Source organism: Phoxinus phoxinus (genome assembly GCF_949152265.1).
Source record: "Phoxinus phoxinus genome assembly, chromosome: 5".
Taxonomy (NCBI): Eukaryota; Metazoa; Chordata; class Actinopteri; order Cypriniformes; family Leuciscidae; genus Phoxinus; species Phoxinus phoxinus.
The window spans coordinates 661,896-730,435 of NC_136880.1; the positions used below are offsets into that span (position 1 = coordinate 661,896).

Here is a 68,540-nt window from a genome sequence, read left to right on the forward strand (position 1 = left end):
GAAGTAGCGGCTATAAAACCCTGACTGTCTGTCAGGGAGGAGGAACCCCTTCTATAGCTCCTTTTTGCAAAAGTGTCAGCACTTCCTGCTCCATAACCAGAGCCTGCTCGAGGTCCACCACTGTGGGGAGGACCCCTAGAAATCTGGGCGGACGAGAACCGAACTGAATTCTGAACCCTTTTCTATAGTGTGCAGGACCCACTGAGAAATATGTGGCAGTAGTTTCCACGCTGCCAGAAATTCTGCTAAGGGCACCAGTCTCTCGAGACTGGCCTCTGGATTTGGTTGAACAGTCACTTCAGTGCCCTGAAGCAGCGAACCGGCAGGGAACAACCGAACTGACCGTTCTACGACCCTCCTCGGAGGATCGTTTGGGGACGCTGACACCTCGGTGCCCTGAATGGAGGACCGGCAGGGAACAACCGAACTGGCAGCGCTGCGACCCTCCTCAGAGAGTCGCACCCCAGAGGGCGCTGAGGAGAAACGATTTCTCAAAACCGTTCCTGCCCCGGAGGAACCCTCAGAAGCCTAAAACCCCTTAGCGTCAGGACTTCTCTTCTAAGTTTCATTAGAGATAATGACAGTCCTCAGATCTTGCCTACCTCTAACTATCTTAGTTCCAACGACCCTCCTCGGAGGATCGTTGGAAAAAGCAGGCACCTCGGCGCCCTGAAACGGCGAACCGGCAGGGAAACCGAACTGACTGCTCTACGACCCTCTTCGGAGGATCGTTTGGGGACGCTGACACCTCGGTGTCCTGAAATGGCGAACCGGCAGGAGAACCGAACTGGCAGCATTGCGACCCTCCTCAGAGAGTCACACCCCAGAGGGCGCCGAGGAGAAACGATTTCTCAAAACCGTCCCTACCCCGGAGGGGACCACCCTCAGAAGCCTGCAGCCTCAGCGTCAGGGCTTCTTCTTCCAGCTATATTAGAGATAAAACAGTTCTCAGATCTTGCATATCTCTAACTGGCTAGACAGCAACCGACACCCAGGTCCCTCTCGATTGTGGATGAGGCCGAATGGCGACGCTCTATTTTGCAGCACTTTATGCTGCGAGGAGCTTTAGTAGGCTGAGACTGCTCCCGCCCAGCAGTCTCAGGAACATTAGATCGGTGATGAAGACACCACTGGAACGCCGCTGGATAGTTTATATCTTCATTTTGTTGAAAGCGAAGCGTTCAGAGAACAGACATAAATATATATATTTTTTCCATACATCAGAAAAACTTATATCACTCCGTGGCCACCAGCAGGAAACAACCGAACTGGCAGTGCTGCGACCCTCCTCAGAGAGTCGCCCCCCAGAGGACGCTGAGGAAAAACGATTTCTCGAAACCGTCCCTCCCCCATATAGTTTATCTGTTGCGCGACGCAATTCTCGAATAGCGTCAGTGCTGGCATCCTCACATTCATCCATGTCCTTATATAGTTTACCCACCAATGTCTGCCTAATAATATTTATCTATTATTTATTATGGCTGGTGGATAACGTCGGGGTAATGATGACGCCGACTCGGGAGAGAGATAGCTAGTAAGCGTCTCTTTAACCCGAGGCACTGTCATACTATGATATTTAATACCCAAAACATTACTTTAGTAGAAGTTTTTGGGGATAAACACATAAAATAGAAACCGGTTTATTCCAAAATCTCAACTCCTCAGTGTGGAGATAGGGAAAAAACGGCAATCCCCAACGAGGAGGCTGAGATATAGAGATTTAATTATATTCTCACTCAGATAATGTTCAGCTGGCCAGAAAACATTTAACTAGGCAATCAGCACAAAATAAAACCTCCTTTTATAAGCTCCTCTTATACAACACAGTTATGAGCTGAATTATTCATTTATTCATTGAAAACTCACAAGCTTTGTTCATAATATACGTATACACATATATCCTTTTCTTTTTTCTTTTTCTTTTTTCACACTAACGATACCAATTCCTCGGAACTGGAGATCGCAGCACGATAGGCACTGGAACTAACACGTGTGGCAGAGATAGGGCGCGCCCGTCTCAAACCTCGCTGTTAGATCCATTTGCGCGATCCCCGAGATGCACGTCGCCGCTGTGCCTCGGCAGCAGCGGGACTCGCGCCTCAGGGAGCGCGCGCAACCGAACCGTCCTTCCTCGAAGGACGCCCGGTGGGAGTGAGTTGAAACAGACAACCTCTGCAATACTCAGTCAGTCCCCTCGAGAACTGACTGGGTAAGCAAAACTCTCAAACAAGCAACACATAGCTGATGCGCGTCCCCACCCGAGATAAAACGAGGGTAGGGAACAACACAACGTTTTGAATTCTTGTTTCTCCATAATAACTAGATACTGAGACAAACAGACAATAAATAGACAAGGACAGTGTTACGGGCGGACAAGATATTACACAGATCGCACTTGCTGAAGGCAACAAAGCTAGTGATTCTCTGATCGCGGGAGTGCTATATAGCTTCCTGGTCGGTGACGTCACCCGCCCATGACGTCTCCCGTTTCCATTGGATTGATTACACATGTGCTTCACGACGCAATCACGCAAGGCGTTCCCACCACGTCTCAACGCAGCTCGAGTTCCCTTGAAAGGGAACTGGCCCCCGACTGAGCCTGGGTTCTCCCAAGTTTTTTTTCCTCTCCATTAGGTCACCTGATGGAGTTTTTCGTTTCCTTGCCACTGTTGCCTTTGGCTTGCTCAGTTGGGGATGTTCAATTTAACGAATCAATCAATAATACTATTGATTAGCATTACCAAACATGGACGTTTTATCATTATTTTAATTTAATACTGTGAAGCTGCTTTGATACAATCTGTATTGTGAAAAGCGCTTTACAAATATTCTTGACTTGACTTGACTTGACTATTGTTAGTAGCACCATACAGGCCTGCCCGAGTGTGGTTCTTGGACCTAGTGTCCCTTCTAGACGGCTCTCCCTGGGAGATTCCGATCAGGAGGGACTTATTGTCCCAAGCAGGGGGCACGATTTATGACCCTCACCCGGAGTTTTAGAAACTGTGGGCTTGGCCCCTGAGGGGGCCCAGCTCATAGAATCAGGTCTCCCGACCGAGGTCATGAAGACCATACTCCAGTCTAGAGCTCCCTCCACGAGAAGACTATATGCATTGAAATGGAAACTGTTCTCTGCCTAGTGCGGAGAACGCCAACTGAAGTTTACGCCAACTGCCAACTGAAGACCCTGTTGGTACAGTACTTGATTTTCTGCAATAACGTTTTTCTGCGGGGTTATCCCCTTCCACTTTGAAGGTATATGTGGAGGCTATATCTGCTTACCACACCGCTCTGAGTGGTGCATCATTGGGGAGAGATCCTCTCATTGCTCGTTTTCTCCGTGGCACCTTGAGGCTGAGGCCTGCACTGCTCAATAGAGCACCGGCTTGGGATTTGGCCGTTGTACTTGAGGTCTGGTTATGGCTCCCTTCAAGCCCATTGAAGAGGTTTCAGAAAAGTTCCTTACTTTATTTCTCATTGCTATTTCTTCTTTCAAGAGAATTGGAGATTTGCAAGCCTTGTCGGTTGCTCCTTCGTGCCTGGAATTTGCTCCTGGAATGGTGAAAGCATTTCTTCACCCTAGGACAGATTATATTCCCAAGGTCCCTACTAATGTTTCGGGCCCAATCGTGCTGCAGGCCTACTGTCCTCCACCTTTTATTACACCAGATCAGGAAAAGCTTAATCTGCTGTGCCCTATTCGGGCGTTGGATGCTTTAAAAAAGTTTGTTTTCTTTCTTGATTATGTGAACATTAAGGGAACATTAGGCTATCATTCTTCAATCATTATGGGAACGTTACTTTTGAATGTTCTCTGAACGTTCTGAAACAAGACGTAACATTTAAAAAAGGAATGTCAATCAGTGATGCGCGGGTTGAGTTATTAAAGAAAGCAGTAAAAAGTTTGAACATCATATTGTTTATATTATTTCAAATGTTTAGGCCACTTAATTAATTTGGCTGAAGCAGCAGTACAAGGACAGGAATGTACAAGAGCACCTTAAAACACTGAGCTTAACTCTTTGTAAACAAAAACAGATCAAGTAGGTCTATGAAATCTGTCAAAATCTGTACATTTTTTAGCTAAAATCCGTGAGGGATGTTGTTTGGTCAAGCGTTCAAATGACGACAGCACAGGAGTTTTTTTTTAATGGAAGCGGCTGATGCTCATAATTCATATTAAAGGTATCGACTAATTTTTTTTTATTACATAACTCCTGACACAAATTAAGACATAACTGTCACTATAAGTTTCTCAGAATAAAATTGTGGGCAAATAGTGAAACTTGAGTCTTATATCTTTTTAATGATGCATAGTTTGTCAAGGTAATAACATTACAAATAGTAACTTTAAACTATTTAAACAAAGAACGATTCAGTGCGTCGGCGTCCTCATGAAGGCTAACAGTTACACACTTCATTCTATATGAATTGTCTTTCACTCCGACAAATTAAAACGTGGACTCTGAGTTGGGCCAGGAGTGGTCTCCTTCCTCACCCTCACCGCCACGATCACTCGAAGTTGAAGGTGGTGCTTCTGGTTCTTCCATCTCGAAACAAAATAACAAAGCTCAAGTGTTCTAAATGGAGGCAGGCAGCAGAGCGAAAGGCAGAACGGGAGCACGCGCGGTCTTCTTGATCGCTTGATTCGCGCACTGATTCGTGAAACCTGGTGGTTACAGAGCCATCTACCGCTCTGGCAGTGATAATGTGGGTTTGAAATGATTCGTAACATTTTTATAATTGTAACGAGTAACGATGCAGCACATAAAAAATGTATCGGAGTAAAAGTATTAAACTCATCGAAAATATGTACTGAAGTAAAAGTGGAAGTATGAGAAAAAAAAAATACTTTAGTAAAGTACAGATACAGCCTTTTAGTACTTAAGTACAGTAGTGAAGTAGTTCTACTTCGTTACTATACATCTCTGGTTACGAGTCATCATAAAATATTTTTAATGATATTCGGGTCGCGGTCTGTCGGGTCATTTGAAATAAAGATGGCAATTAAACCTTTGTAATTTATATAGTACTAGACACAATTGTATATGAAATACATAGGTCTACACTTTATTGGCTGAATAACTGGCGTGAAGACGACGCACGAGCTCAGTCAGAGATGAAAGTGGGAAATCCTTATTTACCTGAATGTTGAGCGCGTTATTAACTTTTGAATAAAAGCTGACGCGGAACAAAATGCCCGATTTCCCAACGCGTTGAACTGAGCAATGCCATTGTGCCATTTTAATAGGCTACTTTTAAACTCATAGCTCAGTAATGTCAGTTTTATGTATTTGCTGAGAGGGGGCGGGATTTTTGTTGGGAAAGTCGATTAGACTAGATAAACACATGCAGATCTTAATTGTTAAGGAAATGAAACAAAATGAATAAATCAAGCCTTTATTACAAAACACTAGGCTATATCATAGGCTACAGCATTCAGAAAAATGCGCACCCCTAGTTCCTACGAATGGCCCAATGACGCTACGATGAGCATTTACTAGCTAGCCTACTTTTAAACAAATGCGGGTCAGGAAGCGGGTCGGGTACAATATTATTATTTTTTTTTTTGTGGTCTGAGTTGCGGGCGGGTTAGTTGAAAACGTCGGTCGGGTGCGGGTTGTTTATACATTGACCCGCGCATCACTGATGTCAATCTAAAACGTTTCAGAAAAGACACTCCATGAAAGATGTATTAATGTTTTTGTGCTAACGTTTTGAGAACGTTATAGACCAGATAGCATTGAACGAACATTCAATTAACGTTACGTTTCTTGTTAGCCAAAGTTCACAGAACTTTTTTTAAACTTGATTTAACCCATTAAAATGAATTTAATTTTTGTTAATGTAGTCCGCTCCGCGTCGTGCCTGTTCTAAATCACTGTAAAACACGCTTCGCGGTGAATTTAACCAGTTAATGTTATCATTTTTAGGTTACCATTTGTGATCAGTGCAGCTGTGATAGTGGAGAGCGGGGCACGAACTAACGCTTTTTGACTTTCTCAGTTTGTGGAAATCTATTAATCTATTGTTCAAAGTATCCCCCCCACCCCCCGTTAATTTCACACATGTCTAGTAGAACTATGTGTTTTTTCATTAGTGTTTACTTTTTTTCTTGATATACCCTGAAAGAATGAAAGTGAAATGTGACAACATGCCCTATAACTGCACTGGTCTGACGAAATAAAGGCCACGCTTCATACAGATGTCTTTTGTTGTTTATTTCTTGTATCTCTCTCTCTTTTCAGTAGAAACGTAGACACCTTGAAAACTACAAGAAATGAAAACATATATTCAAAATATGCATTTCTCAGTCCTTTACAAGTCTCTCGTGACAATGTCCGATGATATGCAAGTTAATGTGGCAACAGAAATACGACAAATCCAATGAATAGCACATCACATCGTGCACGTAAAGTAATATAAAACAACATTATAAACATTATGGAACAAATATAAAGGTAAATTACCGCGTGCGCCTCTCAAACCATGCAGATTAGGCAATTATTCTCCCGACTACATGTCGTTTCTCTGCAATCATGTTTGTTCTGACCCAAAAATGACGCAGACCCGCTCCAAACTGAACCAGGTCATGTGACACATTACATTCTCTACGTAAATCTTAAAGAACCCCTAACTTTAAACAAAGGGCATACATTATAAATATCGGCTTCTGAATAATCACAATTGTTTTTAAATTCAAAACTCAAATTGACATTCATTCATTCATAACAAAAAACATAAATACACATATCAACAAAAAACTTGTCCTTTGACAGTTACATGCCCCATAGGTGGTGCTCATTGTAACATGACCATATGACAGATTAAAATGCTATCTGATCTAATACAATACAGTATACAAGACATACTAAAATATTTTCTCAATAAAATACTATTATTCAGTTTTTCATATAAAATGTCATTTTTTAATACTTACAAATAAACAAATGTTTTTACATTGTAAAATATAGCTATACAGCACTGTTCAAAATATTATAATAATTAATTTCTGAACATTGACTCTCAGTCTTTATTCCCCCCTTTCTCATGGTTTCTCAATAGAATTAATAGAATATAGTATAGTTCTAATAGGGGCTCATTGTAACTCAGTGTGACAACATGCCCCGCCCGCACAACTGGGGTTTAAACCCGACCAGTGTTTCTGCTGTTAGATAAGCATTAAACAACTATATCAACTGTTAAATAACAGATAAGATTAACATAATATCAGATTTGTCTCATTTAAAAAGGAAAAGAAAAAAAAAAGATGAAAATTGACACAAGACATTTACTTTTGCTACTGTTAAATACATGTTCAGGGATAGCCTATCTTCCAAACAATTCAGAGTTTTGGCACAATATTTTCTAGTGTGTGGAAGTGTTTTTAAAAAAGGTGTGTTACAACCCCGCGTTTGTTTGTGCCCCGCTCACCATATTTTATTTTATTTTGTTGTCATATTGTTCTTTAATATAGGCTACGTATTGCTGTCGTTGTTGTTTTGTTAGTGCAAGCTAATGGATAAAGTGAGTATATAGAGTGTGTGAAGCGGTGGGAGGCGCGAGCGGATCTTCAGGTGTGGCTTCAGAGCTCGTGAGGATGATGATGATGATGATGCTGGAGGAGTTTCATTCATGTGTCAGCAGCTCTCAGCTCTTCTCACTCACTCACTCCAGCGGGCTTTAACTCAGCGCACTGATGGCCAACGCGGGTCTGCAGCTCCTCGGGTATATCTTGGCCTCTCTGGGTCTCCTGGGTCTCATCGCTTCTACAGCCATGGCCGAGTGGAAGATCTCCTCCTACGCCGGGGACAACATCATCACAGCCCAGGCCATGTACGAGGGGCTCTGGCAGTCCTGCGTGTCCCAGAGCACAGGCCAGCTCCAGTGTAAAGTCTACGACTCCCTACTGCAGATACCAGGTGCGAGCGCCCGTTCATCAGTGTGTGTGTGTGTGTGTGTGTGTGAGCGCTTATTCCTGCGCAGGTTTAGACTAGTCAGGCGAATGCCGCGAATTCTTCAGCAGATGTGTAGATCACTGAACAGCATCGGGATGTATGAGTTTAAGACTGTAAAAGTCTATTTGTGTAACAATATGCGATTATGCAAAAATAAAAATAACGTTTGTTCATAATTTTAGAGAACCTTGATAAATAATTTTAACAAGGTTCTCTAAAATGATCAACAAACGTTATTTCTGTAACATATATAGAACATTCGTTCAAAGATATCTGGTCTTTAATAGCCTAATGTTTTTCGTTAACACAAAAACATTATTTATACATCATTCTTGGAACGTTTTTCCGAAACAATAGTTGGATGTTCGCCAATTTTTTATGGGAACGTTACTTTTGAATGTTCTCTGAACGTTCTCTTTAAAGTAACGTTCTCATAATTATTTTAGAATGATAGAATGGAATGTTCTCTGAACGTTCTGAAACAATTTAAAAAAGGAACAACACCAAAATAATTGGTAAGACACAGAGACACTTGAATGATCTTTATCGTGGAAAAAGTAAGGAAAAGGCTTTAAAGATAGTAGGGGATGTTTCTCATCCTCTACATAGCAAGTTTCAATTGCTGCCATCTGGAAGACGTTATAGGCAACCACGAGTAATTAGGAAGGTTTACCAATTATCCTTTGTGCCAAATGCTGTCAAGATTTTAAATGGTAATGATTGATGTGTGTTTTGATGTGTGCTTTGTTTATTTTATGTGTAATGTATTGTTGTACTGATGTATGTGAAGACAGAGACAAATTTCCACTACGTGGACAATAAAGTAAAGTAAAGTAAAAGTAAAACATCAATCTATAACGTTTCAGAAAAAAACACTTTATAAACGATGTAAAATGTTGTTGTGCTAGTTTTGAGAACATTATGAAAGACCTGATAACATTGAACGGACATTCTATGTCACTTGAATAACGTTTGTTCATAACTTTAGCCAAAGTTAACAGAACATGTTTTACTTACAATATTACAATAAAAACGTTTTGAACATTCAGAAATAACGTTCTTAGAACATATTTTTATTAGCTGGGCACCAGGTATGTTCAGTAAATGTATCAAATGCATATAGAGTGGGTAAAAATTATACTCTTTTACACTTCAATTTCTTTTTACATTTTATTTCAAATTATCAGCATAACCAATTGAATAAACTGAAAAGTCACATGATACGTGATGCAATGCGATGGGATGGAATGGGATGATGTGATGCGATGTGCTTATGCGATGGGATGCGATGCAAAGTGATGGGATGCGATGCGATGTGATGCGATGCGATGTGATGCGATGTGCTGATGCAATGCGATGGGATGCGATGCGATGTGATGCAATGTGCTGATGCAATGCGATGGGATGCGATGTGATGTGATGTGATGTGATGGGATGCGATGCAAAGTGATGGGATGCGATGCGATGTGATGCGATGCGATGTGATGCGATGTGCTGATGCAATGCGATGGGATGCGATGCGATGTGATGCGATGTGCTGATGCAATGCGATGGGATGCGATGTGATGTGATGTGATGTGATGGGATGCGATGCAAAGTGATGGGATGCGATGTGATGCGATGTGCTGATGCAATGCGATGGGATGCGATGTGATGTGATGGGATGCGATGCAAAGTGATGGGATGGGATGCGATGCAAAGTGATGGGATGCGATGCGATGCAATGCGATGGGATGCGATGTGATGGGATGGGATGGGATGGGATGCGCTGCAAAGTGATGGGATGGGATGCGATGCAAAGTGATGGGATGGGATGCGATGTGATGCGATGTGTTGATGCAATGCGATGGGATGCGATGTGATGGGATGCGATGCAAAGTGATGGGATGGGATGCGATGTGATGCGATGTGCTGATGCAATGCGATGGGATGGAATGGGATGATGTGATGCGATGTGCTTATGTGATGGGATGCGATGCAAAGTGATGGGATGTGATGCGATGTGCTGATGCAATGTGATGGGATGCGATGGGATGTGATGTGATGGGATGCGATGTGATGCGATATGATGGGAAGCGATGGGATGCGATGCGATGAGATGGGATGCGATATGATGGGATGGGATGCGATGTGATAGGAAGCGATTTGATGGGATGCGATGCGATGTGATGGGATGCGATGTGATGGGATGGAATGTGATGGGATGCGATGCGATGTGATACGATGGGATGGGATGTGATGGGATGCGATGATGGGATGCGATGGGATGTGATGTGATGCGATGATGGGATGGGAGGATTTGATGGGATGGGATGCGATGATGGGATGGGATGGGATGTGATGCGATGGGATGTCATGGGATGCGATGTGATGGGATTTGATGTGATGGGATGCGATGGGATGGGATGATGGGATGCGATGGGATGCGATGGGATGATGGGATGCGATGATGGGATGGGATTATGGGATGGGATGCGATGTGATACGATGGGATGGGATGGGATGCAATGCAATGGGATGGGATGATGGGATGCGATGGAATGGGATGGGATGATGGGGTGCGATGTGATGCGATGATGGGATGGGAGGATGGGATGGGATGCGATGGGATGGGATGGGATGTGATGCGATGGGATGTCATGGTATGCGATGGGATGGGATGTGATGGGATGCGATGGGATGGGATGCGATGGGATGATGGGATGCGATGATGCGATGGGATTATGGGATGGGATGCGATGTGATTCGATGATGGGATGGGATGATGGGATGCGATGGGATGCGATGCGATGTGATGCGATGTGTTGGGATGTGATGTGATGTGATGGGATGGGATGCGATGTGATGTGATGGGATGTGATGTGTTGGGATGTGATGTGATGTGATGTGATGTGATGTGATGTGATGTGATGGAATGCGATGCGATGTGTTGGGATGTGATGTGATGTGATAGGAAGCGATTTGATGGGATGCGATGTGATGGGATGCGATGCAATGTGATGTGATGGAATGTGATGGGATGCGATGTGATATGATGGGATGGGGTGTGATGGGATGGGATGTGATGGGATGCGATGCGATGCAATGGGATGGGATGCGATGGGATGCGATGTGATGCGATGTGATGTGATGCGATGATGGGATGATTGGATGGGATGATGGGATGGGATGGGATGGGATGTGATGGGATGGGATGCGCTGTGATGCGATGGGATGCGATGGGATGTGATGGGATGTGATGGGATGTGATGGGATGCGATGTGATGTGAGATGATGGGATGCGATGGGATGCGATGGGATGATGGAATGCGATAATGGGATGGGATTATGGGATTATGGGATTATGGGATGGGATGCGATGTGATGCGATGCGATGTGATGTGATAGGATGCGATGGAATGCGATGCGATGGGATGTGTTGGGATGTGATGTGATGTGATGGGATGGGATGCGATGCGATGGGATGGGATGTGATGGGATGTGATGTGTTGGGATGTGATGTGATGTGATGGGATGCGATGGGATGGGATGTGATGGGATGCGATGATGGGATGCGATGGGATGTGATGTGATGCGATGATGGGATGGGAGGATTTGATGGGATGGGATGCGATGATGGGATGGGATGGGATGTGATGCGATGGGATGTCATGGGATGCGATGTGATGGGATTTGATGTGATGTGATGCGATGGGATGGGATGATGGGATGCGATGGGATGCGATGGGATGATGGGATGCGATGATGGGATGGGATTATGGGATGGGATGCGATGTGATGTGATACGATGGGATGGGATGGGATGGGATGGGATGGGATGCGATGCGATGCAATGCAATGGGATGGGATGATGGGATGCGATGGAATGGGATGGGATGATGGGATGCGATGTGATGCGATGATGGGATGGGAGGATGGGATGGGATGCGATGATGGGATGGGATGGGATGGGATGTGATGCGATGGGATGTCATGGGATGCGATGGGATGCGATGGGATGGGATGCGATGGGATGGGATGCGATGGGATGATGGGATGCGATGATGGGATGGGATTATGGGATGGGATGCGATGTGATTCGATGATGGGATGGGATGATGGGATGCGATGCTATGTGATGCGATGTGTTGGGATGTGATGTGATGTGATGTGATGGGATGCGATGTGATGTGATGGGATGTGATGTGTTGGGATGTGATGTGATGTGATGTGATGTGATGTGATGGAATGCGATGCGATGTGTTGGGATGTGATGTGATGTGATAGGAAGCGATTTGATGGGATGCGATGTGATGGGATGCGATGCAATGTGATGTGATGGAATGTGATGGGATGCGATGTGATACGATGGGATGGGGTGTGATGGGATGGGATGTGATGCAATGGGATGGGATGCGATGTGATGCGATGGGATGTGATGTGATGCGATGATGGGATAATTGGATGGGATGATGGGATGGGATGGGATGGGATGTGATGGGATGGGATGCGCTGTGATGCGATGGGATGCGATGGGATGTGATGGGATGTGATGGGATGTGATGTGATGCGATGTGATGTGAGATGATGGGATGCGATGGGATGCGATGGGATGATGGAATGCGATAATGGGATGGGATTATGGGATGGGATGCGATGTGATGCGATGTGATAGGATGCGATGGAATGCGATGCGATGGGATGTGTTGGGATGTGATGTGATGTGATGGGATGGGATGCGATGCGATGCGATGGGATGCGATGTGATGTGATGCGATGGGATGCGATGGGATGTGATGGGATGGGATGCGATGCGATGCGATGGGATGCGATGTGATGTGATGTGATGTGATGTGATGCGATGGGATCCGATGGGATGTGATGGGGTGCGATGGGATATGGTGGGATGCGATGTGATTTTATGCGATTTGATGGGATGGGATGGGATGCGATGCGATGTAATGCGATGCGATGGGATGCGATGTGATGTGATGTGATGTGATGGGATGTGATGTGATGCGATGCGATGGGATCCGATGGGATGTGATGGGATGCGATGGGATATGATGGGATGCGATGTGATTTTATGCGATTTGATGGGATGGGATGGGATGGGATGGGATGGGATGGGATGCGATGGGATGTGATGGGATGTGATGGGATGTGATGGGATGCGATAGGATGCGATAGGATGGGATGTGATGGGATGCGATGTGATGTGATGTAATGTGATGTGATGTGATGGGATGTGATGCAATAGGATGCGATAGGATGGGATGTGATGGGATGCGATGTGATGTGATGTAATGTGATGTGATGTGATGTGATGCGATAGGATGGGATGTGATGGGATGCGATGTGATGTAATGTGATGTGATGGGATGCGATCTGATGTAATGTGATGTGATGCGATAGGATGGGATGTAAAAAAGGGATGCGATGTGATGTAATGTGATGGGATGTGATGCGATAGGATGCAATAGGATGCAATAGGATGGAATGTGATGGGATGCGATGTGATGTAATGTGATGGGATGTGATGTGATGTGATGTGATGCGATGCGATGGGATGTGATGCGATGGGATGGGATGCGATGGGATGCGATGTGATGGGATGTGATGCGATGGGATGCGATGGGATGTGATGGGATGGGATGGGATCCGATGGGATGTGATGGGATGCGATGGGATATGATGGGATGCGATGTGATGTGATTTTATGCGATTTGATGGGATGGGATGGGATGCGATGTGATGGGATGCGATGGGATGTAATGTGATGGGATGTGATGTGATGTGATGTGATGCGATGGGATGTGATGCGATGGGATGCGATGTGATGGGATGTGATGCGATGCGATGGGATGCGATGGGATGGGATGTGATGGGATGGGATCCGATGGGATGTGATGGGATGCGATGGGATATGATGGGATGCGATGTGATGTGATTTTATGCGATTTGATGGGATGGGATGGGATGCGATGCGATGGGATGTGATGGGATGTGATGGGATGCGATGGGATGTGATGCGATAGGATGGGATGTGATGCGATGGGATGCGATGGGATGTGATGCGATTGGATGGGATGCGATGGGATGGGATGTGATGCGATGGGATGGGATGCGATGGGATGCGATCGGATCCGATGGGATGGGATGTGATGCAATGGGATGGGATGCGATGGGATGTGATGGGATGTGATTTGATGGGATGCGATGGGATCCGATGTGATGTGATTTGATGCGATTTGATGGGATGGGATGGGATTCGATGGGATCCGATGTGATGGGATGGGATGGGATGGGATGGGATGTGATGGGATGCGATGTGATGTGATTTAATGCGATTTGATGGGATGGGATGGGATGGGATGGGATTCGATGTGCTGATGCGATGGGATGGAATGGGATGTGATTTGGATGCGATGATGTGATGTGATTCGATGTGCTGATGTAATGGGATGGGATGGTATGCGATGTGCTGATGGGATGATGGGATGTGATGATGTGATGTCTCTGGGTTCTCTCTCAGGGGAAGTTCAGGGCACTCGCGCTCTCATGATCCTCGCCACCTTCCTGTGTGGCATCGGTCTGCTGATCGCCGCCGTCGGGATGAAGTGCACAACCTGCCTGTCCGACAACAAAGAGCAGAAGAACAAGGTGGCCGTGGCTGGAGGCGTCCTCTTCGTCATCGCAGATATGTTGCTATTATATTCATTACAGAAACTACTCATGTGTGCCATTGCTCAGCTTAACGAGGTCAACAAAGTTATGAAATTATTAAAGGGGTCCTATTATGCTTTTCCACTTTTTCAACTTTAGTTAGTGTGTAATGTTGCTGTTTGAGCATAAAAAAGATCTACAGGGTTACAAATCTCAAAGTCTTCTCCAAAGGGAGATATTTTATTGAATCCACTTTCCAAGAACTACAACGAGCGGCTCGTTTGGACTACGACGTGATTTTTCCGGATCTTATTAAGTCATAATGTTCCTCATTTCAATAATCCCCGCTCACAGAATACGCAAAAAAGGAGACAAGGCCTGGTTGAGCTGAGAAGACAGTGCTGTCGCTATGTTGAAGAGACGCCGTTTTTCCATGTTTCCAAAACTCATTAGTTTGACCTTCCTAAGGATGACGAACTCAGAGTGGTTACATTTTATTTTAAGCATTTCTGATTATTATAACCTCAACGTTTATCTGTGCACAGCACATTTTACTTTTGGTTCACCGCTCCTTAAGAAAGTTATCCAAGTGATTGATTACTGTTTGTATTTCCATAGTTCTCCGACAAATATGATTAAATGGTGGATAACATTGTATCCATAATGTATAAGAAAATTACAAAGAATATGCCACTCTGTTCAGCACGATCCTCTTGTTGGTTAACAGTGTCATGGTCTGAATCAGGCTCGAAATGGTTTGAAATGGAAGCCATTTTTAATTTTTACATCTGAGTAGAGCTTGCGGTTATGAAGTGGCGGGACATTTCTCGAACACGAGCTAATTTCAGTTTCGAACACTTCGTATTTCAGAAGGAGGGGCTTCATCGTAAAGAATGAGTTCAACATGTGCAGAGAGGAGATGTAATAATGTAAAATATGTGAAAATAATGCATTTATTGAACAATCAAGCATGACAACATATTCTAGTGCACTCGAAAAACCAAATCAAGACTTCATTAAAGGGCATAATAGAACCCCTTTCAAACAGCAACTCAGCAGCATGTTCATGGCAAACCTCTGCTTATTTCTACAGGGGTGTGCGCTCTTATTGCCACAAGCTGGTATGGAGAAAACATAAGACGGAAGTTCTTCGATCCGTTCACTCCGACAAATGCGAGGTAAGCGACACTCTTCAAATTATACTTTGGATGCTTTTAATTTATTACAGCCAAATGTATGAGTTTTTCTCAAGCATTATTGTTTGGTTCAATATTTTGCTTTTTCACTGTGTGTGGCTCTACATCTAATATCTTGATTTTTAATAGCTCAATAATACACTGGTAAATCCATCCATTATAGTGCAAATTGTTTTTGATTAATTTAATTGTGCCTTGAATAACCCTGAACCATGGTGAAGTCACGTGACGTGTACGGCTCTACATGGTCATGTGACCTGTGGTGTGGTTCAGTGGTCAGGCGCTGGAGAAGTCACGTGTACGGCTCTACATGGTCATGTGACCTGTGGTGTGGTTCAGTGGTCAGGCGCTGGAGAAGTCACGTGTACGGCTCTACATGGTCATGTGGTCAGGCGCTGATGTTGTCGCTGGTGTGCTGACAGGTATGAGTTCGGCAAGGCTCTGTACGTGGGCTGGGGAGCGTCGGCGCTGACCGTCATCGGTGGAAGCATGCTGTGCTGTAACTGTCCCAGCAAAGCCGCTGGGAAAACCTTCCCTCCTCCCACACGCGCAGCAGCGCGGCCCGGAGCGGAGCGTGTGTGAATCAGGAACAGCAGAACACACACCTCGGTCTGCTGCATGAACACACACCTCGGTCTGCTGCATGAACACACACCTCGGTCTGCTGCATGCCAGTGATGTGCCAATCAGTTTTTGTATGTACTTGTATTAGTCTATGTGTTGTAATACCAGAACTCCTCACGAGGTATCAAAAGATTTAAATCAATGTGTTGCTTCATCAATACTCAATAAATATTTTAATACATACATTTTCTCCACTAATGTTAATTCATTATTCAGTTAAGCTGTACCATAAAGCTGAAGTGCGTAATTTCCACAAATGTCACCAGAGCTGAAATAATGGACACGCCCCTATCTGCCATTGGTCAGTAAAATGTATAGCTCCGCCCCCAACTCTCAGTAGCTGTGTCTCCATCCAAAGATGTGAATTAAAATTGTCTGAAAAATTGGAATATTGCATACAAAAAATTGTGAATAAAGCAGCGTTTCCATCCCACGTGTTCAAGAGAACTAAATCATCACTTCCTGGCGCAAAACAATGCAATCGGGCTGTTTTCCCCCCATCATATTCCTGTTTATTCCCATTATTCCTCTGGCAAAGCAGCGCCTGCTCTTCATTATGATCTGATCACAGCTGTGATTGTAGGCGATCGCCTCTTCAGATAATGTTGCACAATTAAAATGAAAAAATACACACATTATCATGTAAGTCTTGTCACGGCCGGCTCACAAGCCGCGACAAAGAAGGAGATGACACGTTAATTCGTATGCAAAAAGGAATAACATTTATTAAAGTAAAAGTAAAAGACTAGACAGAAACGGGAATAAAACAATAACTAAGACGATGACGACGACAACATGGCACGAGAGGAGAGCGCCCCGTCACGACTGAAGGGAGCTGCTTTATCTGCCGGCATCAGCTCTAGCACAGGTGTAAACCCTCAGTCATCATGACGTCACTCACTCCAACTCCAACCTACAACACAAGAGACAAACAGACAACCAAACCCACACAATATGACCCATACTGGGGTCGTAACACCCCCCCCCATAGAAAAAGGGTGGACATTTATGAAAACCCGTCACCGGATAACTCCCCATACTGGAAAGACCCACCGCTCTGTAATACTCTCCAATATCCTCAGCAACCACGGGCCCTGTGGAAGCAATTTAAGAAAGACAAGTAGAGCAAAACAAAAGTTAGTCAATCAGTTAAAAGGAATAAGGAGCTCTAGACAATGCGTCAGCAACCACATTGTCTGTCCCCTTGATATGCCGGATGTCAAGTGCGTATGATTGCAAGAAAAGACACCAACGAGTCAATCGTTGGTTTGGGCACCGCAAGGAGTGTAAATAGATGAGCGGGTTGTGGTCCGTATACACAACCAATGGGTCTGACACAGATCCCACATACACTTCAAAGTGATGCAAAGCCCAAATCAAAGCTAATGCCTCCTTTTCAACCACAGCATAATTCAACTGATACGAATTAAACTTCTTTGAGAAGTAGCTAACTGGACGGTAAACTCCTTCCTCATCAGCCTGTAACAACACTGCTCCAGCACCCACATTGCTAGCATCTACGCACAACTGAAAAGCACGATCAAAACGAGGCGCTGCCAACACAGGAGTGGAAGTAAGCAGTGATTTAGCTGCCTCAAAAGCGTCCTGACAGACAGATGTCCAAACAAAAGCTGCTTTTGCTTTCAACAAATCAGTTAGTGGGGCTACCACGGTAGAAAAATTCCTGCAAAATCCCCGGTAGTAACCCACTAGCCCCAAAAAACGCATTAACTCCTTCTTAGTAGTAGGAGAAGGAAATCGATCAATGGCCTCCACCTTGGCCCGAACTGGTCGCACACAACCTTGTCCAACTATCTTACCCAAGTAAGTCACAGTGGCTTTGGCAAACTCGCATTTAGCCAGATTGACGGTCAGACCAGCATCTACAAAACGAGAGAACAGGTCTGCAATATGCTTCAAGTGCTGCTCCCATGAATCACTAAAAACTACTACATCGTCTAAATAGACGGCCACTCCCTCCAACCCAGAAACAACCCTATTCATAAGCCGCTGAAAGGTTGCAGGCGCATTTCTGAGGCCAAAACTCATAACGTTATAAGAGAATAACCCCTCCGATGTAATAAAAGTGGAAATCTCTTGAGCTCTTTTGGTCAACGGGACTTGCCAATAGCCTTTAAGCAGATCGAACTTGCTTACAAATTTCGCTGACCCAACCCGATCAACACAATCCTCAATACGAGGCAGTGGAAATGAGTCCGGTTTTGTTACTCTATTTATTTTACGATAGTCGGTGCAAAACCGATAAGTACCGTCTGATTTATTTACAAGCAAGCAGGGAGATGCCCAACTGGAAAATGAAGGTCGTGCAATATCATGATCCAGCATATACCGGACTTCAGCTTTAAGATGCAGGAGTTTATTTGGGGACACCCGATAAAAATTCTGGCGAATGGGCACCGAATCCCCGACATCAATATCGTGCTCCAACCAATGTGTACGCGAAGGTACATCACCAAATAAGGAAACATGATGATTAACAATATCAATCAAATCACCACATTTATCATCAGGCAAATGGGCCAACATTTTATTCAAATTTTTAAGAGTCTCTGAATTTTTTAGACGACCCAACAGAACTGTATCCTCTGGAAAAGAAACTCCCTCATCTATTCCCTCCCCCATAGGAATAAGCGAGACTCTCTCAACTAGTAATGCAGATTTTACCTCATCGTCTGGCATCTTCTGAGAACGGCAATAATATGGCTTCAACAAATTAACATGACACAACTGGGTGGACTTTCTTCTCTCTGGAGTGGCAATCAGATAATTTAAGTCAGTAACTTGTTTTTCTACCACATACGGACCTGTAAACCGAGCTTGAAATGGTGAGCCCTCCACAGGTAACAGAGCCAACACCTGATCACCAGGCATGAATTTACGTTCCTCAGTTCGTCGATCGAAAATGGTCTTCATACGCTTTTGCGAAGAATGCAATTGTTCTTTTGCCATCTTACCTGCTTCATATAATCTACGCCTAAAGTCATTCACATAACTTATCAAGTTTTTGGGTGGTGTACTTTCAACCCACTGGTCTCGGAGTACAGCCAGTGGTCCCCGAATTGTGTGCCCAAACACCAAATCATTTGGACTAAACCCAGTACTTTCCTGACATACCTCACGTGCTGATAACATCAACCACGGCAATCCTTGTTCCCAATCACCTCCCATCTCAGTACAATAAGAACGCAGTAAAGACTTCAGCGTCTGATGGAAACGCTCCAAAGCCCCCTGGCTTTGAGCATGATAAGCACTAGCTTTATTGTGCTTAATGTGCAGCAGTTTCAAGACCTGAGAAAATAAATGAGAAGTGAAATTAGAACCTTGATCACTTTGCACAATCTTCGGAATGCCAAAAATGGAAATGAACTGAGTCAAGGCTTTCACCACTGATCTGGCAGTGATCGTACGGAGAGGATATGCTGCAGGGTACCGAGTAGAGGAACACATCACAGTGAGTAAATAAATGCTACCTGACTTTGACCTAGGCAGCGGGCCTACACAATCAACAATCAGGTGCTCAAATGGCGGACTGACAGCAGGAATAGGAAACAATGGGGCAGGTTTGATCTTCTGATTTGGTTTGCCTGTTAGTTGACAAGTATGACAGGTCTTGATATACTGTGACACATCCTTCTTCAATTTTGGCCAAAAAAATTTACGAAGGATTCTGTGATAGGTCTTTTTTACCCCTAAATGACCTGCAAGTTTATCATGGGAAATCTGCAATACCAGTGAGCGATACTTCTCTGGAACGACCACCTGCATGATAGGATCCCCAGCAAAATCACTACCATGAGGAATCCATTTCCTCACCAACATTCCATCCTGCAAAAAATAACCATGAGCAACATTTCTAATTTCATCAGAAGACATCACACTCTCAAATAATTGATGGAGAGAAGAATCAAGTTGCTGCTCCTGGAGCAACTCAGAAGGAGAAACAGAAAAGTCATCAGGCAAAGAGAAAGGTTTGACTACAGCAGAATCAGAGGTCACCCTGGGCTGAGCAGAGGTCATGGAACGAGTTACCGCACATGCCGTAAACACTTCCGGGTAGTTCTCGTGACTCTCGTCAGGACCTGAAAGGGGAACAGATAAAACCACAGGAGGTGAAAAGGTATCAGGCCACACCCTACCCCCTGCCAAATTATTCCCCATGATTATATCCACCCCATCCACGGGCAATGATGGACGCACTCCAATCACCACTTCACCACTCACAAGCTCAGATGACAACGTTACTCTGTGTAAAGGAACAGACACCACATCCAACCCAATTCCTCTAACAAGAACACTAGTACCAGTATCACTAAAAATTGAAAATGGCAACACATCCTCCAATATAAAAGATTCCGAAGCTCCCGTATCTCTTAATATTGTTACTGGAATTTTTCTCTCCGTACCAGTCATCGACACATGTCCATAGGTGATAAAAGGCGCATAATCACCATTTTCTAAAAGGTTACCTGCCTTAGGAAATCCTTCACACAATGAATTAACAGGAGTTAACACGGGTGCCACAAGAGCCGCTGGTTTGATGCGAAGAGCCTTTCCGCCTTTACTCTTGGCTTTAAGCACTGGGCACTCACTTTTCCAGTGCCCTCTACCATGGCAGTAATTACAGATAAGAGACGAATTTCTGGACATACGATCCCCTTTATCTTCGAAAAATTCATCCCTTTTCCGAAACTCAAAACTCTTGTGTGTTAACACATAATCATCAGCTAACTCGGCAGCTTTAGCAGCTGTGTCCGCTTTCTGCTCATTTATATATGTTGCGATACGAGCAGGTACAGAATTCTTAAACTGTTCCAGCACGATTAAGTCAGTCAACTCCTCAAATGTGGTTACGTCAGATGCCATACACCAGCGATTAAATGCAGTACTGAGCTCTCTAGCAAACTCAACATGAGCAACATTAACACCTCTGGACAATGTTCTAAATTTTTGTCTGTACGCTTCTGGTACTAACTCGTACGATTTCAAAACGGCTGCTTTTACGATGTCATAATCGTTACAATCTGAGAGGGGAAGAGAAGAATAAACTTCCTGAGCCCTGCCAGTAAGCACGCACTGTAAAAGTAGTGTACGTTCCTTGTTGGGCCAACCTCTCGCTTCCGCAATCCGTTCAAACAAGGTAAAAAATGTATCCGGATCTCGTTCATTAAATTTAGGCATTAAACGCAAGTTTCCCACCGTGTCAAACATTTTAGAAGTACCCTGAAAAGCATAATCTGAATTTGAACCATCATCTATTTTGCCTTCTCTTAACATCTCCAAGCGGTATTTCTGCAGCTCTATATCTGACTGTTTAGTTCTATTTTTCTCACGCTCCGTTTCAAGCTGTAACAGCAATAACCTTTCTTGTTGTTCAAAAGTTAAAGTGCCAACAGTTGGTTTAATGTGAGCAGTAGCTGTATCAGACATTTCAGTCAATATAGCTTGTTCTATCAATTTTGCTTTAAGTGTTTCTCTAATTGTACTCTCTTTTAATCTCTTATCCTCAAATTCGATTCCATAATGATCCGCAATCATAAATAACTGATCTTTTGTAAACGACTCAAGTAATGCTCCAGAGGGAGAAATAATAAACTTTTCTACAAGTTTAGACATACTTCCTCTAAAATATGTTACAATTAATATAAAGTGACTTACAAACCTCACGTGGTAGGAATAAAAGGTTCCCTTTCCCTATCTATAGAAAAAAACGACTAACTAACTCACCCCTAATCTTCGTGTGGTTACTGGCGAGGGGTATTTAAGCACCAACTCCCGCTGGTACAAGAAAAGCAACCAGCACGCTGGCGACTACCTCATACCACGGCCATGCTCCCGAGACAACTGCTCTACTCACGGTCACCACACAAAAATAAAAAAAAATTACATTACCTACTTGTTCCAAAAGGGACCAAGCAGCTACACCTAACAAGGGAACATCCACAAAATTCTCCCCACGATAAGATTTGCAAAGTCACTTACCTCTTAGAAACAGCATAGAATAGCTAACTGATGATACAGCAACATGTCCTCAAAACAAATAATTTCAACGCGCATTTCCTTCCAAACGACGAATTAGACATCAAAACAATAGCGTTACCCAAACAACATTCTTCCGGTTTTACGTTCAGTTAATGAACGTGCCAAGTTCATTACAAAGTAACCGAACGCAACAAAAACGCTTCCAAATCATGCCGACAAATAACAGGAATTTGCACAAGTTAGCAAACGAGCGGCCGAGCCCCCATTTTGTCACGGCCGGCTCACAAGCCGCGACAAAGAAGGAGATGACACGTTAATTCGTATGCAAAAAGGAATAACATTTATTAAAGTAAAAGTAAAAGACTAGACAGAAACGGGAATAAAACAATAACTAAGACGATGACGACGACAACATGGCACGAGAGGAGAGCGCCCCGTCACGACTGAAGGGAGCTGCTTTATCTGCCGGCATCAGCTCTAGCACAGGTGTAAACCCTCAGTCATCATGACGTCACTCACTCCAACTCCAACCTACAACACAAGAGACAAACAGACAACCAAACCCACACAATATGACCCATACTGGGGTCGTAACAGTCTAAATAAACGTTTTAAATATTGACGTTTATTGTAAGGTTCAAATACGTTTAATTTATTGTGTAAACTGCATCTGGCCATTATTTTCTGACAGCATGTGGAGACTGGGGGATTTATATGATTTATAAGGTTGTATTTGTTAACATTAGTTAATGCACTGCGAACAAACATGAACAAACAACAGCGGTATTTTATTAACTAACATTAACAAAGATGAATAAATACAGTAACAAAAGTATTGCTCATTGTTAGTTCATGTCAATTACTATACATTAACTAATGTTAACTAATGAACTTTATAGTAAAGTGTTACCAGCGTTTTTTATGATATCGCAAAATTCACATAATATATATATATATATATACGTAAACACAGCTAGTGTGAGAGTGTCGGGTGATGGTGACGCTGGAACAAACTACAAACGACTCTGAATATGAAGAAACCATCTGGACATCCACAACTATCCCACACTTGTGTTTTCCAGTGTAGTTCAACTGATATATGTGATAGTGGGAGTGCTTTCAGATGAGTTTATCTGCTAAAGATTCAAGATGTGAAGTGTTTGTCCTCTATCAAGTGTGTGTGTGTGTGTGTGTGTGTGTGTACATGCTCCGGGCTGAACCTGTGTGGACCCGCAGCACATTCCTCCCTCATTCTCCACCGGAACAACAGCAGAGGAGAGTCAGGATGGAAACATCTCTCTTCGTGGATGCGCTCGTGACTCCGAGGAGCGAGAGGTGTGTGTTCCTCCTCAGGCTACAGATGAGTCTCAGCAAACACACCACCAGACGAGCACACTACACACCACAGCCCAGAATAACACACACACACAGAGACATCACGCTCATTATAACGTGAGCTCAGACACATTAGTGTGTGATTGAGGATCTGCCTATTATACTGACCAGACTGGGATTGAATCATGAATTTCAGATGAAGTACTTGTACAATTCAACATGTCTATGATGGTCTGATCGTAGTAGTGTTTGGATTTTGCTTCATGCACTGATGAAGATGATGAAGCCGGTGTTGGTTTGTGTTTCTCAAACTGGAAAAGCTAATAATCAAATAAATAAAAATTGTAAAATTAAAAAACAAACTATTTTAAAGTAAACACCATCAAAAACACAACCACGATCATGGTTGATCGGGGTCCAAACACACACACACACACACACACACACACACACACACACACACACACACACACACACACACACACACACACACACACACACACACACACACACACACACACACACACACACACACACACACACACACACACACACACGTACGTTCTGGCACAGTTATGAACAAACATTCTTCCAGTAATGTTAATAAAACGTATGTTCAAAGTTATCTGGTCTTTAATAATGTCCTCAAAACATCATCACAAAAACCTTATTTATATATCGTTCATGTAGTGTTTTTAGTAACGTTTTTAAATGTTGCTTCTTGTTTCAGAACATTCAAAAGTAGCATTCCCATAATGTTTGAAGAATGATAAATCTTCCCTTAACGTTCACATAACCAAGAATAAAAAAGAAAAAAAATTGTGAACGCTCAGAAGATTCAGGAATAATATATATTTATATATACACACAATTTGGTTGATGGAGGCCGTGGAATCACACACTCTGTCAGACTGAGGCAGAAGCAGTGTGTGTTCAGTCTCTGCGTGAGAACAGTGTCATCGTGGGCAGCCCTGCGTTCACCATATCACTGCCACAAACCCACAGCAGAGAAATGAAAAAGTGGCGTTGCGTTATCACTGTTTATTCTGCGTTTAGACGAGTGTTATGGGGGGAAATCTGCGTGCATATGGTGACGCAAAAGTGTGTGATTGGATGTAGTGTGCACTCCAGGCAGCTAGGGGGCTGATGTGGAGCACTGTATGCCGGTGATCGGTGCCTTCACTGTCTAGAAGACTTTAGCGTTTTTACCGTTTTTACCCTTTAGACGGGAACGCGACGGTGGAGCGTTTTTAAGATTTCCACTCTGGAGGGTGGTTTCACTTTTTTGCGTTTTTAAGCCCCAAAAACGCCGTCGCCGTGTAAACGAAAGGCACATCCGATAAAATATTTTTACGTTTTCACCCGCGAGTGTTCTCGTGTAAACAGGGCCTTAGGCTGAAGAGACACAACAACAAGGTTAGAATCAGTTCATTGCACACATAACTAATGTTCAGTATTGAGCTTAATTTAAAACGTTGAGTTAAACAACAGACAGTCAAGTTTATTTCTACGTCTGTTGTGTTCGGGTCATTTCGGCCCGGAGAGGACTTTCCCGTACCTGGAAATGCAAGTTAATGTTATTGCTATTACATTGGACTAAAATATACTAGTCTAACACCTTCCCAAAAATGTTTTGATACTTTTTGTGTGGGTTTTTTCCACATTGTAACACTTGTGTTGTTCCTGGTCAAAAATGACCGGCCTACAAAAGATTGTTTATAAATCTCTCATTATGCTACATCACCAAATATTGGATTCAATCTTTTTATCAACTTGTTTTCTTTCAATTAGCACAGGTCTCACACACACACACACACGCACACACGCACGCACGCACACACGCACGCACACACACACACACTTGTAATTGTATACATCTGTGACCTCTAAATCATTCTAAAACATCCCCATTATCGATTACGATCATACATTGCCCTTACCTGCAGGTTAAAGCTACACTGTGTAACTTTTTAGGTTGATTCTTTGCAAAAACCACTTTGTTCTTTCAAAATGATATGTGCTCATTAATGTATAATTACTTCTACCAACTAATCGTGTAGAATCTGCTATATAATACATACGGGTGAGCTGCCTGAATGGCGGCAGCCATGTTGCGCCTCCATCTCTAAAATACATTAGCCAAAGAGGGACATTCCTGGAGATTCAAGCTTCGCCTTTCGCGTTTTCACACTCAGCGGCGCCGTGACGAATGTGAGGGGAGATTACTCACGACTGCCGGCAGATTTGAAATAATCCGGCCACCGTAGCAGTTAAAACGCCCTCGGAGTGGGAGGGGCTAGAGAGTAATATTCAGTTGGTAGTCATATACAGTTTCACCGCTAGATGGGAGTCATTCCTACACAGTGTAGCTTTAAAGATGCTAGACGTGGTTTCAGGATCCTTTAACCGGCTCAGTCCGGGATTCGGTTGCTAGTATCAATATCTAAACTACAATAAAATATATTTCTAGGAAAAATCCCTCTGAAACGTGTCTTGAAAGTTTTCCGAATCACCAAAGGATGGCTTCGTTTTACTTAAGAAAAATTCAGAATAATTCAAAGACAAAAAGGAAGAAATAACAGAAACGCATGTCAGTCTTCACCCGGATTGTGGCCCCAGACCCGGACACAAAGCCTGTGATTCTGTGATTGGGGCCGTCTTAAGAGTGTGGGCTGTCATAACAATGCAGCGATTCCTTACAAGGACAACTGGCCTCGGAATTACCTGAAGTTAAGGCAAGTTTGCAAGAAGCACACATACATCTTATTTTCTGCAGCTTACGCTTGAAAGCTTAACATACATCTGACAGTTTCTTCACTCGCAGCTGCTAAACACATCCAGCTCTCACCACCGGACACAGGGCTGTTTAAAACACTGGCACCTTAACACACGCTGAGCTGTTAATGCGGAGAAATGAGAAAACCACCAAACCAGCTTCGCATACAGACATCAATAACTACACCTTAGTTGCACGGCAGTATAAGAAATTATGGTCTGTTCCTAACAACTTCAACTCCAATATATATATATATATATATATATCAAAATGTTCCTTCACTTAAAAGAGTTTAATTATCATATAGAGACAATTACATTCAATCTCAGTAATATGTAAATATCACAGAGGGCAACCAACCACCATTTTGATTACAGGGACTTCAAATAGCTTGTCACCTTAAACATTTGACCGTTCTGTTTCAACACAAGATCCGAGATGTGATCACTTCAGATAGATCTTATCACCTAAACCTTTTGCTGTTCTGATTTCATTTACATTAAGAGTTGTAAACTGTATCAGGATAAAAGGTTTGAGATTGGGATGTTCTGGGTTCATTCTGACGCCGGTGAACCCAAGGTGTTTTGTGTACCTTGCCACTGCTATGCTGGAATAAACTTCATTTTTGAGATCTTCGACGTCCACATCATTTTTTCTTACAGCAGGTTTGAATCATGCGTCAAGCGGTCCAAACGTCTCCTGCAAATGTAATATTTCGCATTTAAATTGACTTTCTGAAATAAACCGTCTCACAACTAGGGATGGCTGCCGCGAAACAGTCGTTCCGAAGCTTTGCGAGATCCCGAAGCGCAGATGTTTCGAAACACTGATCCGAAGCGTGATTCAAAACACCCATGTCACGTGACTATGGCCAAACGAAGCCTCGAAGTGTTTCACAAGTGTTTCATCAGGTGTGATCCGCCGAATCAGCGCTTGATTGACACGGTCGGGAACAGACCACACGATCGCACATCTGTATAAAAGTGAAATCAACGCATATTGTTTTTTGTGAGAGGAGTTTGATTTTGAGATAGCGGATTTTTGGTGACATAGTGCGATTTGATTAGTTAGCTATAAGCTAGGCTTAAATTTAAATTTACACAACACATTGACTGATAGGCTAGAGACAGACAGAGTATAGCCTACATATAGTGACACATCAATAGATAGATATAAATATAGACAGCTAGATTAATAGATAGATACCTATATAGATAGATTATAGATACATATCTAGATATATAGATAGATATATAGATAGATACATAGATAGATAGATGCCCAGAACTCATGATCCACTAACTTACTGGAAAGAGAGAGCAGTAATCTTTCCTCATTTGTATGAGCTAAAAAATATCTTTGCATGCCAGCAACAAGTGTCCCTTGTGAGAGGATTTTTTCAAAGGCTGGAGAAATTATCTGTAAAAAAAGAAGTAAGCTAAGTCCTTCCACAGCAGAGAAATTAATATTTTTGAATAAAAATCTCTAAAAATGTGAGACATTGTGGCTTGATTTCTTTTATTAATATTCATTTTGCAGGACCAAAATAACATTATGCACAGTGAGGAGCCTATAGGTTACAAGCGTCACATATTAGAAAAATACAATAATAAAAAAACAACAATTTTTTTAATGGCTCGTCAATGTTGTTTCAGATCAACACCTGCAAATGACCACTAGGTGTCACCGTTGAGACGGGTGTCGGATTGATTCGAAGCCTCGAAACAATATGGCACATTTGCTTCAACTGTTTCATTGCTTCACGAAGCCTCGATCTGCCCACCACTACTCACAACATCACGCAGGGAAGGATGCAGGATCTAATTTATTAAACAAACTCCCAAACAGGAACAACGAAACAGCACAACCTACGATACGTAACATCGACACGCTGACACACACACACAGGGCTTACATACACAGAGAGCAGAACAGGGAAACCAGACACAGCTGGACAAATGACCTCATAACCACTAATGAACAAGACAAGGTAACAGGTGACGGGTATTAACTCAATCAGCCCGGTCTCACCCCAAAACGTCACATACTGACGCGTCTTGACCATTCGGCAACATACGACGAAAAAGGTACCCTTTAACGTCCATATGAGACGCAGACATAAGCGCACCAGCAGCGCCTTCTAGCGGTACCCTAACGCATACCTAAACCCACCCAACCATTCCCGAATCGTCACATATGGACGTTAAAGGGTACCTTTTTCGTCGTATGTTGCCGAATGGTCAAGACGCGTCAGTATGTGACGTTTTGGGGTGAGACTGTGTTAACTCAATGAACACATCTGGGTGTCACAGGCAAACATAAGATGAACACAAACACTGAACCTGACCTAGTGTTTATTACCTTCTTCTCAACTTGTCTGATAACTCGGAAGATGGGTCTTGCCTGACTTCTTCTTCCTCTTCTCTGGTTTCTTATGAAGTTCTCTGGCGTAATCTTTCTGTTCTACTAAAAGATCACACTAACAGACACACACACACACACACACACACACACACACACACACACACACACACACACACACACACACACACACACACACACACACACACACACACACACACACACACACACACACACACACACTATTTTGAGTATTACAGGCTTTCTTTTTCACAGAGATGAGCTTTATGCTAATGATTCATTAACACGGACAGCTGGAAGTTAAATACGGCTTTGACAATACGACTTAACACAATCATTTACAGATTTACAGTTTTTACAGTCGCTAGGACACATTTACGCAGCAGCCATATCACCCTGTAGCCAAAGACTGGCGTCCCACTGAAGCTGAGCGGGGCTGAGCTGGTCAGTACTGGATGGGAGACTCCTGAGAAAACCAGGTTGCTGCTGGAAGAGGTGTTAGTGAGGCCAGCAGGGGGCGCTCACCCTGTGGTCTGTGTGGGTCCTAACGCCCCAGTGTAGTGACGGGGACACTATACTGACAAAGAGCGCCGTCCTTCGGATGAGACGTTAAACCGAGGTCCTGACTCTCCGTGGTCATTAAAAATCCCAGGATGTCTTTCGAAAGAGTAGGGGTGTAACCCCGGCATCCTGGCCAAATTTGCCCAGTGGCCTCTGTCCATCATGGCCTCCTAATCATCCTCCTATATATACACTGATTGGCTTCATCACTGTCTTCTCTCCACCAGTAAGCTGGTGTGTGGTGGGCGTTCTGGCGCAATATGGCTGCCGTCGCATCATCAGGTGGATGCTGCACATTGGTGGTGGTTGAGGAGATTCCCCGCTTCTATGTAAAGCGCTTTGAGTGTCCAGAAAAGCGCTATATAAATGTAATGAATTATTATTATTATTATTATTATTTATCAATACTTCACTTTTTCTTTACTCTTCGCACAGTGAGCACAACAGAAGTGTGTGTGGGATAAACTGTGGATCATTTATCATTGCTTTGGCACAAAATGCATTCAGTGACGACATCTTTCAAATTACATACCGGTAAATTATTTTCTCACTTCAACACAACAACCGCCACAACTCTGTGTGTCTACAGTCCGATCTGCACACGCTCACACACTGATCTCAGAACTGCTCAACTTAAGTTCAAAACATAACATAATACACAACTGAATACAACAGCAATTTGCCACATTTCTACAGTAATATTGTAATGAAATATATTTCTAATCTAAAAGTTAAATTATATAAAAACAATTGGACAATTGGACCAACCACAGCTGATTCCTGTTGCATCAGTATCGGTGATGCATTTTGTGCCAAAGCAATGATAAATGATCCACAGTTTATCCCATACACACTTCTGTTGTGCTCACTGTGTGAAGAGTGAAGAAAAAGTGGCATAAGTATTGAGAAATGTGTCCTAGCGACTGTAAAAACTGTAAATCTGGAAACATGACGGAAATATTGGAGCTGAATGTTTGTGAACACAAGAGGGCAGCAGAGCAACACTCACTGATGATTACACGCATCTTTCAACTCTGTTCAGAACAATAACAGCTCAACTGTTCTCAAGGAAATATGAAATATATCATCAGTCTGTCCTTGTGAAAAAGAAGTGTGCTTAATTGTATTGAAAGCATACTTTTTGTGTGCTTAAAATCATAAAAGTATAATTTTTGAAATGTGCACTTGCAGATAATATAATATAGTTCAAACTAAAGACCACTTAAGTTTAACTTAAAGGGAATGCACTTTCATCACAATATTTCTTAACACACTTAAGTGCACTTTTCACAAATGCACTTTGTAATAATGTCTAATTAAGTTTAACTTAAAGAAAGTACACTTTCATCACAATATTTATAAACACACGTAAGTGCATGTTTTAAAAATGCACTTTGTAATAATGTCTACATAAGTTTTACTTAAACATACATTTAAAATAATTATGATTTTATAGTGTTTTAAATAATTATTGAGTTATTTTGATGTATTGACTAATATACTAAATAAAATAATAATTTTAATGGAAAACATGGAAAATAATTTATTTTAATTTCAACTCAAGTGTGTTGTCCAAAATTATTTTGTTGATGTATTTTAAATGTGTTTAGTCTATAATATATACTGTGTGCATTAATGCACTTGAAATGTATTTTTCCTCTAAACTGCAAAACATTTGTTTATACAGTATACTCCAGTACAACTTATTGTTGACCTTTTTATCACCAGCTTCTGCTCTATGAACTCAATTAAAAGTGTCAGTTTTCTACATAATATTTGTACATATTTGACAATAAACTGTAATTTATTAGAGGAGTTCTTAATGTAATATTAATGTATTGTACTTTACATCTGTGTAGAGAATACTTTTAATATCATTATGTTGATCTAAGTCAATTAAACACATTTAATTGTGAGCAAAGTTAAACAAATCTAAACAAAATTAATTTGCATTTAAATTCAGTCAAAATACATTTAATATAAAATTAGACTACACTTCACTATAAAATAATTTACTTTTAGTTAGGTGAATGAGTCAAGTTTTGTGAACTTACAGAGTCTAACAACACAATGAGTTTGAACAGAAATTAAAAAGCTGAAATATAACCATGCATGCAATATATTAACTTTATTGAATGCGCATGCGCCAGAAATACTACGTCACGATGACGCACTACTTCACTAGAGTTTGAAAAATGCGCTGTAATGTTTCTGTAATCGCGATTCGTGAGGAAAGGAAACTGAAGCTGCGCAATCAGGAAGAGAACGCCACGTTTGATTACAGATGAGACGTTATACTGCAATAATGAGTCAAGTAAGTATATCTTGATGCTTTCTTTATTTTAAAATGTTCACCGTAACATGGCAGTTGCTATTGCGATTAAGAGTGTAACACATTACATTATTTTCATCGCAGACAGACGCAATAGACTCGGGAGGTGAACTAATCAGGTTTTCAATCATTTATCTATGATTGGATTCTAATAATTTCTTACATCATAATATGTTCGCGTGTGGGTGTGTTCGACGAATTTGGCTGCTGAAAATATATATATTTTAATTAAACAGACTTTTTAAATCATTTTAAAATTACTAAATGACTTAAAGTCAAATTTGCTAAATGCAGATCCAATATTGTAACACTCGAAGACTTTTATACATTTAATACATATAATCAATGTTAGAACCACCATAAATATTGAATATATCACTCTAGAAATAATGCTTGTAATGTAGCATTATTTTTTTATTTTAAGAGTGAGTTGTTCAGTTACTATTTGTTTTGGAATATGTAATATTATCTGCAGTTAAACGTTCATTTTGCAGGATCAGTTCATATGTGTGATTGGAGAGACAGTGCAAGCGGTGTGGAATCACAGGCCCGTATTGATGAGGTGATGTTCCACAATCCTTCATGAAGATGTGCGCAGTAAAAAACTTAAACTTACTGAAACTTACAAGCCAAGATGAGGAAACATCGAAGATTACCTTTCTAAATTTGCATGGGTCTTGGGCAGTGTTGCCACATTTACTTGAAAAAGTAATCTGATTACTGATTACTCATTTAAAAAGTAATTTAGTTACTCTACAGATTACTTGATTTTAAAAGTAACTAAGTTAGATTACAAGTTACTTTATTAGCTACTTTCAGCAGCTGCCGACGACACCCCCGCCGCATTGACAAACGTTTGTGCCAACACTCACTTTATAAGTTTTTATAAAAAATGAAATAAAGACAGTCTTTCTTGACTTCACTTAACATAAATACATGTTTTAAAAATAATAAAATAATGACAGTAGGAAATCGGGCCCGATCACGTGGTTTCAGACTCAATCGGACGTTACCTCCCGATCAGGACTCAGATATATATGTATATATATTCTCATTATTTTTTAACACATCTATAGTTATGCGGTGGCACAGAGTTAGACCCTCTTGACTCCACACAGAAACAGCAACACGTGCGGCATGACATCACTTTGTTGACATCACCAAAAGTGAAGAATTTATGTTATTTATTACTTGATTGTTCAAGCTACCTCACAGAAGTGCTCTGTTTGTTAACAGAGTTGTTGAATGTTAAAATAAGGTGAATTAAATAAAAAATAAGGAACATCCTGGATCTGTTTTTTCGCTCTTCCTTTTTTTAATGTATTATAGAAGTATCGGATCGGGACTCGGTATCGGTAGATACTCAAAATCAAATGACTCGGACTCGGATTTGAGGGCAAAAAAACCCTGATCGGGACATCCCTAAATGACAGTCTTTCTTTACTTCACTTAACATAAATACTTGTGTAAAAAAATAATAATAATGACAGTCTTTCTTGACCTGACTCCAAATGTTTCTTCAAATTTTTTTTTTTTTTTGTAGCTAGATAGCACTTTGTCGCCACCAGATTGTACAATGAACCTTAATATTGCCATCTTTATCTGACACAAACTCAAAATAGTTAATGTAACATGTAAGGGTGGCGCTGCCATTAAAGCACCTAAAAGCTGTATAGCAAGCAAACATATAGCAAGAAGACATTTTAATTGTTTATTAATAAACAAGTGTTTTCTGTCAGTGTCTGCTGCAAAGATGAAGTTGACGATGCTGACTCGTGATCTTCACTGTAACTGTGCGTTCACACCGGACGCGAATAGCGCGTCAAATTCGCACCTGCCGCGTCCAGTTGTACGCTTGACCACTTTGTGTCCATTCGCGCATAAGTTTGAAAGTTAAGTTTAAAAACATAAGTTTGAAGCGAAATTGACGCGCGTGAGGCGAAAGTTTCGAAACCCGTTGGCGGCCATCTTTTTACAAGATGTGTTATGTTGATATATCATTTATCGAGAGAGTCACCGCTCTGTATTTGCTCTGGAGAGCAGAACGGTGGCGTAGGGGTCATCGTCGCCGTATTTGTGTCCACCAGACCCTTCGGAGGCGAACCCAGTTTGGCGAGTTTTTCACCATTTGCTCCAGGAGCCGCGCCTGGATGACGGCCGCTTTCAGTGATACTTCCGCCTGTCCCGCGCCCAGTTTGATGACCTGCTGTCCCGCATTGAAGCGATCATAATCCTATGTCACTTTATGCCACGTGAAGCAAGCAGCCTCCTAATTGGTTAACGCGGCGCGAATTGACGCAGAAGTTCAGATTTTTCAACTTGGCCGGCAGACGCGAATTAACGTCAAACGCGCGAATGCACAAAAAGCACTATAAATAATTCGCAAGTAACGCGCCAGACGCTAAATTTGCGCCAACTTGATGCGCGAATGAGGCGTATTCGCGTCTACTGCGACGCACTCTGCGCCTCATTCGTGCCGCAGGATTTTTTTACGCGCGTAACGCGTCTTTGCATTGACTTAACATTGAAATCACTCGCGCCTGACTCGCTATTCGCGTCCGGTGTGAACGGACCATGAGTAGTGAACGCGCCAGAGAGAAATGCTCATTTCATACGGATTACATAAGCAGAGAACAGTCTGTTTACGTTTCGAATTGTTCTGTTTAAAAGTAGACATTTCAATATAGATACATTTCTCAGGTCTGTGAGGCAAGTAGGCTACCTTACGCTGAGTTTTGGTTCATTTATGAGACGCGCTCCAGTTCACGCGCCGGCGCCTCCGGCGATTTATACAATTAATACAAAACAAAATACACTTTAAAGAAATGCTTTCTGCTTTCTGTTTGAGGTCTCTGTGAAAAAGCACCAAGTCTTTTAGTGCTGCTTTCAGACCGGTCACGTCTTTTTTACGCGCGAACACGGAAAATAAAATAAAATGGATATTTTAGAGCCAACCCTTCTTCATCCGGTGGGTAGTATTACTTTTGGTTTGCGCAGTGTCTATCTCATATTAAATATAAAACACATGTGTGTAGTCTGATATTTTTCTAATGTATGGACTCCTTTATTAAGGGAGTATGGATATATAAAGAGACGTTTCAATATATTGGTATTAAATGCGTTTTCTGAGAATGTATATTTCAAGTTTTTTACTACAAATGTCACGGTTTCATACACAATGTCAAATGGAATTGCCCAATTTTAAAGAATGTATCCTCAACTAGTTTTGTGGTGTAGGTCTACATATTTTATAATGTTGACTTCAAATAATACTAATAGTAATTAAAAGATGTGGTAGCATTGGATCTGGACGGGAAGGATAACTCTGGGAGTTGGAAGGGGTGTTTCGCGATTCTGCCTTCTCACACCGCGACACAGGTTCGTGGATCTGAGTGTCGCGATTTCGGTTTCATATCGCACTACAGCCCTAATTTTTACTGAGGAAAATGGCGAAAATAGTAACGCACAGTGACTTGGATAAGTAACTTTAATCTGCTTACTGGTTTGGAAATAGTAACGCGTACTCGTTACTGAAAAAAGTGGTCAGATTAGATTAGCATCACTGGTCTTGGGTATGGAAGTAAAATAATGCCAAATGTTTTTGAAACAAAAAAGCATGTTGATTTGCACTACTTGAAAAAAAAAATGCATTGCATTAACCATACTTGCATTTTAATGCATTGTATTTTTAGGGCTTGCATTTTGGGTTGAAATTTAAGCTGTGAATATTTAAATTAAAAACATTTCAAACACATTTTTATTATTAAAAATCCAATAATCCATATTCACCTTTAATATTTCACTTCAAAAATATTAAAACAGTTTAAAAACCTATAATATTCAACAGTCAATTTTCGGTCCATTATTTTTTTTTCACTTTGCAAATTCAGAATTTGACAGTAAATTCAACTTTAACATCCAGGAACTGCTAGCCTGGAAATCCAGACCCAAATCCGAAAGATTAAGGGTCTGGCATCGAGTAATATAAATCACCCAGCTCGAGGGGCGGCACCAAGCATGTGTTTGAAAATCACACTGCACGCAATTGGATAATACTAGTACGACCAATCACAACTAAGCCCCATGCGCTTAGCTACCGGCGGAGCTACCTGCTATATTAGACTCTTGCCGTATCCGGTCGGCAAAACTGTAAAAACGTCCTTCTTGCAAAGGAACGATTCGAGCGCCGTCTTCTGTTCCTCTTTTAGAGAAAAGCCAAGTCTAACTCGTTCACTGTAGCGGCCAAAGCCGTTTCAAACAGCTGGTGTTCATCCACAGCCATCTTGCAGTGTTTACTAATGACTTCGACGTCGCAGCGCTGTCGTCTTCTCGCCTCTGGCCCGCCTATATCAGAGAACCCGCTGTGATTGGTGCAGCTCGGATACAAGGCAGTGTTCATTTCGTTAACATTAATTTCTGTCTGACATTTTTCACACACACACACACACACACACACACACACACACACACACACACACACACACACACACACACACACACACGCACGCACGCACGCACGCACGCACGCACGCACGCACAGTCATCTACAGCAGGAGCGACTCCAGTTGACGGAGGATCCAGAAGGAACGCACACACACACACACGCGTACGCGCACACACACACACACACACACACACACACTCATCTACACCAGGAGCGACTCCAGTCGACGGAGGATCCAGAAGGAACGCACACACACACACACACACACACACACACACACACACACACACTCATCTACAGCAGGAGAGACTCCAGTCGACGGAGGATCCAGAAGGAACGCACACACACACACACACGTACATGCACGCACACACACACACACACACACACACACACACACACACACATCTACAGCAGGAGAGACTCCAGTCGACGGAGGATCCAGAAGTAACGCACACACACACACACACACACACACACTCATCTACAGCAGGAGAGACTCCAGTCGACGGAGGAGAACGCACACACACACACACACACATCTACAGCAGGAGAGACTCCAGTCGACGGAGGACGGAGGAGAACGCAGAGGTCAGTGACTGTAACTTGATTTCTGCTGCTTTTACTCTGCCGGTCTGTTGATACTTCTGTTGTCATAGAGAAAGAAAGGAAAACCCTTATTATACACAGCTAAATGTACATGCTTTTATTAATTTTGGATTGCATGACACAGTGAAGTGTGCATGATGGTTCGTGACTGTAATAACAGAATAAAAACACAACAGAACATTTATCTGCATAATAATAATGTGTGCTCTATAACACACCGTATAAAGTGTGTGTGCACTGAGTGTGGTGGATGTGGACTCAGTGTTGTGGAAGTTTGTAGAGCAGCCGTCATTCTGTGTTCATCTTACGCCCCAAATACTCAAATATACATAAAGTGAAATGTTTGCACTACTTGTCTATGGATGTATTAGCTGCATGTACGCCTCTATGCTGAAGGACAAACCGTCACTTCATCTCAAGATCCCCAGAAACCAGAATGAAAGTCACTATTAGTTCTAGTGTGAGCTTAAGAACAAGTCCTGGACCGGCTTCAGACGGACGTCCCGTTACCCGACTGGTTTGTCCAGCGAGACCGTGCAGATTCTTCGTCTAGCTCTCAGACACTGTTGCTGTGAGTAACTCTTTCCAGTTACTGCTAGCGCATGAATGAGCTTTACGTGTCTTACATGTTCATGTTCAGATGAAGACGCTTTATGGGTGTAAATGTAGAGTACAGTAGTTCACTCCTGACACATCTGCCAATGTTTGTGCAGGATTTCTGGTATTGTTGAATTTAACTTAAAGTGACTGTGTTTTTTTGGGGTAGAATAACAGATCATTTTCCATTTTCTCCAGGTGTTTTTTATTAATTCATATTCAACAAATGTAAACAATACAAGTCTGAAAAGTGTCTGTGTTTTGTTCATTTTTGTGAATAATTGGGATCATAGTTTAATAAATAATATCCCGCTGCATGCACACAAACATCCTTCATGCCTCAACAATGTGCATTTGTTCTCAAGCGCTCCTTTAACTCAGCCGTTCCAGAGCTTCTCAAATGATTTATTATTTGACCTTTCCGTCTCTACATAACGGGACAGAGAACTGCAAGAAAATCTGACCTAGCTTGTTTTCTTTGACTCGGGATGGCAACGGATCGTTCTGGTTTCTGGATTACATTGTGAAAGAGCGTTGGTAAGGGAAACTCTGAGGCGGCCGGCCCCGAGCGCCTTCCCCACACCGCTGGAATAATGTTCACATTACTGTGACTGAACTCATCAGTCGTGCCAGGCTGCAGTTCTGCTCATGACAAACACATTTCCATTTTCTGTACAGACAATCCCTTCTTCAGACTCAATTTGGCAATATGACAAACACACAGGCTACACGTACAGTGAAATCTCTCGTTTTAATGTCATACTCTTCATTTCTATGTAAAGCTGCATTAAAGAAGCTAAAGCATCACTGACATTTAGAAAGCAAGTATAAAAGCAAGAAAACATTTAGAAAGCAAGCACTGAAGCCTTACAAATCACAGATGAGTTTCCACTTTGAATGACAGCGATACGCTACCTGTGCTGAAGGAGTCACTGGGTTTCTTACGAGAAACCAGACCTTTCATGAGCGGAGAAGGGAAAAACTGGACCACTAATAAGATGGAAAGCAAACTCACCTGACCGTGAGCTGTCGTGTGACGGCCAAACGCTCCTCACAGAAACTCAAACACTAATACTGCCTTCTGTCATCATTCCTCCATGTGAGCCTCGTTCTTCTGTGAGCCACGAAAGGAGATGTTGTTAAACTCATCTGTGTCTGAGACCGTTCAGACTGCACCTGAATGTGTGATGTTAGTCGTTTACTTCAGAGTTCAAATCTCCTGATAATCTCCCCCATGTTATCCAAGATGTTCATGTCTTTCTTTCTTCAGTTGAAAAGAAATGAAGGTTTGTGAGGAACACACTCCAGGATGTTCTCCATATAGTGACTTCAGTGGTCCAACGGGTCGAAGGTCCAGATGTGAGTTTCAGCTTCAAAGTCTCGATCCAGCCGAGGAATAAGAGTCTTATCTAGACAAACCAGCCAACATTTTATAACAAAATACACATTTATATAGTTTTAACCACAGATGCTGGTCTTCCACTAGCTGCGATGCGCCACACATTACTTAATCACGTTGAAAGGTTCGACTGAATAAAGAAAGACATGAACATCTTGGATGAAGTGGGGGAGAGTAAATTATCAGGAGATTTTAATTCTGAAGTGAACGACTCCTTTAACATCACACTGATAAGTGCTTCTTATAACTGAAAATGACACAGCAAATCTTTCACAGAGTTGCTGTTATTTCAGAAGTGTGTCATTGAATGGAAAACATATCAACAGATGTGCAGCATCATCCAGTAAATGCAGTGTGTGTCTCTGTGGTGTGTGTGTCTCAGGGTCGGATCTCCTGCTGCGCTGCGATGAGTCCTCATGCCTGGATCTTGTGCGCTCTTCTCTGGATCGTCACCGGTGAACGGAGCCAGAGCGCTTCCAGGGGGCCCGTCCCGAGCCGAAAGAGGAGGCTCGCAGAAGACGGGGAACCCAAAAAGTGCTCTTACACGTTCTTGGTCCCGGAGCAGAGGATCACAGGGCCGATCTGTGCCAGCCAGGGCCCGTCTCTGCCTGATAAAGAGCGCGTGACGCAGACAGACGTGGCCGACGTCCACGAGATCTTGACCAAGCAGAGGCTTGAAATGGACAGGCTCCGGTTGATAGTGGACGTGGATGGAAACATGGTCAACGAAATGAAACTGTTGCGTAAAGAGTCGCGCAACATGAACTCGCGCGTCACCCAGCTGTACATGCAGCTGCTGCACGAGATCATCCGCAAGCGGGATAACTCCCTGGAGCTGGCGGCGCTGGAGGCCCGGGTCCTGAACGGCACGGCGGAGGTGCTGCGGGTGTCCGGCCTCTACCGGGAGCTGGAGCTGCGCTTCTCCACGCTGGCGGCGCTGGTCAACAACCAGTCTCTGCTGATCGCCGCTCTGGAGGAGCGATGCCTGCAGGTGTACGGGAATCACCCACGGGAGCCGCCGCCTCCGCCGCTCCTGCAGGTCGTGCCGGAGAACATCCCCGTGTACGCGCCCCGCCTCTCCAACGAGATCCAGAGGAGCCCCGGCGTGCCCGCTCCAGAGGACAGGCCAACTCGTCAGGCCAACGCCAGTCTGGAGGGTAACACATCACTGATCAACTCATTACACAGCAGAACACACGTCTGCCAACACACACTCGTCGTTTCCATGACACCTAGCATCAGACGCCACGACACACATGATAAAAGGTGTCTTTTATTTAATGTTAAAATCATCTAATGTGAGATTAAATATAATTTATAACCGTACTGAAAGAGACAATGAATAATTCACCTCAGATACTCAAATTAAATGAAAAAACCCCGAGAACATTCAAACTGTGAACAAACAAATAGACTTGTAGTCAAGACCGCCTAAACCGAGACCAAGTCGAGACCGGAGGGGGAAAAACCGGACTAGTGTTGAAGCTAAGCAATATCTTGTATGAATTCAAGAACAGCAGCATACTAGGGTTCAGCCGCAGTTTACATCCAATACATATTAGACGGTATTACTTCAACTACACATGCAGAACAACAGAGACAGACCATGTCGTGTGTGTGACTGTGAGCTCACTGTAAATGTTTTTGCAGACTGGGTGAGATTAACTATAGCAATTGCATGACGGCTGTTACCGCACTATTAGAGGATTGAGACTCCCTTAACTTGTGTGTACTGTTGAGGACTGACATGACTGGTTCATCTGACAAAACATCAAACACCTCCAACACCATCTTGCTCCTCCAACAACTGTCTAAAGAATGAGAAATATGTAACCAGTTGAAATTATACTTAATGTGTTGATTAAATCATAACATCAAATTAAAGATACACAATTATAAACTTGGATTAGGCCTAATGTTTAGTCAACACAACGGAGATATGCAGATGATATTTAAAAGACCATTTATTTCGTCTAACACCATCTTAAATACACTACTGTAATCAAACAACACACACACACACCGTTGGCGGTGCGCTCAAAGTCATCTGTCAGTTGTGCAGTTACCCAAAATCTCCTGAATGAAGTTAAAACCCATCATGTCACTGATATGTGTTTTTTAAATCAAGTGATCAAAGTGCTCGTTGCGCTGCGATCAGTGGTGCGGATACAGTGTTTTCTCGTCTTCACTCGGACGCGCGCTTCAATCCGTTGCGGATACTCTGGTACTATTAGTTCTGGTGAAATCACAAAACATACCTTTTTTGGTTTTGATGAGAGAAAAAAAACTATATGAGAAAAAAAAAACATACAAGTGCGGATTCGAACCCAGGACCTCTGACACGGTTGGCGAAAGGTCTACCACTGGACCATTAAGATATACAATGTTAAAATAGGCGAAACGGCTGTGTCACAAAAAAATACATGCATGTGATTGGTTGCATTTGAAGGGCGCGAAATAATAATAATGTTGCATTATCGAACGTTGTGTCGTCGTGGATATTGCAGTATTGTATTGCTAAATCCCCCGACCACTATGTCGGTCTGAGACAGCGAGACCAAGACCAAAGACCGTCAAGGCCGTGACCGACCGAGACCGGTCTCGAGACATACATCACTACAAACAAGTATAATCTATGATTGATTCAGTCACTCAGTATATATTTTTAATAATGTTAAAATGGTGTAATATTTATGAATTTAATTATTTATCCATTTGGTTGTGAGTGCAATGTGCTTGCAGAGAGACTCTCCACACTCTCTTCTGATTGGCTGTGATTTTGGAGTGATTTGGTTGCCAATGCAGTGCGCTTAGAGAGACACACTCTTCTAATTGGCTGGGATTTAGATTTCGTTTAGATTTCTAAGACGTGCACAATAAATTGAGATTAATCATAAATAGTAGGTTGTGCCGCTTGCAACGGGGCCGAGCAGTCGGATTGCATCAGAGTGGCAGTCGTCCGTAAGGACTTTGAATGCAATGCAAGTCCAGCAAGTCCAGAATGCAATTGCCAGCAGCCATATCACCCTGTAGCCCAAGACTGGTTTCCCACTGAAGCTAAGCGGGGCTGAGCCTGGTTAGTGCTTGGATGGGAGACCTCCTGAGAAAACCAGGTTGCTGCTGGAAGAGGTGTTAGTGAGGCCAGCAGGGGGCGCTCACCCTGTGGTCTGTGTGGGTCCTAACGCCCCAGTGTAGTGACGGGGACACTATACTGACAAAAGAGCGCCGTCCTTCGGATGAGACGTTAAACCGAGGCCCTGACTCTCTGTGGTCACTAAAAATCCCAGCATGTCTTTCGAAAGAGTAGGGGTGTAACCCCGGCATCCTGGCCAAATTTGCCCAGTGGCCTCTGTCCATCATGGCCTCATAATCATCCTCCTATATATACTAATTGGCTTCATCACTGTCTCCTCTCCACCAGTAAGCTGGTGTGTGGTGGGCGTTCTGGCGCAATATGGCTGCCGTCGCATCATCCAGGTGGATGCTGCACATTGGTGGTGGTTGAGGAGATTCCCCCTTCTATGTAAAGCGCTTTGGGTGTCCAGAAAAGCGCTATATAAATGTAATGAATTATTATTATTATTATTTAAGTCGCTTTAGGTAAAAGAATCTGCCAAATGGATGAATGTAAAAGCATATCAGAACTGTACAATATAAAATATACCAAAGCCTAATCAGACCCAATACAAATTAATACAATAGGCCTATGCAGACTATTACTCAATCTAGAAAACTGAGCTAGTTCACTCACTTTTTTTAACTGTTATCCTTAGGCATGATCAGGTAATTACAGAGAACAAAAGGACAGTCTGAAAAGCACAGCACAATTGGAGATGACTGTCAGTATTGAAGAGTATTACTACTGCTCCTTCCCTCCTCATCAGCACTCATTAGTGTGTTCTGGTGTCCCGAGGTCCGTTCCGGGACTGTGTGCAGGTGATGCAGGCGGGACACACCGCCAGCGGGGCGTACCTGCTGACGCCGGAGGGCTCGGAGACGCCTGTACAGGCCTGGTGTGAGCATGACGTGGACCGAGGCGGCTGGACCCTCATCCAGAGGAGGAGCGATGGGTCAGTCAACTTCTTCAGGAACTGGGACAGCTATAAGGTATAGCGATGGCCAATGCATCAATGAAACGCAGAGTTAAATGATTCTGTAACGGATGACTTATCCAGGAATAAAACTAGAGGTGGAGGTCCCTCTGTGCTAACAACACTGGTAAATAATATTAAAGAGGTCATATTCTATTTTTACCCCCATCTTCATCTGTCTTCAGTGTGTAGTGTTGCTGTGTGATCATGAGAAAGCTCCAGTTCTTCTCTATATCAGCGTCTATGTTTCTGAACTCCTGAAACGCCTCCATTGTAGTCTTGAGTTTCTTCCGGGAACGAACACGTCACAATATTCCTCATTATAATAATTAATACGCAGAATAAAGGGGCGGGGCCTGGTTGAGTTAGTTAGTAGTGTGTAAAACTGGCGGTTATGGTGAGGGGCGGGACATTTCCCAAACACACTCGACCAATCACAACACACTGCTCCAGCCGACCAATCAGAGCACAGTGTGCTTTTCAGAAGGAGGGGCTTTATAACAGTCTTTTGGGTATATTGGTAAAGCTATACAGAATATAATAATTGCTTGATCTGGGTCACGTCTTTCTGAGCTGCGATATCATTAGACACTTTCAGAGAATCACAGACGCTGTTGCTGAGCGTGTGTCAGAGAGGCGTCTGCTAACATTAGAAACAAACAGCTGGATCTGGTTCATGTCCATTTGTTGTGATTGCGCTCGTGTGTCAGCGGTCTTTTCCTTTCGAGCCCCACACACACACAGTGAAGTCTCCTAAACCTCACCGTAACACACATTCCAGTGTTGATGAGCTGCTTCGGGGGTGTTTGAGTTGTAACTGAACTCGTGCACTCGTTCACTCATGAAATAATAATACGCTGCAGTATGTGCTGAAATCAGCCGGGTAAAGTCTGGTGGTATCTGAAACATCCATCATCAGCTAAGCCCAGTTGATCAAAGAAGCCTTTCCAGTGTTTCAAAGGCCAGATCGTAATGAAAACAGCGTTTTCAACGGCTCTCTTTTCCTTTTCCTCCAGAAAGGCTTTGGAAACGTGGATGGCGAACACTGGCTGGGTCTGGAAAACATCTACAACCTGGGCAAGCAGGAGGACTACAAGCTGCTGGTGGAGCTGGAGGACTGGATGGGTAAAAAGGTTTACGCGGCGTACAGCAGCTTCCACCTGGAGCCGGAGAGCCAGGCGTACCGTCTGCGTCTGGGCTCGTACCAGGGCAACGCTGGAGACTCACTGACCAGCAACAACGGCAAGCCCTTCACCACGCTGGACCACGACCACGACGCCTTCTCAGGTGCTTTCACACGCCACACGGCTAACGGTGTGTCAAACCCTGGCTCAAGCAGATCCTTTACACACACTACATCTGAACACCCTGGGTTGAGGATTGTGAAGTCTTGTGTTCAAGTACAAATAAACGCTCTTAAATCAAGATGTGTTCCCTGCTAGCACGACGTGGCCTTCGCTTACACGTGTTCGTGAAGCCCATGAGGTCATTTTATGAATCAAAGCAAGACTGAAGCTCCTTGCACACCGAGTCCGAAATTTTCGTATTTGTCATCCGAAGCTTGACAGGTTTGTCAGAATCAGTTGCGGGGGAAAAAATCGCACAACAACACAAAAGTCTTCAAGCTGTGAGGAAGATTTTGTTGTCCTCTCTCTTCTTAAAGAGAGGAAATATTGGGTCCATCATCCAATCCTGAGATTGCGTAGAGAGGAAGGAGAGTTCGCTGCGGGATTATCCCGAGAGATTCAAAGTTTACTTCAGGATGTCAGTGGCTAGGTTTGATGCTTTGCTAGCAATACTGGATACACATATTAAATACAAGACCACCGATTTCCAACAACTAATTGATTCTGAACAGAGACTAGCAGTTTGGCTAAGGTATGGAGACACACACACACACACACACACACACACACACACACACACACACACATCAAAATGCGGCATCGTACAGGTGCGCGCCAGGGATTCTGGATTTTGCCTTTTGCTTGTACGGTGGCTCTGAATGGTCAAAACACCTCTCAAAATGCTTGTTACGGATGCAAAAAACAGAAAATTTAACCCAATCCGAATTTTATTTTTGACGAACGAAAGTTTCGGAGGCAGTGTGTAGACGTGTGTGTAGTGTGTAGTGTGTTCACATGTAGGATGTTGGAAAATAACAATTTATTTTCTGTTAACCAAACGCTTTTTAATCTTTGCTATTGCTTCAGTGCAGATGAACCAGCGTGCCGTGATTTGTTGTTTAGTGACGTGTGTGTGTTCAAGTAAGCCAGATATGCACAGATTTTGCACAATACGCTGTATTTAATATATCACAATGACTTACGAGTGTTTGCACTGAATCTGCGCAGGTTGGTACACCAGCAAAGGGAGTAAATATAATAGCGTGCCAAATTGGCTCGTGATTTGACAGTTTCCCGTCACAGGTGATTTGCATTTGCTGGGTGTTAATTTGAAACCCTGGTCGTCTTGTCTTCCAGGGAACTGTGCTCATTTCCACAAGGCCGGCTGGTGGTTCAGCGCCTGCGGTCAGACCAATCTGAACGGCGTGTGGTATTCAGGAGGAGTGTATCGCAGCAGGTTTCAGGACGGCATCTTCTGGGCCGATTATGGAGGAGGTTTTTACTCCATGAAGTCTGTGCGTATGATGATCAGGCCCGTTGACTGAGGCGTGAGCGGATCCCCGATCTCATACTTCAACTTCATCAGTGTCCAGCGGGAAACATCAATGATGAATTCATCTGTCCTTATGCCTCACGACTTAACCAGTCTGTGTTAGTAGTAATGTTTGAGGTTAACTTGAGATGAAAGATCGTCATCACCATTTTGTAATGAAACTGAAATAAAATAAGAGATTTCTAATATCTGTGACGACTATTAAGAGCTTTCCACCCAGAAGAACAAGTAGGAAGACTTGGACTTCACATGGGAACCTTCCATGTACATGTTCTTATTGCTACAGTAGCTACACCTAAATATATCTATCCTGCTGCTTATAAAGTATTCCCAGATAACAGGGAACATTCTCAGAAGTTCTTTCTGAGATCAAGTTATGATCAAACGCTCTTCCAGCAACATTAATAAAACGTTCACTCAAAGTTATCTGGTTTTTAATAATGTTGTCAAACGTTAGGATAAAAACATTGTTGTTGGAAATTTTTAGTTGGATGTTCATCTATTGTTTTTTTTAAATGGTACATGTTTCATAACGTTCAAAAGTAACGTTTCCATAATGATTGCAGAATGATACAATGGAATGTTCTCTTAACGATCATGTGACCAAGAGAAAACATTTTTAAAACATTAATAAACTGGACGTTTTGAATGTTCAGAGAACGTTCAGAAATAATACCTCAGCAAAATGTTCTTAAATGATAGTTTTATAGGCATTAACACATCATAACTCATGTGTCTGGACGTTGGTCTCTGCTGTTCGTTCTGATCAAACACACAGATTCAGGAAGCGTCCAGACGTGTGCTTTAATACACACACAGCGTCGCTTTCTCTGGAGGAGAAATCTGGAGGAATCAGAGGTTATTTGGTGGAGCAGAAGAACAGATCAAGCACGATGAGAAACTGCTGAGATCCAGTGGGCGCAGGGGAAAGTGTGTAAGAGGAACCGCTGGCAGGGAAACGGGCCAAATGTCTGTGGTTGTTGTGTGTGTTTTCCTTCTGCTCCATCAGTCCAGCTCCTGGCTAAAGCACACGCTCCCTGTGCAGCGCTTTACCACTCCATCAGTGTAACGGTAGTTCACTAACTCAGGCCCTGTCCACACGGAGACGCGTTTAGCTGTATACGTACACATTTTGTGTCGTATTGGCGTTTCTTCCAGACGGATCCGGCGTTTTGAGAGACTGAAACCGCTATTTTTTTAAACCGGGTCCCAGAGTGGATAAATCTGAAAACGACACGCTTGCGTTTTCGTGTGTACAGCCGATCCGTATATTTTGTGAAACGATGATGTCATCACCCCACGTGACGACTAGTCAGACACTGCTTGTCACGTAACAGCAACAACACCTGCCGATTACATGCTTGTATAATAATATAATATAATGCTGCAGAAGATACTGAGCCTCTTTTATTCCTTTATTTATTATTTACTTGAATGTATTTTTATTTTATTTATTTATATTTTTCTTATGCTGTGGTGCTGGTCTGTTGTCTGATTACGACATTTCATATTTTGTAGGGATGGGCATTTCAAGCAAAAATAATATTCGACGATCGCTGGGAATTATTTGATTATTAGGCTATTCAGAAAACGCACCCCGCCCCACATGCTCACCGGCACAACGGCGCTCGCTCAAATTCCACTCGACATTACATTTCTCAGTAAGCCTGTTGTAGACATTAAAGAAAATGTATTTAGTTTCATATTTATGTTTAAATAATATGTAATTTTTTTATTTCATCTATGTTGATTTATGAAAGTGAACAGCATGAGTAATCATAAGATGCGCAATATATCGGGAGACATAATTTTGACCACATTACGTTTTGTTTAGTAAAGCCTTTCTTTAAAGTAAATTTCATTTGTATAAATTGTATCTTAATTTTAATCAAAGTTTCATCAACCAATTGCCTGGATTTAATAAATAAGAAGCAAATATAGCTGACAATATAATCATGACATGGACGCGCCGGCGCAATATTACGTGCATTGCTCGTGATCTGGAACTCGTCTCATAAATGAACCGAAACTCAGAAATATATAAATATATAAACAATTAAAATATCTCCTTGCTATATTTGACACATTCATTACTTTTGCCGGTTCTTTGTGGCAAGCTTTATGAGTCCGCTAACTAATCAAATATCGTGACTCATCCCTATTTAGTACCAGGCCATTTATGGTTGTTCATATTGTTTAATAAAAGTAATATTAAACTATTAATTCTTGGTAAAAAAGAAAAGAAGAAGCTACTGTGCCTAATATTATTGTATACAGCGCGCAAGGTTTATGCACATGCTCAAAGTCTTCTTCTCCGTTTTTATTGTATCTCTATGGCAGAATTACAGCGCCACATACTGGTCTGGGATGTATACTACATCGTTTTGAGTCGGTTTCAGTGGTTTCGTGTGTATGCAGATATTTCTTGAGACGACGCCGTGTTTACGGATTTTTTTTTTAGAACGAGGCAAAAAAAAACATCGGAGAGGGAAAGCTCTGGCTTCGTGTGGATGTGGCCTCAGTGTCGGAGGTATAAAGTCACATTTATCATATTCTTTACCATATTTTTCAAGCTTCCATACTTTGTAAATGCAGACAGTGCTGATAAGGTTATAGCAAAAGCAACATGGCATTGTTCCTGTCATGTGACCCTCACTACCGCATTAGTGTCTGTACTTCTCAACCGCAGACATGCACATGACGAGAGTTGGGCTGGTTTCACTGCTGCCATAATCATACGTTACAAAATGCTTTTGATTAAAACTTGCCATTCCTTTTCTTTCTCTGGCTCTCAGAAATGCAAATAAACTCTTGATAGCTTGGCAGGAAACCTGGAGCAATGAAAAGCACTGAGGGATCCAGACCTGTGTTGTTCTCGGTGTGAGAAACACTCCACCGCCACATGAAGGAGAAGGAGTCATACGTGCTATCAGAGGGTTTATCTCACAGAAAGATGACCACCATCCCAGCGCCTCAGGCTGGGGAAACACTCGGCCAGTCCGCCACAGCTGATTTACCATCACAGACGATGTGGGAAAAGTACAGATACTTGAAACAAAATGAGCATTGAGCATTTTAACAGCTTCTTCTCAAACTGGCAATCCAATAGACAGAGAAACAGCCAAGAGAGCAATAACATGCACCAGGAAAACTTCAACACGCCTTTATAGAGTGTTGCAATATGAAGGGTGGAGAGAAATCCCACAATAGGGTTTATAGGTTGTCTTCTGTGCTTCTGTTAAACTGGGGCTCTGGGTGCTTATAAGCAGTGCCATGTGTGTTTCTCTGGGTGTTACTCCTGTCTGGTGTGAAAGAGTAGCTCCTGATCTTCTGCTCTGCTCCTTCAGTGTGTGTGTGTGTGGGTGTCTGCTTCTTCTCAGATCCAGCAGGTGTGTGTGTGTGTGTGCGTCTGATCAGCACACATGATCTGAGGACAACATCACATCATGTGTATTTTGTAGCGCAGTCAGATGTTCTTCTGTATGTCTCAATGGTTCTCCTGTCTCTCTGCAGCACACACACACACACACACACACCTGAGCGTCCACATGCAGAAGTGAAACCTCAGATTAGCATAGCCGTGTTGAGCCTCAGCACACACTCACAGTGTGATCCAGTGTTTCCAGAGAGGAAAAGCCGAGCCGTGGCAGGAGTTTGAGCAGACGCTGGACTCTCCGGAGCTGATGCTGCGAGCAAGGTGACATCTCTGGCCCGTATACAGAAACCACACACACACACACACACACACACACACACACACACACACACACGCGTGCTTCTGAGCGGGCTGAAGAGAGCCTTTGTGTGTGTAAGAGCTGAGAGATGCTGTGGAAACACTCGTGGTCTCTCTGGAGTCTGTGGAAGACGTGTGTTAGTTCAACACACAGATGAGGAGATGATGATGAGGTCACTCACTCCTGAACGGATGGCAGTGTAGAAAACTCTTTCTTCCTCTCAGTGGGATCATCACAGGAAGAGTCGATCACAGCTGCATTTGAAACCCATGTTACTACTGATCATCTATTCCACTAGACAATGTGGAGAGTGGGGCGAGATTTTATCATGAGGAATTCATTCGATTATAAAAATTGTGCTTGATCTGAGTCATAAGATAAAAATCCACAAACCTGTGGTGTGCGTGTGTCAGAGTCCTGCACGGGTTCGGGTACCCGCGGGTGACCCGCAAATTTTGCTCAAACGGGTGAAAAATATCCAACTGTGTCAGATACGGGTGCGGGTCGGGTCGGACACGGGGGAAACGCGGGTCTAAACACGGGTTCAAAACTGTCACGTGCAAATGTAAAAATAAATGCATATTTTTAGGAACACATCTACAAAACTTTCCTCCACGACAAGTTCGAAATGCATCATTTACACAGACTTGCAATGTTCCTGCATCCTAAACTGAAAAGTATGAAGCTATTTGCTGCTGACAGTGAAGTGGCAAGCGTGCACAGTGAGATGCGGCGCCTTGTGAAAGGTCAGTATTAATGCAAACACAGCCACAGGGGAATTTTTTTAATTTTTATTAAATAACATTTGAAAACCTGTATAAACTGAACAACAAATAACAATATTAACTATTGAGAGGTGATGACTCATTCATGAAAAATGTCACAAAGAAATGGCAAAAGTAGCCTAATGATTATTGAATATGTCAAAATATGTCAAATATAGCCAGGAGACAGAGCAGTCTTTTCTTTCGTTTTGAATTGTTTTGTTTAAAAGTACACATTTCAGGCTTTCTATATATTTCTCAGGTCTGTGAGGCATGTAGCTTATACGCTGAGTTTCGTTAATTTCCAGTTCATGCGCCGTTGCCTCCGCTCCGTGTCCTGATGCCTGCTATTACTTCTTGTAGCGAAGCCGTGCCACAACTTTATAATACACTGATTGAGGCGGCCAAATATGGACGGGATTCCGGTCAGAGAATCATGGGTCGGCGAATAGATTCTTCACAAAGATCAAGGAGCGTTAGGTGGAATGTGGCGGAATCTGATCTTCTGTGAAGCAAGCAGCTCCGGATCGCACTAGGGTAATCAGCACAGGCTGGGGCATAAGGTTGAGGAAATTGCAGCTGAAGGAGATTAGGAATCTCTCGTAACCATGTTAGCCACTTCTCTCTTAGTTGTAAGGGTGTTATTGGATCGTCCCAGCCCAAATTCTGCTTCCAGAGGTCTTGGATGAGAACCTTGGCCCGTGTGGTAAACGGGATGATATACCCCAGCGGGTCATACTGGCTGGCCAAAGTCTTGTACACATTCCTCATAGTAGGCTCTTGGGGCTCGGTTGATCGCAAATTATATCCTAGGGTGTCACTGAGACAGTCCCACCGTAGGCCCAGAGTGGGTTCTTGCAGGTCTGTACTGGCTTTAGTCAACCACAGTTCACTGTTAGCAGACCGGGCTTCTGCAGGAAGATGTTCGATGACAGAGGGTATGTTGCAGGCCCACTGTCTGAGGTCGAAGCCTCCCTCAGACAGTAGTTGGCGAAGTCCATCAACTACCTCCTTAGCTTCCTCAGAGTTCGAAGTGCTGTGCAGGCAGTTATCAACATAGAAGGAATTCTCAACTATGTCAACCAGAGTGACCTGGTCGTTCTGGTGGTTTTGGGCACTGCGCTGGAGGGCGTAAATGGCGCAACACGGGCTGCATGTAGTCCCAAAGGGAAGCACCTGCCATTCATATATCTCAGTCTCTGCACATGTCCCTCCAAAGAAATCGCAACACTGGCTTGTCCCTGGGCAACCGGCGTACCTGATGGAACATAGCTTTTATGTCCCCACTCACGGCTACTGTGTGTTGTCGGAACCTCAGGAGCACACCTAACAAAGAGGATCCCAGCATCGGACCAGGAAGCAGCTGACTGTTCAAGGACTGACCCTGATGTTGGAATGAACAGTTAAAGACGATCCTATTCTTGCCATTGTGTTGTACGATATGGTGCGGAATGAACCAGGACTCTGAGGTATTGTGTGCTTCTTCTGCGATTAGCTTGGCTACATATCCAGCAGATTCCAACTTGCGGATTTCAGTGCAGTAGGCTTTTGCGAGTTCAGGACGTGCCAATCTGCGCTCGGTACTTCGAAGACTTGGAAGAACAGCATTCTTATCTGTATGGAATATGGTCATGGGCATGCGTCGGAGCAATGGTGTGGCATAACGTTGAACTCCATCTACACTGTAAAAAATAATCCTGTAAAAAAACGGTAAACTACTGGCAGCTGTGGTTGCCATTATCATACTGTTAAAATACGGTGTATTACTGTTTTTTAAATTAACAGCTAAATACCGTTTTGACAACTACAGTATAAAACTGTAATTTTACAGCCCGGTATTTAACAGCTATATGCTGTAGTTGCCAAAACGGTATTTAGCTGTTAATTTAAAAAACAGTAACACACCGTATTTTTACAGTATGATAAAGGCAACCACAGCTGCCAGTAGTTTACACATTATTTTTGTCATGGATTACAAAAAAGGAATAAAGCCAAGTTAGGATTTTTTTATTTTTTTTATTATTCTGATACAACACCAGATACATTCTGCTCAATTATTGTGAACTAAAACAGGCAAATAAAAAAATACAAGTAGTCAAGTAATATTCAGTGCATACAAATAAGCACCCATCAAAATGCAAAAATGGCTTTCAGAAAAAGCAAACAAATACACAATATAGAATTGACAAACCTGTATATAAAATACAAATCTAGTCTCAAATGCGTCTTTAGCAAACATTAGCCCAAAAATAGTTGCACTAAAACAAAGTAATTATTTAAAATAATTAAATAATTAAAAAAAACTCTTAAATCAGGCTTTAAAAAACACCAGCCCTTTTAAATATCTAAGCAACATATAACACCAGGCCACCATGTTTCTGAAAACAATCTGCATGTGTGGGGAGTGTTAGCTACATTTTAAATTAAGTGCCACTCAAAGTCCATAAGTCTTTTTAAAATATTTGATACTTTGGTACTGACGGTTATGGTCTTCTTCTGCACGGTTTTCCCAGATTTTTTGGACATCACTTTTCCTCTTGCAGCCTTGGTCCCCTTTTCTGGATTAATTCCAACAAAACGTCTGAAAAATAAGAGGAGAATATCTTCAGTGAACAATGATTTAAAAGGAATAGTTCACCCAAAACAATCATTTATCCCATAATTTACTCACCCTCAAACCATCCTAAGTGTAAATGGCTTTCTTCTTCCAGCCAAACACAATTAGAGTTATATTACATAACATCCTTCCCAGATTTGTAAAGTTTTTGAAGCTCCAATAAACGCATCAATCAATCATAAAAGTAATCGATATGAATCCAGTGGGGTTAATAAATGTCTTCTGAAGAAAAGCCATGCATTTTTGTAAGAAAGATATCTGTATTTTTTTTACTTTAGAAAATATAATCACTGACATCTGGCATGGCCATATGCGTGATCATGATTGAGTTGAGTTCTGGCGGAAGGGTGACCTCTGACCTGACGCATGACGTAGGACGATTGGCGAAGACGTAGCAAAAGCTTAGGTTAGAATTGACAAACGCGGAAGTGCAGAGGATAGAGTAAAACACAAAATGCCGGTCATGACTTAGAAGTCTAAGACATTTTGAAAGAAAAGGACTTTGATATAAGATTTCATATATGTCGGGTCAGAGGTCATTCTTCTGACGGAACTCGACTCTATCATGAACTTGCGTACGGCTGTTTCCGGAAGCCAGTGATTATAGTTTATAAAAGTTATAAACATGGATATTATTCAATGCCATTGCAAAGCTGGGAAGCCAGTATATTATTTTATATAACTCCGACTGTGTTCGGCTCAAAGAAGAAAGTAATATACACCTAGGATGGCTTGAGGATTCCATTGTCACCATACTAATACTAACATATTAAATAGAAATAAATTAAATAAGTCCAAACTTGTTACCTTTGAAGCAATTCTAGTGTAGATGCTGCTTCCTAAAGATGTAATACAAAGAGAACAATGCAGCAAGTCCAGAGAGAAAAGTTGGCTGCACACCCTCGCAGATTATTCGGCCTTCCAGGCTGATCATCCACCGTTTCATCCATTGCCCCGGATTATCACCTGGACCATAAAGGAATGGATAAATTAATGTTTATTCTATGATCTCTGGAGAGTTTGGTGTAGAAAAGGTAGTGAGAAATTAGTACATTATTTTATAACCTGAAAAAAGGCACACAATGTCATGTCTTACAAGATAACAAAACCTACAATATTTCTATAAAAATAAAAAAAGGAAAAGGAAAGGTTGTTTTAGTCTGTTTTTAACTTAATGCTAAGTCAGCCTCCGAGAGGGAAAAAAAGTTCATAATACAATAGTGTAGTGATTGTGTTGTAAAGACTCTAACTTGGCTTCATATGTTTCACATAGATCACAGGGGTATCACATGTTTTCCCGCAGAGCTGACAAGGAAACAAGAACAGATCTAGATTCTCTAGTTAATAACTACCGAAGCCATCGAAATACGTTATAAAATACGTTATAAAATATGGCTGAAACAGATGCAGTGCAAGACGCTTATGACAAGAATTTAAAATGTTGTTCATACCTCATTTACAGACAAAAAAGATTTGCACATGTGCCCGTTTCATAAACACTCATAATTCAAAACTCAACTTCATAATTCACTTGCATGCTTGACTGTATAGCGGCTGCCTATAAAACGCATGAGTGTGCGTGCAAATCTTACCCGTTCACTAACCGGATTCACTGGATCTTTCTATATTGTTATTTTATAAGTGGCCCACTTGATAACAGGGCGTTTAAAATAAGCGTGGAGCGGCAAAGTTAACGTTACACCGGCAGATCATTTGTCTATGTCTCTATATGTCTCTCATGGACTGAATGCACACGTTAAAATTAACTTACCACACAAGAAAAAAAATAACTATTGATTTCGTTCATTCCCATTCATCTATTACTTGAATAAAGTTGGTAAAATATGCAGATTGAATGAAAATTAGGGATTCTTACCTCTGTGTGTGATAAAATGGCTGTATGACGGCATTCTGGGCTCAATCTCACTCGGTCGACCAATTATTTGCCTATAGTTAAAACACATAATTTAATTGAGGCATCTGATTTAAATCACAGAAGCTTCAATAGATGTTTAAAATGTTATATTTTAAAGTAATAGGTCATTTAAATATAATAAAATAATAAATCGTTGCAAACCTACCTCATTCAGATAATCCAAAATTCCGCCTTGTGCACATTGGACGAAAATAGGGTATAATACTGTTAAATAACAGTGACAAATTGTTGTTGATCGACCACCCCCCCGAAGTGAACAAGTCTTCCCATAATGCATTGTAAAAAAAAGCAATATGCTGTTATAACATGGAAACAGCAATTTGCTGTTAAATTTCCATGTAAATTAACAGGAATTTTTTACAGTGTATGTTCACTCTGGTTGTGGCGTTCTGGAGCATAGCTAGAGCGTCTTTGTCCTGTTTAGACCTGGTAACCATATTCTCATTGTATGGGAAGGTGTCGACTTGCCAGAGACGTTCGACGTGCCGAATCAGATCATCATGTTGTGGAGCGGTGGTGATATGAAGGCACTGCTGATAACACTGTGAGGGCTGCTTGGGGCTCATGGGACCCTGAAGAGACCATCCCAGCTGTGTTCTGATGGCTATTGGACCTCCGTCTGGTCCTCTGCATACAGGCTGTATCGGCATTAGGAGGTGCGGCATGTCAGAACCAATGAGGAGTAGTGGTTTGACTCTGTCAACAGAGGGAAGAGAAAGATCTCTCAGATAACGATAAGCGCGTTGGAGCGCAGCCACTGGGTAGTTATGTTCCGCAAGACTCAAACCGGTCGCAGTAAAGGCATTGGGAATAGTGAACCTCTGCATGGGTTTGGTGACTGCTGAGACCTCGAAGGAAACGGACGAACCTTCAAGTTCTGTGTGAGATTGCTGAACAGTCTGTAAATTAATTAACTCCGGGGTACAGGTAAGCTTGAGCTTCTGCACGACTGGGGAAAGCACGAGTGTTCTCTCTGACCCATCGTCAAGAACAGCTTGTGCCTCCATTGTGTGGTGTCCATTGTGAAGAAGGACCTTGACAACCTTCAGCATAACTCTGGGTGTACGGTTAGGTCTGTCCAAGTAAACCCGGGTCGATGGGAGGCTGACGGTGAGGACAGCACTGGTAATGTCTTTGATGGAATCGTGAAGAACTGTCAGATGTAGCTCTTTACATATTCTACATGGACGTTTTAGGTTGCAAGACTCCACAGCATGGGACCGTCCACATCTCCAACATCGTTTACCATCTTTAATCCAAGAAGCAATCTGGGAGGTAGTAAACTTCTTGAATGCCTCACAAGAGTTGAGGTAGTGATCCCTGTTGTCACAATGGGGACAGTATGGCTTGGAGCTGGACTTAGGGGCTGTCGACTCAGGAGACTTAACTACACTCTCACGTGTCAGGAGAACTGGCCTTGACTGCCCTCTTGAATAAAGTACTCCTCTAACTCTACCAGGGGGCTTCAGAGTTTCACTCTGGAACATAGCCGTCGCTCTGCTAGAGATACGTTTCGCTTGGGACTTGATATGGAGCCAGGCTGCGAAATCAGGTAGTGTGTAGGTCTTGTCGGTGCCGGTCTGGAGAATACCCCGACTTAGGCAGTGTTCAACAAAACTGTCGCGATAGGCTGGTGGCAGTTTACTCAAGAGACGGTCCAAATGCGAGCCACACAAAAGCTCGTAACCATTCTGGCCTTCAAGAGTTCTCAGCATACCCACTAAAGACTGTACTGACAATGCAAATGAGTCGAAGGCATTAGCATCACCCAACTTAAGAGGTGGGATGCTCAAGATGGCACCCAACTCGGACTGAACAAGCTGTCTTGGTTGCCCATACTTGTCCTGAAGTGCCTGTAGAGCAGCAGTGTAAGGCTGGGGATGATACATGAAAGATTTAGCTAGCTGATGGACACTAGGAAGTTCCAGATTACTTAAGAGAACATGGTACTTATACTGTTCACTGATATGATGGTGATTACTCAACAAATTGTCGTCGCCGGTGCATGGTGGCTGAAGACAGGAAGCTGTGACGGACCTGGGAGTGTTGTCACCGGCGTTGTTGCTGTCTGTTGCAGCTTATAGCGAAGGGTAGGTAGTGTGGCAGTGACAGGCTGCTGTGTCACACGCTGCATGCTGTTACTCATGGAGTATGCAGCGGAGGTTGGGTTGGTAAACACTACTGAAGACTGAGAGAACACAGTCGGCGGTAATGACACACTGTGTACAGGAACGGCAGTAGAAGCCAATGGTGTAATGTCAGGGACTGGCGGTGAGAATGTTTGTGGCCCTAGGTCACTTACAGCGGACATGGGTGCATCCACATAGTGCGGAGCAGGTGAGACCCAATGTGGCGGTCTAGGTGATGCTGCAGAGACATCGGAATCAGGCAGTGTTGTAAGACAGGGCAGCAGTGTTGACGTCACAGCAGGCGACTGGAAGGGGGGCTGCTGAGGTTTCGGAAGACATAAGCTGCGGTGAACAAGCCTGGCTGCGCTGTGATGCAGGCTGTTGAGCATTTGGAGAACCAGAGTCTGTAGGAACTGGAGTAGTCCCTCTAGAGTCGACAGAGAGCATAGAGGATACAAGCTTAGCTACTTCGAGTTCAGTCTCTGCTTCTTGAAGCTTGCGCTGTCGTTCTAGTTGTTTCAACAGGGCCTCCTTTGCGGCTAGTGCTTCCTCTTGCATGTGCTGGGCTTCTTTCGCTTGTACCTGCAGTCTTTGGTATTCCAGATCAATCAGCGAGTCCTCTAGTACTTGCTGCCTTAGACTATCATACTGTCTCTGTTTGATCTCCTCCAACATAGCAGTCTGGACGCTAGAGAGCTCTGGTTGGATGTAAACGCCAGCGGACGTAATGGAACGCCTACTTGTCCTAGATTGAGAGCTAACACAACTGCGAGACGTTTTTCTCGAGCTGCTTCGGAGCTGACTAGGACAGTGAGAGGAAGCCTTTGGAGGAAGGTCACCAGCAGGGTGGTAGCTAACATCATAATCATCCAGATGTGTAGGCAGATTAATCTTGCGTCGAGGTCTGGACGTTGTCTCAGATAGGTCACTTTCTGCTTTGTCCATATTGGTTCAATCTTGCTCTCAATCCGGCTCGAAGGACCATTTATGTAGCGAAGCCGTGCTACAACTTTATAATACACTGATTGAGGCGGCCAAATATGGACGGGATTGCGGTCAGAGAATCATGGGTCGGAGAATAGATTCTTCACAAATATGTTTTTATTGAACCGTCTTTCGGTTGTCATTTGAACCAGTTGTTCTTAGGCAATGATGTCTGTATTAATGGTATTAAAGGAACAATAAAGAAATATAATTACAATCATATTCTGAGAATCATTTACACACTAGCATAATAGTCTAACAAATGCAATAAACAATGATTAACATTAAAGTCTGCATCCTTAACGGTAATAACAGCCTTATCAATGTAAATACTTATGATAAACTGTACAATGGTACATTAATAATGTAAACACATTGGTGACGCAGTTTAGAGTACTGGCGATGTTAATACTAATTAGCGTGTTTCTCTCGCAGCAAATTACAGCCGCTACGGCGCTCCAAACTCGCCGATAGTAACCGCGGAACGATCGTGGGACATCAATAACATTCATTCTATAAACATAGATATGCAGATGTACTTACATCGAGGCATAAACGCATTATACAAAACATAAACAAGCGTACAGAGATGAACATTCCCCAAACTGTCTTCCTGTGTGTCCCACTATAATCAGTCCGTGTGGCCAACAACTTTGGTTCCTAAGATAGGCTTTCGTACACTTCTTATTTATTAAATTCAGACAATTGGTTATAAAACATTGATTAAAATTAAGATAAAATGAATACAAAACGAAATTCACTTTAAAGAAAGGCTCTATACAATAAGAAACTTAATGAAGTGGTCAATGTCTGCCTCTGTCTCCCGACATATTACACAACTTATGATCTTAGGCTACTATGCTTTTCACTTCTCATATAATCATCATTGATGAAATAATATAGAAATATATATAAAATTGTGAAGCTGATGTGCTAGACGAAATTGAATTGTTTTGTGGTAACGTTAGCCATGTTCTTGGCTATCGGCTTTTTGACAGCTTCGGCTGTTGTCCTTGTGTTAAGGCAAGCCGCCAAAGGCAATACAAATTTGAAAAAAGTGTGTCTATAATGTGATTGGCTAAACAATCACATTACATTTTATTTCGGGTGCGGGTCGGGTCTCGGTTCTATTTTAAGCGGGTCGGGTCGGGTTGCGGATTTTAATTAGTGCTGCTGTCGGAAAACGGGTCGGATGCGGTTTTAAGCACTGCGGGTACGGGCGGGTGCGGATTTACACACTCTGGCGTGTGTGTGTGTGAGAGAGAGAGAGAGAGAGAGTGTGTGTGTGTGTGTGTGTGTGAGTGTGTGTGTGAGAGAGAGAGAGAGAGAGAGAGAGAGTGTGTGTGTGTGTGTGTGTGTGTGTGTGAGTGTGTGTGTGTGAGAGAGAGAGAGAGAGAGTGGGTGTGTGTGTGAGAGAGAGAGAGAGAGAGAGAGAGAGAGAGAGAGAGAGAGAGTGTGTGTGTGTGTGTGTGAGAGAGAGAGAGAGAGAGAGAGAGAGTGTGTGTGTGTGTGTGTGTGTGTGTGTGTGTGTGTGTGTGTGTGTGTGTGAGAGAGAGAGAAAGAGAGTGTGTGTCAGAAAGTCAGAATTGTGAAATGTTACATGAGGTTTCTGTTTTAACTGTGTTACTTCCTGTTTCTTTGTTCCTGTCCATTAGTTGTAAGGGTTTCTAGAATGTTGCTATTAGTTTCCATAGTTACTAATTTGTTCATTCATTAACTCTTCCTTGTTTTCTTCCTAATGTGCGTTCACGCCATGACGTAATTACCGCAATTACGTGAACTTCTAAAAAGCTTGTAGTTCCAGCTTGTACGAGGGGAATGGTTTGAGAGGTCCTACTTGAACCACCTGACTGGAGCAGATTCATTTAGTTGTTGATAGTGGCGCCATAGAAACACAGGATTCCCAGTCCGAAGAAGTGACCAGCTCTGAATATAACGTCAGCTGTTGTCGTCTTGAGACTACGGTGATTACGGCGTGAATGCAGCATGAGTCTGTAGGTCTATGCCTGGCTCCGTTCTCATCTACAGTTGGATGTGATATATCTGGGTGTTCATGTTCTCCTGTGTTTTTAATTTCGGCTTAAGTTACGCCCAGCTCCAAGTTATTTATGGCTTAAGTTGTTAAAGGGTTAGTTCACCCAAAAATGAAAATACTGTCAGTAATTACTCTCCCTCATGTTGTCCCAACCCCGAATAGGGTGACCATCGTCAAACAAACCAAATGTGGGACGATTATAAGTTTGTGTGGGACAATGTGGGACATGTTACCAGCACTAACACATAACCCAAAGGCATCATGCGGTCCATATCAGAACTGCCCCAACCCTACTGACCTTTAAGTCTACCCTCAAGACTTATCTCTTTTCTTTGGCGTTTAACTTACCTTGACTCTTTATTTTATGATTTTACTTTTGTGTGTTATACCCATTTTACAACTGGTGTTTGTCTGTAAATTGTAAAATTGTTTACTTTTACATAATATTATTATTACTCTTTTTTAAATAATTTTCTTCTCTTGTGTGTACAGCACTTTGGTCAACCTCGGTTGTTTTTAAATTGTGCTTTATAAATAAACATTGTATTGTATTGTATTGTATAACCTGAAACTGTTATATAATGTCTACTAACTTAATAAAAACATCTGTATTCTGCCTTTCAGCTGATAAAAATGATTTGTTCTTTAGTCCCTTCCAGAAAACACCATTACATCACAATATAACATAACATGTCTTTATTTTACATGTCATTTAAACTCAACATCACTGAGCCCAAAGGCATCATGCAGATCACTATTCTAGAAACAGTTCTGACCAAGTCCAACTAAAAGCCAACAAAATAAACAATGAACAAATAAAATATAAAACAACATGAAATTAGATCCTTGACAGTCTTATATATTAAGAATATTAAACCAAAAACGTTCATTTTTTTTAGAGAGGTTGTGAATTAGATCAACCATAGCAGTTGATAAATTATGTTAAATTAAAATTTTAATTGACCGAATTGTTCATTAGTTTTCTGACAGGGAACACATGAACGAATCACCGCTCCACATTTTGATTGACAGCCGTGTTTACTGCTTTCTTTTCAACCATTGGATAGGATTTAAAAAACGGTTGTATTTGTTCTTCTGACGAAGCGCTGTTAAATATAGGTGAAAATAGTTATAACAAGAATTTTCTTAATGAATTTTATGAGTTCCTATCTGTGATCGTTCCATCTGCAGATAGGATTTTGATTATGGGTGATTTTAATATTCAAGTTTGTTGTCCTGGTAAACCTATGACTAAAGAATTTATGAATTTAGTAGATTCCTTTAACTTATCCCAATGTGTCTCTGGACCAACTCACGATCATGGGCACACACTTGACTTGGTGTTTTCTTTGGGGATAACGATAGAAAATGTATGTACACAAACATATATGTGTTGAAGAAATAGCCATTTCTGACCACATGCCTAAGGTTTAATTTTTCTTCCGCAACAAATGGACTATGTTATCCTTCCTTATCATGCTTGTCTAGGGTTATCACTACTTCTACACCCAGTGCGTTCTCAACTGCTTTTACTGAATTGGCCCCGCATACTGAGCCCACAGCTTTGCCCGTTGTGGGACCTGATGAATTGGTTAATTCTTTTAATAATATTTGTTCTGAGATCCTGGATAATGTTGCTCCTTTTAAAATGAGATGTCAAAAAATTAAAAAAGGACCGTGGCTTAATGATATCACGCGGAATCTGAGGCGGGTTTGTCGGCACGCAGAACGTAAGTGGCTGAAAGATAAATTGCAAGTATCTTACGATATTCTTAAAGAGTCTCTATCAAATTATCAAGACGCTGTTAGAGCCGCTAGATCTTTATATTTTGCGCGAATTATATCACATAATGCACATAACCCGAGGGTATTATTTTCAACCATAGATAAGGTATTGAGTCCGTCTGTTAATATTTTCCCTACCCAGTCTAAGGATCTGTGTGAGAGTTTTTTAAAATATTTTATTGATAAAGTTGCTCTCATTCGATTGAACATTATGCCTGTAGGCAATGTTATAATCCATAAAATGAATCCTTTTCATTGCTTAAAGGTGCTCTAAGCGATCGTGGGTGACGTCACTTCTTGTTGACGTTCGAACTATTGTCAAACAAAACGGAGGCTAGCTAGACCCTCCCTCCTCCGCATCTCGTCTCCAATAAATGAACATTCAAATTCATAACAAACAGTGGATAAAAAACAACCATTCACATAAATTGTCGCCATACTATTAATTTGATTGATCATTTACAATACAGATTGATCACTAGCTGCTACAAACATATGTTGTATTCACCAAAGTTAACGCTGACTGCATAGTTCTAGCTAATTATATCCTTGTGTGGGTTTGGCGAACATAAGCGTCAATTTAGAAGAAAAAAAAATAACGTTACCCACCTGTCAAGCAAAAACAGAGCAACCTGAACGTTGGACTTGAAGCCCTTCTGTCGACGGAGTTCTCGCCATCTTTTGAACGCTTTACCGATGTAAATTCGGTACTTCGCACGTTCTTTATTCTTTTCCCTCTTCTTCGTAAGTTGATCAACGGAACGTCGTCTCTTTGGTCGTGTGTCGGCCATTATTCAAACTTCCCTCTTGATGCTTCTCTCTCCTTCACTCACACACCCCCTTCATGTGCACGCGCACTAACCCCCAAGACCCACCCTCAAATACTTCTTGCCAGTGATTGGCTGGAACACTGTTTGTTATGTTTCGTGGACGGGTTAGTCCAGTTTGTTTTTGTTGCTGTTTGTGGAGCCTGTGGTGTCTACAGAGACCGCGTTTTTTTACAGTGTGTTCAGGGGACAGGCAGCTAGCGGATAGTGAGGAGATGTTTGCTGTATGTGACAAAAAATATTTTGGCCTGACATCACTTAGAGCACCTTTAAGTAAATTTAAATCTATTACACTAGCTCAGTTGGGAAAAATAATACTACTTTTAAAACCGACTACCTCACTTAATGACGTTCTCCCGTCGCGATTGTTTAAAGAGGTTGTCGACGTTATTGGTCCCAATATACTATTGATTATAAATAGTAGTCTATATCATGGAACTGTACCATCAGGGTTTAAAGGGGTGGTAAAATGCCATTTTCACAAGATGTAAAATAAATTTCTGATGTCCCCAGAAGTGTGTATGTGAAGTTTTAGCACAAAATACCCCACATATATTTTTATATAGCATGTTAAAGTTTTCACTTTTTGAGGATTTGCAAAAACGCACCGTTTTGTGACTGGCCCTTTAAATGCAAATGAGCTGCTACAGAGGGCAGGGTTTCAAGAGCTCATGTGTGTGTTAGCAGCTGCTATTACCTCATGCAGACACTAAAATGACAGAAACTGTTCTGTCTTTAATGTCAAAACGGAGTCAGACAAAGATGGAGAGACAACATGTAGAATGCAACAGGACGTCTCTGAAAGGTTAGTTGATGAGTTTATGTTGCTGATGTGGCGTTAACTATCTTCAATTAGCATATTCTGTCATGCTAATCTATAAATCGCTCGTATAGGAACTGTTGTGAGACGCACACAGAGTGACTTTCTATTGCATGTGAAAAGATGGATGCTAAAGTTTGAGCTGACTCACTTCTGTGACAAAATACTATACAAATATTACAAATACAAATATTTGACTTGTTCCCTCAACTGCGTGTTCCCGGGGGCGGGGTCTATGTACATTTTAGACTTGCTGATGTCACTAAACCCGGAGGAATGTCGTGTAGTCCCTACCAGCCGTTTGTTGTAGTCCTTAAAAAAACGATTTCTTTAAAAGCAAATATCTCCCTTTGCTTTGAACTTTGAGCGTTGTAACTTTGCAGATTTTGTTTATGCTCAAACAGCAACATTACACACTAACTAAAGTTGGAAAAGTGAAATCATACTTTACCACCCCTTTAAGCATGCGGTTATTGAGCCAGTCTTAAAGAAAATGAGTTTGGATCCACAGGATTTGAAAAATTTTAGACCTATTTCAAAATTGCCTTTTATGAATAAGATCTTAGAGAAAGTTGTCCATAATCAACTTACAGATTTTTTGATGGAAAACAACATAATGGATGTTTTTCAGTCTGGATTTAGGACCAAACATAGCACAGAATCAGCATTATTAAAGGTTACAAATGATATTTTTTTAAGTATTGACTCTGGGAAAAATGTCGCCTTAATGATGTTAGTCTTAATTTTAATAGAACGCCTAAGAGATTATGTAGGGAACAATGGCGTGGCCCTTAAGTGGTTTTCCTCTTATTTGCATGACAGGACATGTTCTGTCAAAATTGGAAATCATGTCTCCACATCCGCGAATATTTCTTGGGGGGTTCCTCAGGGTTCAATCCTTGGTCCGACCTTGTTTTCGTTATATATGTTACCCCTTGGTTCCATCTTTAAGCAACATAATATTAAATATCACTTGTATGCTGATGATTTACAGCTGTACTTTCCTTTGGAGTGTGATGGTTGTTTATCTCTCACTAATTTTTACAAGTGCTTGACTGAGGTAAAGGGATGGCTAACAAATAATTTTTTACAGTTAAACGAAGATAAGACTGAGTTTATTATGTTCGGGAACAAACAGCTTGGGAATAGTCTGGCTGGAAATTCTGAACTATTGTCCAATAAGATGAGTTATGTGAAGAACCTCGGAGTATTTTTCGATTCTGAAATGCGCTTTGATCGTCAACTTAATAGCGTTGTGAAATCACTTTTTTTTTCAGTTGAGAAAATTGGCTAAATTAAAACCCATCCTTTTATACAAGGATTTGGAGATTGTTCTGCATGCCTTTGTCTCAACCCGGTTGGACTATTGTAATGCACTTTATCTAGGCATAAGTGAATCACTGGTTACTCGTCTTCAGTATGTTCAAAATGCTGCAGCGAGGTTTTTAACAAATACCAGAAAACGAGATCACATAACACCTGTATTGATAACCCTTCACTGGCTACCTGTCAAATTTAGAATACAATGCAAGGTGTTAACGTTTGTTTTTAAAGCATTACGTGATCAAGCTCCTGAATATATAAAGGATATGTTAATCCCTTATCAGTCTCAACGTCATCTACGTTCTTCTCAGAACATGCTTTTAACCGTCCCACGATCTCGCTTGAGGCGCAGTGGAGATCGCGCCTTTTCTGTGGCGGCCCCTGCACTTTGGAATGAGTTGCCGCTATCTTTGAAATCCTTGCCAAGCATAGATACTTTTAAGAAGGACTTGAAGACTTACTTCTTCCATCAAGCTTATGACGTTTGAATGGGTCTGAGAACTGCGAGTGATTATATGTTTGATTTAATGGTGTCATGTCTTTTAGTGTGTATTTTAGTGTGTCTTTTAGTGTGTATTTTAGTGTGTCTTTTAGTGTGTCTTTTAGAGCTATTGTAATTTTTATGTAACTTATTAATGCTCATGGACAGCACTTTGGTCCATTTTAATGGTTTTGAAAGTGCTTTACAAATAAAAGTTGAGTTGAGTTGAGTTGAGTTGAAAAACTACGGCACAAAAAGAATAAATAAAATGCTTTCTTAAAAAGGTAAAAGAAAGCATGCATGTTTTCTTAATATGATAATTAAAAACCAACAGACTGATGAAAATGCGGGACATTTTCTCAATATGCGACGTGCGGGACAAGGGTGATCACACTCACTCCGACCCGTCAGACTCTCCTTCATCTTCGGGACACAAATGAAGATATCTGTGATTAAATCTGAGCGCTGTCTCACTCCTCCATCGGCTTCTGTTGTAATTGAAACTTGCCGGCCCAGAAAGTTAGTAAAGACATCGTTAAAATAGTGCAAGTGACTACAGCGGCTCAACCTTCAGTTTATCAAGTGACGAGAATACTTTTTGTGCGCAATAAACCCCCCAAAAATAAGGACTTTATCCAACTCTTGATGTTCTTCTGTGTGGGCCTCGAGTGAGTTCACGGGTTCACGCCTCTGAGGCTCACTATTGGCCAGCATCACACACATGACCAGCGTCGGCCAATAGTGAACCTCCGTTCTGACGTACACCCCAGAAGCGCTGCGCTGTCACACTACGGGAACTCACTCAGAGGAACACACAGAAGGACATCAAGAGTTGGGTAAAGTCATTATTTATTGATTTTTTCGCTCAAAAAGTATTCTGGTCGCTTGATAAACTTCAGCTTGAGTCGCTGTAGTCACTTGGACTATTTTAAACATTGTCTTTACTAACTTTCTGGGCCGGCAAGTTTCAATCACAACAGAAGCCTATGGAGGAGTGAGACAGCGCTCAGATTTAATCACTAATATCTTCATTTGTGTCCCGAAGATGAAGGAGAGTCTGACGGGGAACAACATGAGGGAGAGTCATTACTGACAGAGTTTACAGTTCTGGCTGAACTAACTGTAATGTATTTGAGTTGATGTTACAGTACCTGATGGCCACTGGAGGGCACCCCCGTGCTGCTGGTTGTTGCGGAGTACTGAATAAACCAGTCTATAAACAGTGCATGTCTCCGGTTTCCCTCTGTCTATTCTGAAACACAATAGAATATTATATGTCATATTGATGCAGACATAACACTAACCCTTTAACATGAATGGACACACACACACACACACACACACACACACACACACACACACAAACTATTTTTAGTATTACACACATTCTTTTTCACAGAGATGTATTTTCATTCATCGGACATTACCACATTCAAACACACGGCCCTGATAATGCTACAATGTTTGCGGTCAGACATGCGCTCGAGCAGCACTCAGTCTGGCACCTCCCGCGGATCGATTCACAACGCACCAGCGACCCTTGTGAGAACCTCAGTCAAGCCAGGTGTTCAGTGCCCCTGTCTTTAGACGATTCTCCTATTCTGATCAGGGGTCATGGGTGACACACACCGACTGACACGGGAGCTCTCTCAGCGCGCGCGAGAACAGCATCCCCGCAGCTGACGGCTGTTTCCACATGTGGCGGGACGACACCAATCTCCACAGGACTCTGGAGGAGCATCACGACGAGAGGCAAGCCGTAACTCGGCGTGTGGCCTCAGTCCTCCGGCACCCTGGCTGCACCTCGCTCGCTCCAACTGTGAGATGAAAAGTTGCAATTAACTTTTCCACTTTTTATTCTATGACATAAACAAGCTATCATACGATCCTGCTTCTTATTCCTCTTCTTCCTCTTGATATTTTAGACCATTTAAATCATTTATTTAGAGAATGAATTCTTTTTATTTTTTATTTGTCACTTTTTGAGGGTTTGCAAAAACGCACCGTTTTGTGTCTGGCCCTTTAAATGCAAATGAGCTGCAGCAGAGGGCGGGGTTTCGCGTTCAGAGGGATCATGTGTGTGTTAGCAGCTGTGATTACCTCACGCAGACAAACTAAGGCTATGTTTACACGGAAACGATCTGAAGAGAAAACGCAAAAGTGGCGTTGCGTTATCACTGTTTATTCTGCGTTTAGACGAGCGTTATGGGGGGAAATCTGCGTGCATATGGTGACGCAAAAGTGTGTGTGATTGGATGTAGTGTGCACTCCAGACGGCTAGGTGGCGATGTGGAGCACTGAGAGTGAAAGAGACGCTGACACAGTTTGTCATGTTTAATACGGTAAAGCTGCTGCTTTAACCCTCGCTGCTCTATGGGCTTCTGCCTTGACTTTATCAGACGTTATGCTCCGCGTCCCCCCGATTGCTCGTGAGCTTCTCCGCCGGCCTATACGGTAATTTCTCTACGGTGCGACAGAGAGTCGCGTGATTATGACGCAATCGCTAGCCTATTTTGACAAAAACAGCTTCTACGGGGCCATAACGTAAGATACAAGGTAATGGAGCCTTTTATACATTGTCGTGTTTCTTTAGAAATAAATAATGGACAAATGGAGTCTTTAAATGTAAAGTTATTCGCTGTCAAAGTGACGCCGAAATGAATGGGAGTCAATGGAGTGCTAACAGCAGGTGGGGGTCCGCTAGCCAATGGCGGCGTCCGGGGAAGCTTCGGTTTCCGGCGGATGGATCACCCCCGCGGTGCCTTCACTGTCTAGCAGACTTCTGCGTTTTTACCCTTTAGACGGGAACGCGGAGCGCTTTTGCTGTCACCGTCCCGTATACGGGACGCCTACGTTTACCTCACTATATTACAATTAAATCCTAAATTAATCATGACAAACTATATATCGTTGGAAAGGTCTAAGACTCCTTAATAGATATTTCAGCACTGTTTTTTGTTACAAATTATGCAGGAACAGTAATAGATGAATTTATGAAAGGAGCGCACCTCAAAAAAATCTACATCATAACAGGAGTTCTGACCTTTGTCACAAAAAGTAGACGCACACACTTTTAATAATTGAAATGTTGGTTTTCATGCTAAAAATTCATAATAAAACATATAATCTAGTATTTGTCAATAAAAAAAATATAAAATAATATTACCTTCTTATTACCTTAAGATTACCTTAATATTATCCTCTAAAATATAGTATTATATATATATTTTTTTTATCGCCTTTTTTTATTACATTACATATTTTAGTAGTTATCATAAATTAGGTATCATTTGAAAGCTTACGATCTCCGAATTCATCCTGTGAAAACTGTTTTGAAATTGGACATTGTGTTACCATAGAAACATTACTCTAAATGATTTTATCAGGCTCCTCCCCTTTTGGGCATCATTATGTTTCATAATTTATGATCAAAATATTTTCTAATCTTGACAAAACACATATTGTCAGAAAGGTCTG

General features: G+C 42.4%; 2 protein-coding genes across 4 annotated transcripts; both read left to right on the forward strand.

The window, feature by feature from the left end:
• The first annotated feature begins 7,603 nt into the window (after positions 1-7,603).
• cldn1 (claudin 1) lies at positions 7,604-16,871 on the forward strand. Its single transcript, XM_079611730.1, has 4 exons — positions 7,604-7,922; positions 14,473-14,634; positions 15,694-15,781; positions 16,222-16,871. Exons 1-4 carry the CDS (start codon positions 7,700-7,702, stop codon positions 16,379-16,381), a joined length of 633 nt encoding a protein of 210 aa, XP_079467856.1. The 5' UTR covers positions 7,604-7,699; the 3' UTR covers positions 16,382-16,871.
• Positions 16,872-36,715: 19,844 nt separating this feature from the next.
• On the forward strand, positions 36,716-46,053 carry angptl1b (angiopoietin-like 1b). 3 transcript variants are annotated; one of them, XM_079611724.1, is made up of 5 exons: positions 36,716-36,844; positions 39,241-40,015; positions 42,772-42,965; positions 43,966-44,236; positions 45,433-46,053. In XM_079611724.1, exons 2-5 carry the CDS (start codon positions 39,265-39,267, stop codon positions 45,618-45,620), a joined length of 1,404 nt encoding a protein of 467 aa, XP_079467850.1. In that variant the 5' UTR covers positions 36,716-36,844; positions 39,241-39,264; the 3' UTR covers positions 45,621-46,053. The 3 variants fall into 3 exon arrangements, with proteins under 3 accessions (XP_079467850.1, XP_079467849.1, XP_079467848.1); XM_079611723.1 differs by lacking the exon at positions 36,716-36,844 and adding an exon at positions 37,238-37,433; XM_079611722.1 differs by lacking the exon at positions 36,716-36,844 and having other exon boundaries at positions 39,041-40,015.
• The last annotated feature ends 22,487 nt before the right edge of the window (positions 46,054-68,540 follow it).

What these genes read in the sequence shown, in the direction of transcription:
- cldn1 (XM_079611730.1), top strand. Translation starts at nt 7,700, where the DNA reads ATGGCCAACGCGGGTCTGCAGCTCCTCGGGTATATCTTGGCCTCTCTG. An exon ending in CTCCCTACTGCAGATACCAG is followed by an intron (nt 7,923 to 14,472) that starts GTGCGAGCGCCC and finishes GTTCTCTCTCAG; the next exon opens with GGGAAGTTCAGGGCACTCGC. An exon ending in AGGCGTCCTCTTCGTCATCG is followed by an intron (nt 14,635 to 15,693) that starts CAGATATGTTGC and finishes TGCTTATTTCTA; the next exon opens with CAGGGGTGTGCGCTCTTATT.
- angptl1b (XM_079611722.1), top strand. Translation starts at nt 39,166, where the DNA reads ATGGAAAACATATCAACAGATGTGCAGCATCATCCAGTAAATGCAGTG. An exon ending in GGCCAACGCCAGTCTGGAGG is followed by an intron (nt 40,016 to 42,771) that starts GTAACACATCAC and finishes TGGTGTCCCGAG; the next exon opens with GTCCGTTCCGGGACTGTGTG. An exon ending in CGACCACGACGCCTTCTCAG is followed by an intron (nt 44,237 to 45,432) that starts GTGCTTTCACAC and finishes CTTGTCTTCCAG; the next exon opens with GGAACTGTGCTCATTTCCAC.